This window comes from Pseudophryne corroboree, unplaced genomic scaffold (genome assembly GCF_028390025.1).
Source record: "Pseudophryne corroboree isolate aPseCor3 unplaced genomic scaffold, aPseCor3.hap2 scaffold_90, whole genome shotgun sequence".
In the NCBI taxonomy this organism is placed as follows: Eukaryota; Metazoa; Chordata; class Amphibia; order Anura; family Myobatrachidae; genus Pseudophryne; species Pseudophryne corroboree.
Window position 1 is genome coordinate 1,947,279 of NW_026970479.1, and position 72,089 is coordinate 2,019,367.

Sequence of the window (72,089 nt, forward strand, 5' to 3'; positions counted from 1 at the left end):
GCAGATTGAAACTATCCTCTGCTATATGCATTTTTTTTTTGTTAAATAACGTAATCCAAAACTGGGATTGATATTTTGCTCTTTTATTTTTACTTAAAGTACAATAACTTTTACCATTTTAATTTGTTTTAATAGTATATTGACAGTATTGTTTTCTTTCAAAAATCCACTTAATTTTCTTTACCCGATTATTAAAATGGTAATTGACAAAAACAAACTACATTGTCACCAGAAGAGCAATACAAAATGTACAAGTGATATATTAAAATCATCTTTCCAGCTTGAATTTCAATGATGCATTGGGGCAACGATTTTGTGAGAAACATCTTCACCCTTAAATAAAGATTTTCTTAATTCCTTACCTGTGTGCTAATTAGATATCACCTTGTTTTCACATTAAACAGACTTCCACATGAGAAAACAGTAAAGATGCAGTGGCGTTAATGTTTCCTGGTGTCAACCTGTATTATTTCCGTAGATATTGAAATGAGGATGCATCTTGCTGCCTTTCCAATGAAGCAAGTTTAATTTAGTAATAGGTGAAAAACCATCCCTACAAAGATGTTAATCAGATATTTGGCTTTGTGGACACTTTTCAGAGAACAAATTTGTTATCATAAAAATAAAGCCAGAAAATGAAGAGCTGTTTAATCACTCAATTGGATTTTTCTGCCAGCATTATTCTTTTTCTCTGCAACCCACTGCTAAATTGTGCTTCCTAGCTGTTTTTTTTATAAAATCACTTAATCAAATCTAACTCTGATTACATCAGAGAAGGCCAGGTACCCTACACCATAACAGGGGGTTTGCAATTTTGACTTGTCTACTTAAATATCACCAAAATCTGATCACAAGGTCAATTATGTCCCTGGGAGGGATTGAACCACCAACCTTTTGATTAATAGCTGAACACACTAACCGATTGCGCCACAGAGACACTTTGCAAAAAGTACATACTGACAAAGACTAATAAGCATTCATCTAGAACGTTTCCTAGAAAAACTTTAAAAAATCAATAATCTGGAGAGTTTTTGTAAGATGTTTCTTCCAGCAACCAATGAAGAAACACATTGGTACTTTCGCATGATGAGTGAGTGCTTCAGGATCTCTTGCACTTACATGTGCAGCAGAGTACTGCAATGAAAGCATGCTGGGCCCATAACCCAGAGGTAGGCAGATTGAAACTATCCTCTGCTATATGCATTTTTTATTGTTAATTAAAGTAATCCAAAACTGGGATTGATATTTTTGCTCTTTTATTTTTACTTAAAGTACAATAACTTTTACCATTTTAATTTGTTTTAATAGTATATTGACAGTATTGTTTTCTTTCAAAAATCCACTTAATTTTCTTTACCCTATTATTATAATGGTAATTGACAAAAACAAACTACATTGTCACCAGAAGAGCAATACAAAATGTACAAGTGATATATTAAAATCATCTTTCCAGCTTGAATTTCAATGATGCATTGGGGCAACGATTTTGTGAGAAACACCTTCACCCTTAAATAAAGATTTTCTTAATTCCTTACCTGTGTGCTAATTAGATATCACCTTGTTTTCACATTAAACAGACTTCCACATGCGAAAGCAGCAAGGATGCAGTGGCGTTAATGTTTCCTGGTGTCAACCTGTATTATTTCAGTAGACATTGAAATGAGGATGCATCTTGCTGCCTTTCCAATGAAGCAAGTTTAATTTAGTAATAGGTGAAAAACCATCCCTACAAAGATGTTAATCAGAGACTTGGCTTTGTGGACACTTTTTAGAGAACAAATTTGTTAGCATAAAAATAAAGCCAGAAAATGAAGAGCTGTTTAATCACTCAATTGGATTTTTTTGCCAGCATATTTCTTTTTCTCTGCAACTCACTGCTAAATTGTGCTTCCTAGCTGTTTTTATAAAATCACTAAATCAATTCTAACTCTGATTACATCAGAGAAGGCCAGGTACCCTACACCATAACAGGGGGTTTGAAATTTTGACTTGTCTACTTAAAGATCACCAAAATCTGATAACAAGGTCAATTAAGTCCCTGGGTGGGATTGAACCACCAACCTTTTGGTTAATAGCCTCACACACTAACTGATTGCGCCACAGCGACACTTTGCAAAAGTACTTACTGACAAAGACTAATAAGCATTCATCTAGAACGATTCCTAGAAACATTTTAAAAAGTCAATAATGTGGAGAGTTTTTGTAAGATGTTTCTTCCATCAACCAATGAAGAAACACATTGGTACTTTCCCATGATGAGTGAGTGCTTCAGGATCTCTTGCACTTACATGTGCAGCAGAGTACTGTAATGGAAGCATGCTGGGTCCATAACCCAGAGGTAGGCAGATTGAAACTATCCTCTGCTATATGCATTTTTTTTGTTAATTAAAGTAATCCAAAACTGGGATTAATATTTTTGCTCTTTTATTTTTACTTAAAGTACAATAACTTTTACCATTTTAATTTGTTTTAATAGTATATTGACAGTATTGTTTTCTTTCAAAAATCCAATTAATTTTCTTTACCCGATTATTAAAATGGTAATTGACAAAAGCAAACTACATTGTCACCAGAAGAGCAATACAAAATGTACAAGTGATATATTAAAATCATCTTTCCAGCTTGAATTTCAATGATGCATTGGGGCAACGATTTTGTGAGAAAAATCTTCACCCTTAAATAAAGATTTTCTTAATTCCTTACCTGTGTGCTAATTAGATATCACCTTGTTTTCACATTAAACAGACTTCCACATGAGAAAGCAGCAAGGATGCAGTGGCGTTAATGTTTCCTGGTGTCAACCTGTATTATTTCAGTAGATATTGAAATGAGGATGCATCTTGCTGCCTTTCCAATGAAGCAAGTTTAATTTAGTAATAGGTGAAAAACCATCCCTACAAAGATGTTAATCAGACACTTGGCTTTGTGGACACTTTTCAGAGAACAAATTAGTTAGCATAAAAATAAAGCCAGAAAATGAAGAGCAGTTTAATCACTCAATTGGATTTTTCTGCCAGCATATTTCTTTTTCTCTGCAACCCACTGCTAAATTGTGCTTCCTAGCTGTTTTTTTATAAAATCACTTAATCAAATCTAACTCTGATTACATCAGAGAAGGCCAGGTACCCTACACCATAAGAGGGGGTTTGAAATTTTGACTAGTCTACTTAAAGATCACCAAAATCTGATAATAAGGTCAATTACATCCCTGGGTGGGATTGAACCACCAACCCTTTGATTAATAACCAAACACACTAACCGATTGCGCCACAGAGACACTTTGCAAACTTACATACTGACAAAGGCTAATAAGCATTCATCTAGAACGTTTCCTAGAAAAACTTTAAAAAGTCAATAATCTGGAGAGTTTTTGTAAGATGTTTCTTCCATCAACCAACGAAGAAACACATTGGTACTTTCCCATGATGAGTGAGTGCTTCAGGATCTCTTGCACTTACATGTGCAGCAGAGTACTGCATTGGAAACATGCTGGGCCCATAACCCAGAGGTAGGCAGATTGAAACTATCCTCTGCTATATGCATTTTTTATTGTTAATTAAAGTAATCCAAAACTGGGATTGATATTTTTGCTCTTTTATTTTTACTTTAAAGTACAATAACTTTTACCATTTTAATTTGTTTTAATAGTATATTGACAGTATTGTTTTCTTTCAAAAATCCACTTAATTTTCTTTACCCTATTTTTATAATGGTAATTGACAAAAACAAACTACATTGTCACCAGAAGAGCAATACAAAATGTACAAGTGATATATTAAAATCATCTTTCCAGCTTGAATTTCAATGATGCATTGGGGCAACGATTTTGTGAGAAACATCTTCACCCTTAAATAAAGATTTTCTTAATTCCTTACCTGTGTGCTAATTAGATATCACCTTGTTTTCACATTAAACAGACTTCCACATGCGAAAGCAGCAAGGATGCAGTGGCGTTAATGTTTCCTGGTGTCAACCTGTATTATTTCAGTAGACATTGAAATGAGGATGCATCTTGCTGCCTTTCCAATGAAGCAAGTTTAATTTAGTAATAGGTGAAAAACCATCCCTACAAAGGTGTTAATCAGAGACTTGGCTTTGTGGACACTTTTCAGAGAACAAATTTGTTAGCATAAAAATAAAGCCAGAAAATGAAGAGCTGTTTAATCACTCAATTGGATTTTTTTGCCAGCATATTTCTTTTTCTCTGCAACTCACTGCTAAATTGTGCTTCCTAGCTGTTTTTATAAAATCACTGAATCAAATCTAACTCTGATTACATCAGAGAAGGCCAGGTACCCTACACCATAACAGGGGGTTTGAAATTTTGACTTGTCTACTTAAAGATCACCAAAATCTGATAACAAGGTCAATTACGTCCCTGGGTGGGATTGAACCACCAACCTTTTAGTTAATAACCATACACACAGACTGATTGCGCCACAGCGACACTTTGCAAAAGTACATACTGACAAATGCTAATAAGCATTCATCTAGAACGTTTCCTAGAAACATTTTAAAAAGTCAATAATGTGGAGAGTTTTTTGTAAGATGTTTCTTCCATCAACCAATAAAGAAACACATTGGAACTTTCCCATGATAAGTGAGTGCTTCAGGACCTCTTGCACTTACATGTGCAGCAGAGTACTGTAATGGAAGCATGCTGGGTCCATAACCCAGAGGTAGGCAGATTGAAACTATCCTCTGCTATATGCATTTTTTTTTGTTAATTAAAGTAATCCAAAACTGGGATTGATATTTTTGCTCTTTTATTTTTACTTAAAGTACAATAACTTTTACCATTTTAATTTGTTTTAATAGTATATTGACAGTATTGTTTTCTTTAAAAAATCCAATTAATTTTCTTTACCCGATTATTAAAATGGTAATTGACAAAAACAAACTACATTGTCACCAGAAGAGCAATACAAAATGTACAAGTGATATATTAAAATCATCTTTCCAGCTTGAATTTCAATGATGCATTGGGGCAACGATTTTGTGAGAAACATCTTCACCCTTTAATAAAGATTTTCTTAATTCCTTACCTGTGTGCTAATTAGATATCACCTTGTTTTCACATTAAACAGACTTCCACATGAGAAAGCACAAAGGATGCAGTGGCGTTAATGTTTCCTGGTGTCAACCTGTATTATTTCAGTAGATATTGAAATGAGGATGCATCTTGCTGCCTTTCCAATGAAGCAAGTTTAATTTAGTAATAGGTGAAAAACCATCCAAGAGCTGTTTAGTCACTCAATTGGATTTTTTTGCCAGCATATTTCTTTTTCTCTGCAACCCACTGCTAAATTGTGCTTCCTAGCTGTTTTTATAAAATCACTGAATCAAATCTAACTCTGATTACATCAGAGAAGTCTAAATACCTAACACCATAACAGGGGGTTTGAAATTTTGACTTGTCTACTTAAAGATCACCAAAATCTGATAACAAAGTCAATTACATCCCTGGGTGGGATTGAACCACCAACCTTTTGGTTAATAGCCATACACACTAACTGATCGCGCCACAGCGACACTTTGCAAAATTACATACTGACAAAGGCTAATAAACAATCATCTAGAACGTTTCCTAGAAAAACTTTAAAAAGTCAATAATCTGGAGTGTTTTTGTAAGATGTTTCTGCCATCAACCAATGAAGAAACACATTGGTACTTTCCCATGATGAGTGAGTGCTTCAGGATCTCTTGCACTTACATGTGCAGCAGAGTACTGCAATGGAAGCATGCTGGGCCCATAACCCAGAGGTAGAAAGATTGAAACTATCCTCTGCTATATGCATTTTTTTTGTTAATTAAAGTAATCCAAAACTGGGATTGATATTTTTGCTCTTTTATTTTTACTTAAAGTACAATAACTTTTACCATTTTAATTTGTTTTAATAGTATATTGACAGTATTGTTTTCTTTCAAAAATTCACTTAATTTTCTTTTCTGTGTGCTAATTAGATATCACCTTGTTTTCACATTAAATAGACTTCCACATGAGAAAGCAGCAAGGATGCAGTGGCGTTAATGTTTCCTGGTGGTAGTGGGGTACTGTGTTTGTGCTTTCCTCTGGTCAGCTCTGGTAAAAGTCAGATTTCTTTGTCTCAGATCTTCCTCTAGCCTTGTTCTTCTTTCGAGAGTTCCCTTGTGCTGCCTCAGTTGGATCTCCTTCACTTGACAGGGGGGTACCCGAGCAGCGACCCTCCCCAGCACTAGCCCAACTCCTACTTACCTGCCAGGTGAGATACTATGATCAGGAAGGTGCTTCTCCCAGGGAAAGGCTCACCCATTGCACTCTGGGTGTGCTGCTCCTGCGATTTCCCCAAATGTGGGAAACTTGACTGCATAATTTGTGTTTCCCCTGGTCGGCTCTCGTATAATTCAGATCTCTTTGTCTCAGGTCTCTCTCCAGCCTAGTTTGCTGTCTGTTTCCACTTCTCTTTTCTTAAACCGCTCCCTTCTATGCCCTTGTGCACCTTAATTAAATCTAACTCTGATTACGTCAGAGAAGGCAAGGTACCCTACACCATAAGAGGGGGTTTGAAATTTTGACTTGTCTACTTAAAGATCACCAAAATCTGATCACAAGGTCAATTACATCACTGGGTGGGAACCTTTTGGTTAATAGCCCATGTAAGTGCAAGAGATCCTGAAGCACTCACTCATCATGGGAATGTACCAATGTGTTTCTTACAAAAATTCTCCAGATTATTGACTTTTTAAAGTTTTTCTAGGAAACGTTCTAGATGAATGCTTATTAGCCTTTGTCAGTATGTACTTTTGCAAAGTGTCGCTGTGGCGCAATCAGTTAGTGTGTATGGCTATTAACCTAAAGGTTGGTGATTCAATCCCACCCAGGGACGTAATAGACCTTGTTATCAGATTTTGGTGATCTTTAAGTAGACAAGTCAAAATTTCAAACCCCCTCTTATGGTGTAGGGTACCCGGCCTTCTCTGATGTAATCAGAATTAGATTTGATTAAGTGATTTTATAAAAAACAGCTAGGAAGCACAATTTAGCAGTGGGTTGCAGAGAAAAAAAATTATGCTGGCAGAAAAGTCCAATTGAGTGATTAAACAGCTCTTTATTTTCTGATTTTATGTTTATGCTAACAAATTTGCTCTCTGAAAAGTGTCCACAAAGCCAAGTCTCTGATTAACACCTTTGTAGGAATGGTTTTTCACCTATTACTGAATTAAACTTGCTTCATTGGAAAGGCAGCAAGATGCATCCTCATTTCAATGTCTACTGAAATAATACAGGTTGACACCAGGAAACATAAACGTCACTGCATCCTTGCTGCTTCCTCATGGGGAAGTCTGTTTAATGTGAAAACAAGGTGATATCTAATCAGCACACAGGTAAGGAATTAAGAAAATCTTTCTTTATGGGTGAAGATGTTTCTCACAAAATTGTTGCACCAAGGCATCATTGAAATTCAAGCTGGAAAGATGATTTTAATATATCACTTGTACATTTTGTACTGCTCTTCAGGTGACAATGTAGATTGTTTTTGTCAATTACCATTTTAATAATCGGGTAAAGAAAATTAATTGGATTTTTGAAAGAAAACAATACTGTCAATATACTATTAAAACAAATTAAAATGGTAAAAGTTATTGTACTTTAAGTAAAAATAAAAGAGCAAAAATATCAATCCCAGTTTTGGATTACTTTAATTAATAAAAACAATGCATATAGCAGAGGATAGTTTCAATCTGCCTACCTCTGGGTTATGGACCCAGCATGCTTCCATTACAGTACTCTGCTGCACATGTAAGTGCAAGAGATCCTGAAGCACTCACTCATCATAGGAAAGTACCAATGTGTTTCTTCATTGGTTGATGGAAGAAACATCTTACAAAAACTCTCCACATTATTGACTTTTTAAAATGTTTCTAGGAAACGTTCTAGATGAATGCTTATAAGCCTTTGTCAGTATGTACTTTTGAAAAGTGTCGCTGTGGCGCAATCAGTTAGTGTATAAGGCTATTAACCAAAAGGTTGGTGGTTCAATCCCACCCAGGGACGTAATTGACCTTGTTATCAGATTTCGGTGATCTTTAAGTAGACAAGTCAAAATTTCAAACCCCCTCTTATGGTGTAGGGTACCTGGCCTTCTCTGATGTAATCAGAGTTAGATTTGATTAAGTGATTTTATAAAAAAAACAGCTAGGAAGCACAATTTAGCAGTGGGTTGCAGAGAAAAAGAAAAATGCTGGCAGAAAAATCCAATTGAGTGATTAAACAGCTCTTCATTTTCTGGCTTTATTTTTATGCTAACAAATTTGTTCTCTGAAAAGTGTCCACAAAGCCAAGTCTCTGATTAACACCTTTGTAGGGATGGTTTTTAACCTATTACTAAATTAAACTTGCTTCATTGGAAAGGCAGCAAGATGCATCCTCATTTCAATGTCTACTGAAATAATACAGGTTGACACCAGGAAACATTAACGCCACTGCATCCTTGCTGCTTTCTCATGTGAAAGTCTGTTTAATGTGAAAACAAGGTGATATCTAATTAGCACACAGGTAGGGAATTAAGAAAATCTTTATTTAAGGGTGAAGATGTTTCTCACAAAATCGTTACCTCAATGCATCATTGAAATTCAAGCTGAAAAGATGATTTTAATATATCACTTGTACATTTTGTATTGCTCTTCTGGTGACAATGTAGTTTGTTTTTGTCAATTACCATTTTAATAATAGGGTAAAGAAAATTAAGTGGATTTTTGAAAGAAAACAATACTGTCAATATATTATTAAAACAAATTAAAACAGTAAAAGTTATTGTACTTTAAGTAAAAATAAAAGAGCCAAAATATCAATCCCAGTTTTGGATTACTTTAATTAACAAAAAAAATGCATATAGCAGAGGACAGTTGCAATCTGCCTACCTCTGGGTTATAGGCCCAGCATGCTTCCATTGTAGTCCTTTGCTGCACATGTAAGTGCAAGAGATCCTGAAGCACTCACTCATCATGGGAAAGTACCAATGTGTTTCTTCATTGGTTGATGGAAGGAACATCTTACAAAAACTCTCCAGATTATTGACTTTTTAAAGTTTTTCTAGGAAACGTTCTAGATGAATGCTTATTAACCTTTGTCAGTATGTACTTTTGCAAAGTGTCTCTGAGGCGCAAACAGTTAGCGTGCTCAGTTGTTAACCAAAAGGTTGGTGGTTCAATCCCACCTAGGGACGTAATTGACCTCGTTATCAGATTTTGGTGATCTTTAAGTAGACAAGTAAAAATTTCAAACCACCTCTTATGGTGTAGGGTACCTGGCCTTCTCTGATGTAATCAGAGTTAGATTTGATTAAGTGATTTTATAAAAAAAACAGCCACGAAGCACAATTTAGCAGTGGGTTGCAGAGAAAAAGAAATATGCTGGCAGAAAAATCCAATTGAGTGATTAAACAGCTCTTCATTTTCTGGCTTTATTTTTATGCTAACAAATTTGTGCTCTGAAAAGTGTCCACAAAGCCAAGTATCTGATTAACACCTTTGTAGGGATGGTTTTTCACCTATTATTAAATTAAACTTGCTTCATTGGAAAGGCAGCAAGTGATGTTATCCAAGCAGTGGGTCAAAGTTGGCTTCAAACCTCGTCTGCTTATGAAAAGAGAAAAGGGGTATGCAGGGCATGGCGGCCTTTTGCGGTGCTTGGATGACCCCTAGTTCGCATTAAATAATGCAGTCGAGTTTCCCACATTTGGGGAAATCACAGGGGTCAGCATACCCAGAATGCAATGAATGAACCGCACCCTGGGAGAACAGTCTTCATGACCATGGTATCTCCTATGCAAAATAAGTATGATTTAGGATAGGGCTGGGGAGGGCCGCTGCTCAGGCACATCTCTGTCAAGTAAAGGAGATTCAACTGAGGCAGCACAAGGGAACTCTCATCTGGGGACAACAACTGCAGGGAGAACACATATTTTCAGATGAACATGGGAGGGCAGAAGGCTGCCTAATACTGAAGCACCCCCAAACAACAAACCAAATGCAACAACTAGTGCAAGCATTCCTGGGGGAAGGCCTGCAGCAGATGGATTTGCATATGGCGATGTCATCCAAGCAGTGGGTCAAAGTTGGCTTCAACCCTCGTCTGCATATGAAAAGAGAAAAGGGGCGTGCAGGGCATGGCGGCCTTTTGCGGCACTTGGATGACCCCTAGTTTGCATTAAACACCTCCACCCTCCGTCGGTGTGGGGCTCATGTTGGCTATGCCCCAGCCCCTGAAGCATTCAAGCTGATTTCTTGCAGCAGCTGGGCACTGTAACAGCTCCAGAGCTGCTCTGTAAGGCAAGTAAAAGGGTGTTGGCCCTGCAGCACTACCTGTAGTTCGCATTGTGCGAGACCCCTAGTTCGCATTAAACACCCCCACCCTCCTTCGGTGTGGGGCTCATGTTGGCCATGCCCCAGCCCCTGAAGCATTCACGCTGATTTCTTGCAGCAGCTGGGCACTGTAACAGCTCAAGAGCTGCTCTGTAAGGCAAGTAAAAGGGTGTGGGCCCTGCAGCACTACCTGTAGTTTGCATTGTGCATTGGAAGGCACAAAGTAAGCAGACGGGAGGAGAAGTCAGGATAGTGCACAAGGGTATAGACGGGAGGGGCTCAAGAAAAAAGAAGTGGAAACAGACAGCAAACTAGGCTTCCAATGCACAATGCAAACTACAGGTAGTGCTGCAGGGCCCACACCCTTTTACTTGCCTTACAGAGCAGCTCTGGAGCTGTTTAATCACTCAATTGGATTTTTCTGCCAGCATAATTTTTCTCTTACGTCCTAGAGGATGCTGGGGACTCCGTAAGGACCATGGGGGATAGACGGGCTCCGCAGGAGACATGGGCACTTAAAGAAAGACTTTAGATCTGGGTGTGCACTGGCTCCTCCCTCTATGCCCCTCCTCCAGACCTCAGTTTACTACTGTGCCCAGAGGAGACTGGGTGCTTTTCAGGGAGCTCTCCTGAGTTTCCTGACAGAAAGTATATTTGTTAGATTTTTTTATTTTCAGGGAGCCTGCTGGCAACAGACTCCCTGCATCGAGGGGCGGAGGGGAGAGATGCACACCTACTTCTGTGAGTTGATAGGCTCTGCTTCTTAGGCTACTGTACAGCATTAGCTCCAGAGGGATCGGTACGCAGGTCTCACCCTCGCCGTCCGTCCCAGAGCCGCGCCGCCGTCCCCCTCGCAGAGCCGGAAGATAGAAGCCGGGTGAGTATGAGAAGAAAAGAAGACTTCAGAGGCGGCGGAAGACTTCATGATCTTCACTGAGGTAACGCACAGCAGTAAAGCTGTGCTCCATTGCTCCCATACACCTCACACACGGCAGTCAGTGTAAGGGTGAAGGGCTCAGGGGGGACGCCCTGGGCAGCAATATAGACCTCTCTTTGGCAAAATAAATATATATGCAGCTAGGCACTGTATATATATATATAAGAGCCCCCGCCATTTTTTTACTATATTTGAGCGGGACAGAAGCCCGTCGCTGAGGGGGTGGGGCTTCTCCCTCAGCACTCACCAGCACCATTTTCTCCACAGCACCGCTGAGGGGAAGCTCCACGGACTCTCCCCTGCTTATACCACGGTAGAAAGAGGGTCTTAAAGAAGAGGGGGGCACATAATTAGGCGCATATATATATGGAAATACAGCGCTACTGGGTAAACATAAAATTATTGTGTTTTTTTCCTGGGTCATATAGCGCTGGGGTGTGTGCTGGCATACTCTCTCTCTCTGTCTCTCCAAAGGGCCTTGTTGGGGAACTGTCCTCAGATAAGAGGATTCCCTGAGTGTATGGTGTGTCGGTACACGTGTGTCGACATGTCTGAGGTAGAAGGCTCTCCTAGAGAGGAGCAGGAGCAAATTAATGTGGTGTCTCCATCGACAACGCCGACACCTGACTGAATGGATATGTGAAATGTTTTAAGTGCTAATGTAAACTTATTACACAAGAGATTAGACAAAGCTGAAGCTAGGGAACAGTCAGGGAGTCAACCCATGCCTGTCCCTATGTCGCAGGGACCTTCGGGGTCTCAAAAGCGCCCACTATCCCAAATAGTTGACACAGATACCGACACGGATTCTGACTCCAGTGTCGACTACGATGATGCAAAGTTACAGCCAAAATTGGCTAAATGTATTCGATATATGATTATTGCAATAAAAGATGTTTTGCACATCACAGAGTCCCCTGTCCCTGACACGAGGGTACACATCTATAAGGGAAAGAAACCTGAGATAACCTTTCCCCCCTCACATGAGTTGAACGAATTATGTGAAAAAGCTTGGGAATCTCCAGACAAAAAGCTGCAGATTCCCAAAAGGATTCTTATGGCGTATCCTTTCCCGCCAATGGACAGGATACGGTGGGAATCCTCCCCTAGGGTGGATAAAGCATTGACACGCTTATCCAAAAAGGTAGCGCTGCCATCCCAGGATACGGCTACCATCAGGGACCATGCTGACCGCAAGCAGGAGGTTACCCTAAAGTCCATTTACACACATTCTGGTACCTTACTCAGACCGGCAATTGCGTCGGCCGGGGTTGTAGCGCGGTGGCAGCATGGACAGATACCTTATCAGCAGAGATTGAGACCCTAGATAAGGATGCTATGTTATTGACCATAGGGCATATAAAAGATGCTGTCCTATATATAAGAGATGCTCAAAGTGACATTAGTCTACTGGGTTCTAGAATAAACGCTATGTCAATTTCTGCTAGACGAGTCCTATGGACCCGGCAATGGACAGGTGATGCCGACTCAAAAAGGTATATGGAGGTTTTACCTTACAGGGGTAAGGAATTGTTTGGGGAAGGTCTCTCGGACCTAGTCTCCACAGCTACAGCTGGTAAATCAAATTTTTTGCCTTATATTCCCTCACAGCCTAAGAAAGCACCACATTATCAAATGCAGTCCTTTCGATCACAGAGAAACAAGAAAGTACGAGGTGTGTCCTTTCTTGCCAGAGGTAAGGGCAGAGGGAAGAAGCTGCACAACACAGCTAGTTCCCAGGAACAGAAGTCCTCCCCGGCCTCTACAAAATCCACCGCATGACGCTGGGGCTCCGCTAAAGGAGTCCGCCCAGTTGGGGGCACGTCTTCGAGTTTTCAGCCACATCTGGGTTCATTCGCAGGTGGATCCCTAGGCAATAGAAATTGTTTCTCAGGGTTACAAGCTGAAATTCGAAGAGGTGCCTCCTCGCCGGTTTTTCAAATCGGCCCTACCATCTTCTCCCCAGGAAAGGGAGATAGTGTTAAATGCAATTCACAAATTGTATCTTCAACAGGTGGTGGTCAAGGTTCCCCTGCTTCAACAAGGAAATGGAAATTATTCGACCCTGTTTGTAGTCCCAAAACCGGACGGTTTGGTCAGACCCATATTAAATTTAAAATCCCTGAACCTATACTTGAAAAGGTTCAAGTTCAAGATGGAATCGCTAAGAGCGGTCATCGCCAGCCTAGAAGGGGGGGATTTTATGATATCTCTGGACATAAAGGATGCATACCTTCATGTACTCATTTATCCACCTCATCAGGCGTACCTAAGATTTGCGGTACAGTATTGTCATTACCAATTTCAGACGTTGCCGTTTGGTCTCTCCAGAATTTTCTCCGAGAATTTTCACCAAGGTAATGACGGAAATTATGGTGCTCCTGCGAAAGCAAGGTGTCACAATTATCCCGTACTTGAACGATCTCCTCATAAAAGCGAGATCAAGAGAGCAGTTGCTGAACAGCGTATAACTTTCACTGAAGGTGTTACAGCAACACGGCTGGATTCTCAATATCCCGAAGTCGCAGTTGGTTCCTACGACTCGTCTGACTTTGCTTGGGCATTATTCTGGATACGGACCAGAAAAGGGTTTATCTTCCGATAGAAAAGGCCCAGGAACTCATGACTCTGGTCAGGAACCTATTGAAACCAAAACAGGTGTCAGTGCATCACTGCACTCGAGTCCTGGGAATGATGGTGGCATCATACGAGGCCATTCCCTTCGGCAGGTTCCATGCGAGGATCTTGCAATGGGACCTACTGGACAAGTGGTCCGGGTCACATCTACAGATTCATCAGTTGATCACCCTGTCCCCCAGGGCCAGGGTATCTCTCCTGTGGTGGCTGCAGAGTGCTCACCTTCTAGAGGGCCGCAGGTTCGGCATTCAGGACTGGATCCTGGTGACCACGAACGCGAGCCTCCGAGGTTGGGGAGCAGCCACACAGGGAAGAAATTTCCAAGGTCTTTGGTCAAGTCAGGAGACTTGTCTTCACATCAACATCCTGGAGCTAAGGGCCATATACAACGCCCTATGTCAAGCGGAGACCTTACTTCGCGACCAACCAGTTCTGATCCAGTCAGACAACGTCACCGCACTAGTTCATGTAAACCGCCAAGGCGGCACAAGGAGCAGAGTGGCGATGGCGGAAGCCACCAGAATTCTTCGCTGGGCGGAGAATCATGTAAGCTGTCAAAGTCAGAAAAATATCACGATGCACACTGCCATATTTGCACCTCATATGTGTCCCTGCTGCGCATGCGTGCGCTCTCCCGTGCGTGCGCATACTCGCTGTTGCGGGCACCCGCAGGCGCACGGTATGCGCATTTACGGTAGAGATTGTGTGCGTCTAGCGGGCGACTCTTTCGTTACATATTTTCACCATATAATGCATTTTGTAGATTATGGTCCCTTTGATAGATTCTGAAAGTTTAGTTAATGTAGTATGTTCCTGGACAGAGAGATCCCTCATTGTTTGATACGAAGGGTCAGACAGGAGTAATACAGTGGTGTTTAGTATCCATCGGAAGAGTATTTAATTAGCAATATTCCGGTGTTGGTTTGAAGCGGATCAATCGCTCGTGCGAATAGTTATGGACATAAGAAGTTTATGAACATTTACTGTATTTGCACTTACTTATCCATGCGGAGGGAAACCCAGTTTCCCTCCCACCTGAGCTGTTGGAAATAGTCACAGCCCACCTGTATGAATCAACCTATGACCTTTTGTTATAATGCGAAGACGAATTCCTGTGTCCAATGAACAATGAGATTGTAGGGACCATTGAATTGTATTGTGTGTGGGGCATAAATAGACAGGCCGATCACATCCAGCACTCACTCTTCATCGGTTATCATTGCTGAAAATCGGGAGCTGGATGTCCAGAGGCGCATGCGATCGTTTCCTTTGTGCGTAAGTTTTCTCCGTAATCATATTGTCTTTTCTTGTTATTATGGGCCATATCTTTCTCTCTCTCTCTTCTCTTTCTCTCATTTTCTCTTAAACGTACTTGTATTGTATTTACTGTGTAGTTACCTGGTTAGTTAGTCTATGTTATATTGTAGTGTATGACTTGTATTGTATTAATTCTTTTGCAAGTATAACATTCATAATATATATATTAGGCGTTGGACCCTAAGCACGGTATTTGTGTATTTCTTATAGTGTTAAGTATTCTCAGAGCGTCGGTGACGCTCGAACAGCTTTTGAGTTAATAAGGTTATACAGTGTTGCATTTACACCCTATCTCTACACTAAGGTTTTACAGCAAATTACATTGTTTGTGGTTTAGACATAAAGGTTTAACATTGTGAGCGTCGGCGCCGCTCGTGATCTCCTCGTGGTCTCGAGCGTCCGCTACGCTGATAGCGTAGCATTACGGTAGTCGCTCACCTATAAGTGTGCCCGATACCAACAGCGTATTCTCGTGAGCGTCTGTATCGCTTGAGCAGCCCGCTCCCGATACAGCGTCCGTTACGCTATAGCGAACCATTACGTTAGTCAGCAGCCAATAGCGTGCCTGCCTGTGATCTCTTGGCCGTGAGCGAACGTGACGCTTGAGCGTCTCGACCACGGCTAAGCGATTGTTACGCAACGAGCGTACCCTTACGGTACTCCATACGCAAATAGCGTACAGTGTTCTTAGACCTCACAAAGGGTTTTAAATAAGATAAATATTTAGCTTTATCAATTGGCGGCTCGTCCTGTCCTTCACATATCTCTGCTAGGTAATTTCAGCAGACATTATCCATCAGCAAAGGGCGGGAGATCATATTCTTCGCAGTGCTGACGGGATAAGCGTCTGTTTCGCTTAGTAAAGGGTGCTGAAGGAATCCGGGAACCGGAGGTAAGAACAACACACTAGTGTCTTTTAAAACTGTTTATTTCTATCTTGCGTACGCACACACGCATATCTGCATTTCTTTTTCATTCGTGTATTTTCATATATCACTCTCCTGTTTGCCATTTTATAATTGATAAAACGTGCTAAGAGAGATTTGTCGCTATTTCATAGTTAAAGTGTAAAAGTAATGCGTTAAGGGATAAAGTGTAAAGCACACACGCAGCTCTACCTAAAGGTAAAAGGAGAGATTGGTGTGTTGCACGGTAGACGACTGAGGATCATCTACATTGATAAAACGTGTTAGTTGTGTTACGGTGGACATTGGTTTTGTATACACGTGTCTCTAACAAAAGGCTGAGACTCGCGTACGCAAAGGCCGACGCACGCAGCGTAAATTATGCAACGGAGCGTCTGGGTACGCCCACGTAACTCAAATCACACGATAGTGTTGATTTTTAAATAGCACAATAAGCGATAAATAGCGCAATAAGCGATAAATATCGCAACAGGCGATAAATAGCGCAACAAGCGATAAATAGCGCAACAGGCGATAAATAGCGCAAATCTATTTTAAATCCGAAATTTAAATTAACAGATCCTTCTCCAAATTTACAACACATCTGGTCTAAAGAAAAATTTCTGCGCAGAAATAGAAATAGAAACAAAAGTGTGTATGTGGTGAGTGAGTGTTTGTTTTTACAATTTTGGGGATTGAACCACAGAAATCATCGAGTTCTCGTGAAGTACATACGTGTAAGTGACATACGTGGTGGCTAGGGAGGCATCTCTGGTTAAACATAAAATTTGAGCATTAGAGTGTAGCAGACCAGGAGGTCATACTGTAACAGACCAGGAGGTCAGACCAGGAGGTCGCATAACAGACCAGGAGGTCCAAGTACAGCAGACAAGGAAGTCCGCTATAGAGACAAGGCACAACACCAAGAAGGGTTGGTGCGACACCCATATAGGCCATAAAAAGCTCAGGCTGAAGGAATTCGCAGCTGCTGAATGTCGATTCCACTGGTCGCTCCGTACATAAGATTAGTTGCTTATGTGCTGAACGATTGTACCGCACGTAATTGTGTGCATTAAGTTAGTCTGACCAGTACCATTTGTGTACAAACCCGGTCATAAAACTATTTGTACATTCTGACGTTATTTGTGTAATTTTTTATTTTCTGAAGGGAAGTTCGCTGGTCACTCAGGAATTGTCCAACAACCAATAGTTACTGGAAAGAGTAAGTGTTCTTCGGATATCTCTCGCATGTTCCAGTAAATAGAGGTTCATAGGGGCCCTGGGTCGAGTACGCCAGCGCTATATCAGTGTGTGGGCGTATTGGTCGGCGTGGGCGAGTGAGTGAGGTGCTCGGTAAACTTCACCGTCAACCTATCTTTTAATATTTTGGTTTTTTGTAAGGGTTCGCAGAAGACCCTGAGATAAAGGTCAGAGGTAGAGCAAGCAACACCTGCAAATTATGGGGGCCAGTTGTTCAGGAAGGGGGCGATCAACCTCGGTTCGGGTTGATTCAGTAAACCGACCAGTCGGGTCGGCAAGGTATGTAATGTGTGAAAAATATGGTTTACATACAGAAATTTTATGTGATGAATGGGAGAGAATGACAGTACATGACGGGGAGAAATTCCCAAGAGTAGGTAGCTTCAGCCCAGAAGTGTTAATGAATTTAAGGAGGAGGATATGTCTCATTAAATCAACAAAGAGACGAATCCAACATTATGATTATTTGCAGCTATGGCAACAGGAGGGTGAAATACAGAGAGGATTGGCTCTGGCGGCGGGATCTGGCCCTATCAGGAAACTGATAGCCACGGCCCCGCCGCCACCATACATATCAGGAGAGAAATTGGTTGCGGAGAATGACGCATCAGGGGGTAACAAACAGGCACTTAGCAACTGTATAAATGTTAAGGATAATGTTAATAAGTTAACCAATGCAAGCATTAACCCGTGCAAGTTGTACCCTGTTTTGAACTTTCCCCAGGAGTGTGATCAAGAGGACGAATCGGCAACAATATCGGCGCTCTCTCTAGCAGCCACTATATCAGAAACGACAGTAGGCACGGCCCAACCCATAAGATTAGTAACAAAGCCCCCTAGCGGAGGGACAGGTGAGGTCGTATCAACGGGTAAGTACGGCACCTTACACTATGCTGAAACCATTTCACCACAGGCTGTAGAATCTACACAGAATGATGTTAGTAGACTTAATCCTGTTAGGGTAATAGCTGTTCCAAATTGGAAAACTGACACATCAGGAGTCACTCCTATCAGGAACATTGCCATGTATATCCCATTTTCCAGAATGGAATTAAGGACCATAGTGTCTGAATTCCCTGACCCCAGAAAATACTTAGTTGCTAGCCAAAAATACATCAGAGACCTAGGAAACACTTTAGAGCCCAATAACAAAGACTGGCAGATATTGCTGAGGGCATGTTTACCCTCCAATGTCGACTCAGCTCAATTTTTAGCTGACTGTGGATTGGATCTGGATGTACCTCTTACAGATGTGTACAACAAAGATAACGTAAAAAGAATAAATTTACAGTTAAAGGAGTATTTCCCAGCTGTAGCCAAATGGAATAGAATTTTTTCCATTAAACAAAAAGAGACAGAAACAGCTGCTGATTATTTTCACCGGGCATTATTAGAAATGGCAAAGTACACTGGCATAGAGGACATTAGGACCAATGCAAACCATCAAGAAGTAGCAGTATCTGTGCTAATGGATGGTTTAAAAGAAGCATTAAAGACAAGGGTACAGACCACGCAACCATGTTGGCGAGGTCTGTCAGTGGCTACTTTGAGAGAGGCTGCTATTGATCACGACCGGAATATCACCAGACACAGGGAGTCGCAAGGTGATAAGTTAATGTCAGTAAGTATACAGGCCCTGACCACAAAACAGCCTGTGTTTATATCACCAAACCCTGTGGGTAAGTCAAATGTGGTAACATGTTATTTTTGTCATAAACAGGGACACATAGCACGAGACTGTAGAGCGAAAAATTTGCAAAGATCTTACCAACCCCCTAGACAACGACACGACACACGACATTGGGAGCAAGGTCCGCAGAGACGGAGTTATGAGCCACATGCAGGAGAAACAAAAAGATACCCCCCGAACAGAGACTGGCAAACTCCTGGCAGTTCCCATTTAACCCCTTCACAAGTAGTTGCTGCCAGCGGGATTCAGGGAGGTCACCATACCCAATAGGGGTGTAGCCATACCTGTAATCTGCAGCCAGTAAAATTGATTGCAAGCCTTGGGAGTGAACCTGAAATTGCAATCAATGTAGCTGGTAAATCATTAAACTTTCTTGTAGACACAGGGGCGGCCAAATCAGTGATAAATTCGACAGTGGGCATGAGAACCACTGGTAAGACAATTCCAGCCATAGGGGTAACGGGAGTAGTCCAGCACTACCCTGTTAGCAAACCAGCCGAGATTACAGTAGGGCCTTTACATACCAAGGATTCCTTTTTGCTGGCTGCATCGGCACCGACTAATCTCCTGGGAAGAGACTTATTGTGTAAAATGGGGTGCGTCATTTATTGTACTCCTGAAGGTGTATTCTTGGACATACCTGAGAATCACGCTCAGGAAGTGCGAGACATGTTAGACTCCCCATCAAAATTAATGTCACATACCATTATGACAAATAGGACTCCATCCAAAGTAGAAGAAATGACATCCCAGATACCAGAGTCACTTTGGACTAAAGATGGACAGGACACTGGATTAATGGCAAACGTAGCTCCTGTAGTTGTACAAGTAAAAGATGGTAGGATAGCTCCAAAAATCCCACAGTACCCTCTGAAGCCAGAGGTGGAGTTAGGAGTGTATCCCGTAATAGAGCGCTTGCTACAACAGGGTATTCTGGTAAGAACGTCCAGCACTGCCAATAGTCCCATCTTCCCTGTGAAAAAGAGTGGGGGGAGGGGTTACCGGCTAGTGCAGGATCTAAGGGGGATCAACAAAATAGTTGAGAGTCAGTTCCCCGTAGTGCCAAATCCAGCTGTCATCCTTATGCAAATCCCTCCCACTGCGAAATTTTTCACTGTTATTGACCTCTGCTCCGCTTTCTTTTCGGTACCTCTGCACCCTGACAGCCAATATTTGTTTGCATTCACATACAGAGGAGTCCAATACACATGGACTCGATTACCACAAGGTTTCATAGACAGTCCAAGTATATTTTCCCAGGCTTTGCATGATTGTTTACAGTCTTTCCAACCAGAGAGTGGATCAGTATTAATACAGTACGTGGATGATCTACTACTGTGTTCTGATTCATTGGAAGCATCCCTGAAGGATACGAAACAGCTCCTGTTTCATCTTTCAGACACAGGACACAAGGTTTCCAAAGACAAGTTGCAATTATGCCAAACTAAGGTAAAATATTTGGGACACTGTCTAACACAAGGACTGAGACACCTGACCACTGATAGAATTCAAGCAATTAGAGACATGACTCTGCCAAAAACCCAGCAACAGATCAGAACATTTTTAGGAATGTGTGGGTATTGCCGTAACTGGATCCCAGGGTTTTCCATTCTAGCGTTACCTCTGCAGGAGATGGTCTCCTCAAACAAACCTGATCGGATTTCGCATACAGACGAGTCCGAGATGGCATTTGAGAGACTTAAACAGTGCCTAACGCAGGCACCAGCATTAGGTATGCCAGACTATGGGAAACCCTTTGAGCTGTACGGAACAGAAAGTGCTGGTTGCGCGGCAGGCGTCTTAACCCAAAAGCACGGTGATGCCAGCAGGCCAGTAGCATACTACAGCGCTCAGCTAGACACGGTAGCGCGATCCCTCCCCACATGCTTGCGAAGCGTCGCTGCGATAGCATTGCTAGTAACGAAAAGCGAAGATGTAGTGCTAGGTCACAACCTCACAATTCATACACCACATGCAGTGTCAGCCTTGCTAAATTCTGCCCAAACCAGGCACGTCTCATCAGCGCGGTTTACAAGATGGGAATTGGCACTAATGGCCCCCGTAAACATCACCATAAGGAGATGCAGTGCATTAAATCCTGCAACATATCTCCCAGGTGTGCCTGGACAGGCACAAAGGGTGGAGGATGAGAGTGGTGGGGAAGGAGAATTTAACACACAGGAGGACACACATGATTGTATGGAATATTTGACCCAAAATTTTACCGCAAGGCCTGACATCAGTGACAACCCGCTGGAAAATGTAGATCTAACTTTCTACACGGACGGTAGTTGTCACAGACAGTCAGACTCGGGAGACTTGTGTACTGGATACGCAGTCGTAGATGACCAAGGCACCATAGAAGCGGAACCGCTAGGCCCACCTCACTCAGCCCAGGTTGCTGAACTGGTCGCCCTAACCAGAGCATGTGAATTGGCTAAGGGCAAATCAGCCAATATCTACACCGACTCTAGATACGCATTCGGGGTAGTCCATGATTTCGGAGCCCTATGGCGCCTCAGAAATTTCATGACGGCAGCTGGTACACCGGTAGCGCATGCAGCTCACATCAAAAGGCTTCTAACAGCGATACAGGAACCCGACAGAGTGGCTGTTATCAAGTGTAAAGCACACACATATAGCCAGGACCCAGTATCACTTGGTAACAGCCGAGCAGACGAAGCAGCTAAGTTAGCAGCTGGTACCCCCAGACAGACAGACACCACACAACTGATGGTATTTAATACCATCAACACACAGAAGTTGTGTGAAATGCAAAATTTGTGTTCCACACAGGAAAAGGCAGTCTGGAAGGCGAAGGGATATGGCCAGGAGTCCTCAGGACTCTGGACGGATGGACAAGGTAAACCGGTGGCCCCCAGAGCATATCTTCCATGTTTAGCTGAGGCAGCTCACGGGCTGACTCATCTGGGCAAGGAAGGAATGTGCAAGTTGGTAAGAGCATATTGGTGCGCCCCAGGATTTTCATCTCATGCAAGTAAGAGAGCAATGTCATGCCTTACCTGTTTGAGAAAGTATATCGGAAAGGCAATACCAACAGAACCATCTCATATCCCACCTGCAGGCGGTCCTTTCCAGGCAATACAGATTGACTTCATTCAATTACCCCCTTGTCGAAATTTGAAATATGTACTTGTTTGTATAGATGTGTTCTCAAATTGGGTTGAAGCATTCCCGGCGGCCACAAATACCGCTATGTTTACTGCTAAGAAAATTGTGCAGGAATTTGTATGTAGATATGGTATCCCTAGAATTATCGAAAGTGATAGGGGTACCCATTTTACAGGTGATGTCTTTCAAGGAATGTGTAAGTTGATGGGAATTGATAGCAAGCTGCACACTCCATACCGTCCACAGGCGAGTGCGAAGGTGGAAAGAGTGAATAGCACTATTAAAAATAATTTGAGCAAAGTTATGGCAGAAACAGGATTGACATGGCCAGAAGCTTTACCCATTGTACTGTACAGCATCAGAACCACTCCCAGGTCCCCTCTTAATCTGTCCCCTTTTGAAATCTTGTTTGGTCGACAACCGCATGTTATGATTAACCCTCAGGATGATTTGAAGTGTAACAATGAAGTGACTGTAAAGTACCTGGTTAATATGAGTAAACAGCTAAGGAATCAAAATAATAATTTGAAGTTGGTGATTCCTGATTTACCAGATAGTAATTGTCATGACATTGAACCTGGGGAGTATGTAATGATACGAAATTTTCTACGCTCAGGTTGCCTTATTGACAGATGGGAAGGACCATACCAAGTCTTATTGACTAGCACTACAGCATTGAAAGTTGCCGAGAGAGAGACTTGGGTTCATTCGTCCCATTGTAAGAAGGTTGCTGATCCAGAGAGGTCCCGTGATAAGGAACAGACGGTAGAGGACGTTGTATCACTGGAGTGTCTGTTCCAGGAGGACTGAGGCGGCACCTGAGCATTGAAAATCACAAGATCAAAAGCAGTTGTCGATTCCCTGTTCCCTTTTATTGTTTTTCTCCAACTTCCCATCCCCTCTCCCTCAAATTATTTTCCCCCCCTTCTCATTCTTCTTCGTTTCCTCCTATAAGATGGACTTGCCCCAAGAGACTGTGATCCGGATTTTCCTGTTGACCATGATGTTGACCAGAGCAGTCTGTTCCGGCGAGAGTACCATGGAGGTCGAGAGAGGTTCTGGAATGGGTTCTGATGACAGAGATGGAGGCGTAGTTTTCCGAGAACAACATAATCAACAAGCAAAGGCGAGTATCAGAAAACGATCCGATAGCATTGACAATAGAAGGAATTGTGAAGGATTGTTAGCTGAAGAAAACTGTATCTGTAGGCTCTGTGACAACGTAGTCGAGGATGGGTGCATTAAGAAATGCCAATCCAGTTTTAATATCCACATGGACCGGCATCCCTTGAGTGACTATCACTCCTTAGTGGGTAGCGTGTTAAATCAAACAGATTGTTGGGTATGCTCTCAAGTACCTCAAGGTCATAGCAAATCAGGACTAGTACCATTTCCTTTAACGATAGGGGAGGTACTTGAGCTAAGTGGTGGGAGACCGGTGGACAGGAGGTTTAATATCTCCAGTCCTCCTAGTTTGAAGCTCCACCAATATCATGTGGATAGATCCCTCATATGTTTTAACATTTCCAATCCCCGAAAGCCGGGAAATTGGGAAGTGTCATGGAGTAACCAAACCATGACCTTTTCATATAGAGCAGATAGAATGCCGACAGATACAGAGCTTATACGCCACATAGCCAGTAGAGGAAAATCTTTCCGGTATAGGTATACCCTAGGAAGTAGGATTACGAGAGTTGGAGAGGTATCACCAGGATACTGTGCACATATCGTACAAGCTGATACGTGTACTAGACAGATGGGAGAATTAGGGTTAGGAGATTTCACATGGAAAATGTGTAATATGGTTATGTCCTACTCCGTCCCATATGTTCTCCCCGATGATGCATATTTCATATGCGGGAGGAAGGCGTATAAGTGGCTTGCCCCAAACTCTGAAGGATTGTGTTATATTGGAAAAGTATTGCCTGAGGTAATGACTGTATCACATGCCAAAATGAAAGACATACACCGTGTTGCCCAAACTCCTTATACTCACACCCATTACGAGCACGTAGTTAAACGGCACCTGATAGAAAGAACAGAGCACCCGGCCTCTGACATGATCCATGAATCCACCGGGATTCAGTTTCTACTTGCGTTAGACCTCACTCGCACCGCCAGAGGAGTGTTGAATTATAAATACATATCTGCGCTCGCAAATTTGTTAGACAATATCACAGAAATGTATGATGACACGTTTAGGTATACTGGAAGAGAACTTCAAGCTTATAAAACAGAACTAGTTCAGCATAGAATGATTCTCAATTATCTCACAGCAGTAACAGGTGGATATTGTGTCACACTGGCAACGCAGTACGGCGTGAAATGCTGCACATATATAACGAATAGTACCGAGGACCCGGTCGAGGTCATAGACCAAAAGATGGACGATATTCTCCAATTGAAGTGGGAATTTCGCAGGAGACACAATCTCACCCTTGCTGCTGTGAGTAATGAGCTGACTAGTTGGGTGTCATGGTTGAACCCGCGAAATTGGTTCTCCGGTTTAGGAGAATGGGCTCAAGGAGTTATAATGGATGTAGGGAAGTTTCTCCTATGTATCTTAGGTGTTATCATAACGATTGGCTTGATATTTAGATGCGGTCAGGCTTTAACGAAGTGCAAACGAAGTACCAGGGTGATGAGTTTAAGGAGTGAGGAAATTGTAATGCGATTTCTACGGTCCGTTTCTTTCACCTGTTTTTCCGTTTTCCTCTGAGGTAAAAAGACCCACTTGGACGAGGAATTTGATGAGCCGATATACAGACAACAGATGGATTAAAGAAGAAGTTTTGACAACCTTATACACAGATTTTTGATGAACTATGCCATAGATCCCCAGTTTCCCTAGAAATTTTAAAATTACTCTAGCCCAACACTTTTGTAAATCTATGGACATTGACAAAGCTTTTTGCTCGCACCTTATGGGCAAAAGCACAAAGAAGACTGCATTCAACAGACACCAAACAAGACCTCAATCGACGAATGTTCATTAACCTGACATAGAATACCACTGCATTTACCGTAACTATGTATTTTCTTCATCTCTACAACCTTCAGGTAATTACACACATAGTATAGGGAATACAGGCACAGATATCAGCAATCACATATTCCCCCATTCATGTATCATCAACTAAAATGTGCTCCCCATTTTTGTTACAACCAAAATCCGAAAAAAGCTCGGTAAAGTTTGACAGCCCATCCACAGACCCGTACCACGGGATAAGAAGGAATTCAAATGTATACTTCGCAATACCTCAAAGCTTGATTTAAAACACGTACGGCACGATGATACATGACCCCCCAAACATGGATTCATACACACATGCTTCTGCTATCTCACTAGGTCATACCCTTTTCCTACCTTCTCCTCTCCTCCCCTACCCAACCATGTAAATGTATTAACCCCTGACATATATTTTTCTCTTTTTGAAATGTTTTAGGAAGTGGCAGTTATTGTTGACTGCCAAAGGGTGGACTGTCAAAGTCAGAAAAATATCACGATGCACACTGCCATATTTGCACCTCATATGTGTCCCTGCTGCGCATGCGTGCGCTCTACCGTGCGTGCGCATACTCGCTGTTGCGGGCACCCGCAGGCGCACGGTATGCACATTTACGGTAGAGATTGTGTGCGTCTAGCGGGCGACTCTTTCGTTACATATTTTCACCATATAATGCATTTTGTAGATTATGGTCCCTTTGATAGATTCTGAAAGTTTAGTTAATGTAGTATGTTCCTGGACAGAGAGATCCCTCATTGTTTGATACGAAGGGTCAGACAGGAGTAATACAGTGGTGTTTAGTATCCATCGGAAGAGTATTTAATTAGCAATATTCCGGTGTTGGTTTGAAGCGGATCAATCGCTCGTGCGAATAGTTATGGACATAAGAAGTTTATGAACATTTACTGTATTTGCACTTACTTATCCATGCGGCGGGAAACCCAGTTTCCCTCCCACCTGAGCTGTTGGAAATAGTCACAGCCCACCTGTATGAATCAACCTATGACCTTTTGTTATAATGCGAAGACGAATTCCTGTGTCCAATGAACAATGAGATTGTAGGGACCATTGAATTGTATTGTGTGTGGGGCATAAATAGACAGGCCGATCACATCCAGCACTCACTCTTCATCGGTTATCATTGCTGAAAATCGGGAGCTGGATGTCCAGAGGCGCATGCGATCGTTTCCTTTGTGCGTAAGTTTTCTCCGTAATCATATTGTCTTTTCTTGTTATTATGGGCCATATCTTTCTCTCTCTCTCTTCTCTTTCTCTCATTTTCTCTTAAACGTACTTGTATTGTATTTACTGTGTAGTTACCTGGTTAGTTAGTCTATGTTATATTGTAGTGTATGACTTGTATTGTATTAATTCTTTTGCAAGTATAACATTCATAATATATATATTAGGCGTTGGACCCTAAGCACGGTATTTGTGTATTTCTTATAGTGTTAAGTATTCTCAGAGCGTCGGTGACGCTCGAACAGCTTTTGAGTTAATAAGGTTATACAGTGTTGCATTTACACCCTATCTCTACACTAAGGTTTTACAGCAAATTACATTGTTTGTGGTTTAGACATAAAGGTTTAACATTGTGAGCGTCGGCGCCGCTCGTGATCTCCTCGTGGTCTCGAGCGTCCGCTACGCTGATAGCGTAGCATTACGGTAGTCGCTCACCTATAAGTGTGCCCGATACCAACAGCGTATTCTCGTGAGCGTCTGTATCGCTCGAGCAGCCCGCTCCCGATACAGCGTCCGTTACGCTATAGCGAACCATTACGTTAGTCAGCAGCCAATAGCGTGCCTGCCTGTGATCTCTTGGCCGTGAGCGAACGTGACGCTTGAGCGTCTCGACCACGGCTAAGCGATTGTTACGCAACGAGCGTACCCTTACGGTACTCCATACGCAAATAGCGTACAGTGTTCTTAGACCTCACAAAGGGTTTTAAATAAGATAAATATTTAGCTTTATCAAAGCGCACTGTCAGCAGTGTTCATTCCGGGAGTGGACAACTGGGATGCAGACTTCCTCAGCAGACACGACCTACATCCAGGAGAGTGGGGACTCCATCAGGAAGTCTTCGCACAGATTGCAAGTCGGTGGGGACTGTTCCAGATAGACATGATGGCGTCCCGCCTCAACAAAAAGCTACAGAGGTATTGCAACAGGTCAAGAGACCCTCGGGCAGTAGCTGTAGACGCCCTAGTGACACCGTGGGTGTTCCGGTCGGTCTATGTATTTCCTCCTTTACCTCTCATACCCAAGGTGTTGATAACAGTAAGAAAAAGAGGAGTAAGAACAATTCTCATTGTTCCAGATTGGCCGCGAAGGACCTGGTATCCAGATCTGCAGGAAATGCTCACAGAAGATCCGTGGCCACTTCCTCTAAGACAGGACCTGTTGCAACAGGGGCCCTGTCTGTTCCAAGACTTACCGCGGCTGCGTTTGACGGCATGGCGGTTGAACGCCGGATCCTAGCGGAAAAGGGTATTCCAGATGAGGTCATTCCTACGCTAATAAAGGCTAGGAAGGACGTGACATCTAAACATTATCACTGTATATGGCGAAAATATGTTTCTTTGTGTGAGGCCAGGAATGCTCATACGTAAGAATTCCACCTGGGCCACTTCCTTCACTTCCTACAAACTGGAGTGAATTTGGGCCTAAAATTAGGCTCTATTAAGGTTCAGATTTTGGCCTTATCCATTTTCTTTCAAAAGGAATTGGCCTCTCTTCCTGAAGTAAGTACAAACTTTTGTGAAGGGAGTACTGCATATTCAGCCTCCTTTTGTACCTCTGGTGGTCCCTTGGGACCTTAACGTGGTGTTAAGGTTATGGTTTGAACCACTTAAAATGGTGGAGTTTAAATATCTCACTTGGAAGGTGGTCATGTTATTAGCCTTGGCTTCCGCTAGGCGAGTGTCGGAATTAGCAGCTTTATCACATAAAATCCCCTATCTGGTTTTCCATATGGATAGAGCGGAATTGCAGACCCGTCCTCAATTCCTGCTAAAAGTGGACTCATCCTTTCATATGAACCAACCTATTGTGGTGCCTGTGGCTACGCGTGACTTGGAGGATTCCGAGTCCCTTGATGTGGTCAGGGCTTTGAAAATTTACGTGGCCAGAACGGCTAGAGTCAGAAAAACAGAAGCACTGTTTGTCCTGTATGCAGCCAACAAGATTGGCACCCCTGCTTCAAATCAGACTATTGCTCTCTGGATCTGTAACACGATTCAGCAGGCGCATTCTATGGCGGGATTGCCGTTGCCTAATTCAGTCAAGGCCCATTCCACTAGGAAGGTGGGCTCTTCTTGGGCAGCTGCCCGGGGGTCTCGGCACTACAGCTGTGCCGAGCTGCTACTTGTTCGGGTTCAAACACCTTTGCAAAGTTCTATAAGTTTGATACCCTGGCTGAGGAGGACCTCCTGTTTGCTCAATCGGTGCTGCAGAGTCATCCGCAGGAGCCCGTTTGGGAGCTTTGGTATAATCCCCATGGTCCTTACGGAGTCCCCAGCATCTTTTAGGACGTAAGAGAAAATAAGATTTTAAACCTACCGGTAAATCTTTTTCTCGTAGTCCGTAGAGGATGCTGGGTGCCCGTCCCAAGTGCGGACTACTTCTGCAAGACTTGTATATAGTTATTGCTTACATAAGGGTTATATGTTAGTTTTCATCGGTCTTGGACTGATGCTATGTTGTTTTCATACTGTTAACTGGGTAGTATATCACAAGTTATACGGTGTGATTGGTGTGGCTGGTATGAATCTTGACCTTGGATTAACAAAAATCCTTTCCTCGTACTGTCCGTCTCCTCTGGGCACAGTTTCTCTAACTGAGGTATGGAGGAGGGGCATAGAGGGAGGAGCCAGTGCACACCCAGATCTAAAGTCTTTCTTAAAGTGCCCATGTCTGCTGAGGAGCCCGTCTATCCCCCATGGTCCTTACGGAGTCCCCATCATCCTCTACGGACTACGAGAAAAAAAATTTACCGGTAGGTTTAAAATGTTATTTTTTTCTCTGCAACCCACTGCTAAATTGTGCTTCCTAGCTGTTTTTTATAAAATCACTTAATTAAATCTGGGAGAACAATCTTCATGACAATAGTATCTCCTATGCAAAATAAGTATGATTTGGGATAGGGCTGGGGAGGGCCGTTGCTCAGGCACATCTCTGTCAAGTAAAGGAGATTCAACTGAGGCAGCACAAGGGAACTCTCATCTGGGGACAACAACTGCAGGGAGAACACATATTTTCAGATGAACATGGGGTGGCAGAAGGCTGCCTAATACTGAAGCACCCCCAAACAACAAACCAAATGCAACAACTAGTGCAAGCATTCCTGGGGGATGGCCTGCAGCAGATGGATTTGAATATGGTGATGTCATCCAAGCAGTGGGTCAAAGTTGGCTTCAACCCTCGTCTGCATATGAAAAGAGAAAAGGAGCGTGCAGGGCATGGAGGCCTTTTGTGGTGCTTGGATGACCCCTAGTTCGCATTAAGCACCCCCACCCTCCTTCGGTGTGGGGCTCATGTTGGCCATTCCCCAGCCCCTGAAGCATTCAAGCTGATTTCTTGCAGCAGCTGGGCACTGTAACAGCTCCAGAGCTGCTCTGTAAAGCAAGTAAAAGGGTGTGGGCCCTGCAGCACTACCCGTAGTTTGCATTGTGCATTGGGAGGCACAAAGTAAGCAGACGGGAGGAGAAGTCAGGATAGTGCACAAGGGTATAGAAGGGAGGGGCTCAAGAAAAAAGAAGTGGAACCAGACAGCAAACTAGGCTGGAGAGAGACCTGAGACAAAGAGATCTGAATTACATGAGAGCCGACCAGGGAAAACTCAAATTATGCAGTCAAGTTTCCCACATTTGGGGAAATCGCAGGGGCAGCACACCCAGAGTGCAATGGGTGAGCCTTGCCCTGGGAGAAGCAACTTCATGATCATAGTATCTCACCTGGCAGGTAAGTAGGAGTTGGGCTAGAGCTGGGGAGGGTCGCTGCTCGGGCACCCCCCTGTCAAGTGAAGGAGATCCAACTGAGGCAGCACAAGGGAACTCTCGAAAGAAGAACAAGGCTAGAGGAAGATCTGAGACAAAGAAATCTGACTTTTACCAGAGCTGACCAGAGGAAAGCACAAACACAGTCCCCCACTACCACAAATAATGCAGTCGAGTTTCCCACATTTGGGGAAATCACAGGGGTCAGCATACCCAGAATGCAATGAATGAACCTAACCCTGGGAGAACAATCTTCATGACCATGGTATCTCCTATGCAAAATAAGTATGATTTGGGATAGGGCTGGGGAGGGCCGTTGCTCAGGCACATCTCTGTCAAGTAAGTTGCATTTGATTTGTTGTTTGGGGGTGCTTCAGTATTAGGCAGCCTTCTGCCCTACCATGTTCATCTGAAAATATGTGTTCTCCCTGCAGTTGTTGTCCCCAGATGAGAGTTCCCTTGTGCTGCCTCAGTTGAATCTCCTTTTGGAGAAGACCTCAATAAGATTGTAGCTGATCTGGCTACTGCTAAAACAGCTTGCCTACCTAGTATGACTCCTACCACGCAGAAGGCTAAAAGTACTTTTCTTGGCCCTTTCATCCTCCAGGTAAAGCGTACCCAAGGTCAGGCATACCCAAAGCAAGCTCATGTTTCCAGACCTGCCAAGCCCAGACTGAAGCAATCCTGGGCTGCCCATCAGCCTGCTTCCAAAACGGACAAGCCTGCCGCATGACGGTGCAGGCCTCCCTCTGGGGGATCCCAGGGTGGGGGGCCCGACTTCTAGGTTTGGCAAAGAAAGGTATAATTCTAAGCTAGAGAATTCTGTTTGGAGCTCACCTTGTACTTTGTGAAGAAATAATCAGCATTGTGGCTGAGCAGATACATGTAGTGTGTGGCTGCAAACTGCATGGATCTGCTGCGTTGTAATGCTGATTCTTTTTTTTTGCAAAGTACCAATAGCTTCATATAATGTTCACAATTTTTATGCAGGATCAAATAGCTCAATAGGTAGGGTGTTTGATTAGAATTCAACAGGTTATAGGTTTGAATCCTGGGTATGGTAGTTTGAGATGTGTTATTTAATAAAGTATGTTGTTCTGACTGCCGGCATCCTATCACCTGGGATATCATACTAAATAAATGGAGTTGATAAAAAAATTTTTTTTTTTTTTTAACTAGGGACAATTTCCAGATACTTCTCTTTATAACTGAGATTGCCCCCTGGAACTTCACATCAGTTGACAACTATGCATGAGTGGGCAGTGCTTGCCCTGGATCTGTCCACCCATTTATGTGCCGCCATAAAATAAAGCATGACTAACAGTTATCCTGGGCGTACACTACACAATTATCTGTCAGGCTATCTATCCAGTCTGGATGGATGGAATGAAAATCTGGTAATGTATAGGAGCAAATGTCAATTAACCATTTGCTCCCAAACACTAGAAAAGTGGTCAAAAATGGTCATTACACAAATTGGTTAAACCCAAAATTTAACCAATTTGTTTAGGGGACCATTTTTGTCAATTTTTTAGTGTTTGAGAGTAAATCGTTGATGGTCATTTGCTCACATAGATAACCGGATTTCTATTCCAACCAGCCAGTGTTGGAGAGATGGTCTGCCAGATTACATAATGCATACCAGAGCCATAACTAGACTTTTTGGTGCCCTGTGACAGAGAATTATATGCCCTCCCCCCCATTTTTGCAATATGGACAAAAGGCGCATGCCTTGTGGGGAAGGGGCATAACAAGATTGGTCTCAGAGAAAGCACATGAGATATGAAGATATATCTAGTATACTTGACACTCAATGGTTTGTGGTATTGCAGGGGTGCCCTCCTTAAATGCATATACAGTCACACATGGCATGTTTGTGTAAATGGCATATCAGCAGTCAGCACTAACTGGTGACATGCCATTTGTACAAGTAAGCCATGTGTGACTAATATATAAACATACTTTATTAAATAACACCTCAAACTATCATACCCAGGATTCAAACCTATAACCTGTTAAATTCTAATCAAACACCCTACCCATTGAGCTACTTGATCCTGCATCTATTCTAACCTCCAAAAACAGATTCAGTTGCATTTTCCAGCGTGTTTTGTTTGCGCCTTTGCAAATGTCTTACATCGACAAACTTATTTAGTACTATTTTGCAAATAGGGTTACATTGTCGCAACATTGTGTTCCCTAATTGCTTGATTTTTTAAATGCAAAAATTGATAAAGACACCTGATAATTGCTCTGTGGAGTCTTCTTTTGTGTCTACTTCTTATCTACATTTAATTCCCTACCTATAATCAAGGCATTTTTAAATGCTGGGTGCTGCCAGGACGTGAGGCCTACCTAGTCTTTAGATCTGAATTTGAATGTACTTGTGAACTAACTTAATTTCCTACTTCTAAACTCATTCCTAAATTCACTACTTACATTAATCCTGTAGTTGGGCATTTTGAGCCTTCAATTGTGGGCATTGTTTTGTGTCCAGACCAGCAGCTGGTGGTGTGCATTTGCTGGAAAGGCATCGAAGACCTCCGATATGCTGCATCTCCTGATGTGTGTCTGCCTCAAGTGGCTGTCAGCAAATGCATGCTAGACACCCCATTCCAAGCTGATTGTGACATCACGGAACATGCATCATAGAACAGGCATGCTAGAACATGGGTCTTCAACCTGCGACCCTCCAGCTGCTGTGGAACTACATATCCCAGCATGCCCTGCCTCAGTTTTAGCATACCTTAATAGCAAAACTGTGGCAGGGCATGCTGGGATGTGTAGTTTCACAGCAGCTGGAGGGCCACAGGATGAAGACCCATGTGCTAGAACCAAACCGCAGGTACATTGAATGCTAGCAAGCTGAATGTTTAAATCCTTTTTGTTCCGCAGCATTCCAATGCGGAAGATTCCATGGAACCAGAGATTATTCCATTGAGAAGGACATGCTGCCTGGATGACTGCACTGTGCAAATTAAATCACGGAGCCAGTTGGCTTGTGGGTGGCTCTGGTGACTGGGTGGTTGGGTGGGCGGTGTGTCGGAGGTGGAGCACATGCAAATGAATGTGTATCATCCAGCTAGTGAGAGAGAAAACTCATGCAGGAGTGTGCCTGCTTGTCAGTGAGTTATGCACCTTGCCAGACGTCAAATCTACATGGAGCAACTGGAGGGGACAAGAGCAGGTTTGGAAAATATACACAGAAGAGCATATATGCTGGCGCATTCTCCATGATTGTGTCAGCTTATGTTTTGGTGCACTGCACTTTCCTCCACTAAGTTTTAGCCATTTTGTTTAAACGCAAGTGTAGTTGCTTCTCGCTCTTTTGGCTGTGATATTGTATTGTGGTTGAAGAGTCTGCTGGAGGGATTGTTTTCTTCATTGGCGAGAGACTGAAGATATTCCAGGATGGAAGGCTTGGGAACACTATCCGTTTTTCAGTTGTGGAAGAGTTGAAAGACCGGATTGGACTACATTCTATAGTAAAGGGTATCTTTGTATTTATTAATCCTCCCTTTATATGTGTCTGTCTTTCAATAAAGCTTTGGGCTTGTGATTCCGTCACCCTCTTACACTCCACACCCATAGCCTTATTAACTATTGTATTGTTTAAATGTATAGTGCAGTTCATGATTTATAGTGTAGGCTGACCTGTACTGTAGTTCTTGAACTGTACTATACCGACAGCATTTGTATTGTGTTTTGGCTGTGCTGCAACACAGTACTTATGTGTGTAATGTTTATGTATGTTTTTTTGCTTCTTTATGTCAATAAAGACTGCTTTTTCAATCCAATATCTGAAAACAATCAATGTTTATCTTTGATGGCAATAGAAGTGGTATGATATTTGCTGCTTTTGAAAGGCAACATCTGATATGTCCCCTATCTGGGAACCATATATTAAATGGCTTTTCAGAAAAGGGAGATGGGAGAAGAGCTTTCAGTACTTGTAGGACCGATGCACATTTCCTATTCTAGCCTCCAAAAACAGATTCAGTTGCATTTTCCAGCGTGTTTTGGATGCGCCTTTGCAAATGTCTTACATCGACAAACTTATTTAGTACTATTTTGCAAATAGGGTTACATTGTTGCAACATTGTGTTCCCTAATTGCTTGATTTTTTAAATGCAACAATTGATAAAAACACCTGATAACTGCTCTGCGGAGTCTTATTTTGTGTCTACTTCTTATCTACATTTAATTCCGTACCTCTAATCAAGGCATTTTTAAATGCTGGCGGCTGCCAGGACGTGAGGCCTACCTAGACTTTAGATCTGAATTTGAATGTACTTGTGAACTAACTTAATTTCCTACTTCTAAATTCATTCCTAAATTCACTACTTACATGAATCCTGTAGTTGGGCATTTTGGGACTTCGATTGTGGGCATTGTTTTGTGTCCAGACCAGCAGCAGGTGGTGTGCATTTGCTGGAAAGGCATCGAAGACCTCCGATATGCTGCATCTCCTGATGTGTGTCTCCCTCAAGTGGCTGTCAGCAAATGCCTGCTAGACACCCCATTCCAAGCTGATTGTGACATCACGGAACATGCATCATAGAACAGGCATGCTAAAACATGGGTCTTCAACCTGCGACCCTCCAGCTGCTGTGGAACTACACATCCCAGCATGCCCTGCCTCAGTTTTAGCATACCTTATAGCAAAACTGTGGCAGGGCGTGCTGGGATGTGTAGTTTCACAGCAGCTGGAGGGCCACAGGATGAAGACCCATGTGCTAGAGCCAAGCCGCAGGTACATTGAATGCTAGCAAGCTGAATATTTAAATCCTTTTTGTTCCGCAGCATTCCAATGCGGAAGATTCCATGGAACCAGAGATCCTTCCATTGAGAAGGACATGCTGCCTGGATGACTACACTGTGCAAATTAAATCACGGAGCCAGTTGGTTTGTGGGTGGCTCTGGTGACTGGGTGGTTGGGTGGGTGGTGTGTCGGAGGTGGAGCACATGCAAATGATTGTGTATCATCCAGCTAGTGAGAGTGAAAACTCATGCAGGAGTGTGCCTGCTTGTCAGTGGGTTATGCACCTTGCCAGACGTTAAATCTACATAGAGCAGCTGGAGGGGACAAGAGCATGTTTGCAAAATATAGATAGAAGAGCATATATGCTGGCGCATTCTCCATGATTGTGTCAGCTTATGTTTTGGTGCACTGCACTTTCCTCCACTAAGTTTTAGCCATTTTTGTTAAGCTCAAGTGTAGTTGCTTCTCGGCCTTTTGGCTGTGATCTTGTATTGTGGTTGAAGGGTCTGCTGGAGGGAGGGATTGCTTTCTTCATTGGCGAAAGACCAAAGATATTCCAGGATGGAAGGCTTGGGAACACTATCTGTTTTTCAGTTGTGGAAGAGCACAGAGGTCGGATTGGACTACATTCTATAGTAAAGGATGTCTTTCTATTTATTAAACCTCCCCTTATATGTGTCAGTCTTTCAATAAAGCTTCGGGCTTGTGATTCCCTCACCCTCTTACACTCCACACCCATAGCCTTATTAACTGTTGTATTATTGTATAGTTTAAATGTATAGTGCAGTTCATGATTTATAGTGTAGGCTGGCCTGTGCTGTAGTTCTTGAACTGTACTATACCATCAGCATTTCTATTGTGTTTTGGCTGTGCCGCAACGCGGTACTTATGTGTGTAATGTTTATGTATGTTTTTTTGCTTCTTTATGTGCATCGGTCCTACAAGTAATGAAAGCTCTTCTCCCATCTCCCTTTTCTGAAAAGCCATTTAATATATGGTTCCCAGATAGGGGACATATCAGATATTGGATTTCAAAAGCATCAAATATCATACCACTTTTATTGCCATCAAAGATAAACATTGATTGTTTTCAGATATTGGCTTGAAAAAGCAGTCTTTATTGACATAAAAAAAAAACATACATAAACATTGCACACATAAATACAGTGTTGCAGCACAGCCAAAACACAATACAAATGCTGACGGTATAGTACAGTTCAAGAACTACAGCACAGGCCAGTCTACACTATAAATCATGAACTGCACTATACATTTAAAGTATACAATAATACAACAGTTAATAAGGCTATGGGTGTGGAGTGTAAGAGGGTGAGGGATTCACAAAACCGAAGCTTTATTGTAACACAGACACATATAAGGGGAGGGTCAATAAATAGAAAGATATCCTTTACTATAGAATGTAGTCCAATCCGACCTCTGTGCTCTTCCACAACTGAAAAACAGATAGTGTTCCCAAGCCTTCCATCCTGGAATATCTTTGGTCTTTCGCCAATGAAGAAAACAATCCCTCCCTCCAGCAGACCCTTCAACCACGATACAAGATCACAGCCAAAAGGCCGAGAAGCAACTACACTTGAGCTTAACAAAAATGGCTAAAACTTAGTGGAGGAAAGTGCAGTGCACCAAAACATAAGCTGACACAATCATGGAGAATGCGCCAGCATATATGCTCTTCTATCTATATTTTGCAAACCTGCTCTTGTCCCCTCCAGCTGCTCTATGTAGATTTAACGTCTGGCAAGGTGCATAACCCACTGACAAGCAGGAACACTCCTGCATGAGTTTTCTCTCTCACTAGCTGGATGATACACAATCATTTGCATGCGCTCCACTTCCGACACACCACCCACCCAACCACCCAGTCACCAGAGCCACCCACAAGCCAACTGGCTCCGTGATTTAATTTGCACAGTGTAGTCATCCAGGCAGCATGTCCTTCTCAATGGAAGGATCTCTGGTTCCATGGAATCTTCCGCATTGGAATGCTGCGGAACAAAAAGGATTTAAATATTCAGCTTGCTAGCATTCAATGTACCTGCGGCTTGGCTCTAGCACATGGGTCTTCATCCTGTGGCCCTCCAGCTGCTGTGAAACTACACATCCCAGCATGCCCTGCCACAGTTTTGCTATTAAGGTATGCTAAAACTGAGGCAGGGCATGCTGGGATGTGTAGTTCCACAGCAGCTGGAGGGTCGCAGGTTGAAGACCCATGTTTTAGCATGCCTGTTCTATGATGCATGTTCCATGATGTCACAATCAGCTTGGAATGGGGTGTCTAGCAGGCATTTGCTGACAGCCACTTGAGGGAGACACACATCAGGAGATGCAGCATATCGGAGGTCTTCGATGCCTTTCCAGCAAATGCACACCACCTGCTGCTGGTCTGGACACAAAACAATGCCCACAATCGAAGTCCCAAAATGCCCAACTACAGGATTCATGTAAGTAGTGAATTTAGGAATGAATTTAGAAGTAGGAAATTAAGTTAGTTCACAAGTACATTCAAATTCAGATCTAAAGACTAAACACAAAACACAAATTAAGACTCCACAGAGCAATTATCAGGTGTCTTTATCAATTGTTGCATTTAAAAAATCAAGCAATTAGGGAACACAATGTTGCGACAATGTAACCCTATTTGCAAAATAGTACTAAATAAGTTTGTCGATGTAAGACATTTGCAAAGGCGCAAACAAAACACGCTGGAAAATGCAACTGAATCTGTTTTTGGAGGTTAGAAAAGATGCAGGATCAAGTAGCTCCATGGGTAGGGTGTTTGATTAGAATTCAACAGGTTATAGGTTTGAATCCTGGGTATGATAGTTTGAGGTGTTATTTAATAAAGTATGTTTATATATTAGTCACACATGGCTTACTTGTACAAATGGCATGTCACCAGTTAGTGCTGACTGCTGATATGCCATTTGCACTAAAACAAATTAAAATGGTAAAAGTTATTGTACTTTAAGTAAAAATAAAAGCTAAAATATCAATCCCAGTTTTGGATTACTTTAATGAACAAAAAAAAAATGCATATAGCAAAGGATAGTTTCAATCTGCCTACCTCTGGGTTATGGACCCAGCATGCTTCCATTACAGTACTCTGCTGCACATGTAAGTGCAAGAGATCCTGAAGCACTCACTCATCATGGGAAAGTACCAATGTGTTTCTTCATTGGTTGATGGAAGAAACATCTTACAAAAACTCTCCACATTATTGACTTTTTAAAATGTTTCTAGGAATCGTTCTAGATGAATGCTTATTAGCCTTTGTCAGTATGGACTTTTACAAAGTGTTGCTGTGGCGCAATCAGTTACTGTGTAAGGCTATTAACCAAAAGGTTGGTGGTTCAATCCCACCCAGGGACGTAATTGACCTTGTTATCAGATTTTGGTGATCTTTATGTAGACAAGTGAAAATTTCAAACCCCCTCTTATGGTGTAGGGTACCTGGCCTTCTCTGATGTAATCAGAGTTAGATTTGATTCAGTGATTTTATAAAAACAGCTAGGAAGCACAATTTAGCAGTGGGTTGCAGAGAAAAAGAAATATGCTGGCAAAAAAATCCAATTGAGTGATTAAACAGCTTTTCATTTTCTGGCTTTATTTTTATGCTAACAAATTTGTTCTCTGAAAAGTGTCCACAAAGCCAAGTTTCTGATTAACACATTTGTAGGGATGGTTTTTAACCTATTACTAAATTAAACTTGCTTCATTGGAAAGGCAGCAAGATGCATCCTCATTTCAATATCTACTGAAATAATACAGGTTGACACCAGGAAACATTAACGCCACTGCATCCTTTGTGCTTTCTCATGTGGAAGTCTGTTTAATGTGAAAACAAGGTGATATCTAATTAGCACACAGGTAAGGAATTAAGAAAATCTTTATTTAAGGGTGAAGATGTTTCTCACAAAATCGTTGCCCCAATGCATCATTGAAATTCAAGCTGGAAAGATGATTTTAATATATCACTTGTACATTTTGTATTGCTCTTCTGGTGACAATGTAGTTTGTTTTTGTCAATTACCATTTTAATAATCGGTTAAAAAAAATTAAGTGGATTTTTGAAAGAAAACAATACTGTCAATATACTATTAAAACAAATGAAAATGGTAAAAGTTATTGTACTTTAAGTAAAAATAAAAGAGCAAAAATATCAATCCCAGTTTTGGATTACTTTAATTAACAAAAAAAAAACGCATATAGCAGAGGATAGTTTCAATCTGCCTACCTCTGGGCTATGGACCCAGCATGCTTCCATTACAGTACTCTGCTGCACATGTAATTGCAAGAGATCCTGAAGCACTCACTCATCATGGGAAAGTACCAATGTGTTTCTTCATTGGTTGATGGAAGAAACATCTTACAAAAACTCTCCAGATTATTGACTATTTAAAGTTTTTCTAGGAAACGTTCTAGATGAATGCTTATTAGCCTTTGTCAGTATGTACTTTTGCAAAGTGTCGCTGTGGCGCAATCAGTTAGTGTGTACAGCTATTAACCAAAAGGTTGGTGGTTCAATCCCACCCAGGGATGTAATTGACCTTGTTATCAGATTTTGGTGATCTTTAAGTAGACAAGTCAAAATTTCAAAAACCCCTGTTATGGTGTAGGGTACCTGGCCTTCTCTGATGTAATCAGAGTTAGATTTGATTCAGTGATTTTATAAAAACAGCTAGGAAGCACAATTTAGCAGTGGTTTGCAGAGAAAAAGAAATATGCTGGCAAAAAAATCAAATTGAGTGATTAAACAGCTCTTCATTTTCTGGCTTTATTTTTATGCTAACAAATTTGTTCTCTGAAAAGTGTCCACAAAGCCAAGTATCTGATTAACATCTTTGTAGGGATGGTTTTTCACCTATTACTAAATTAAACTTGCTTCATTGGAAAGGCAGCAAGATGCATCCTCATTTCAATATCTACTGAAATAATACAGGTTGACACCAGGAAACATTAACGCCACTGCATCCTTGCTGCTTTCTCATGTGGAAGTCTGTTTAATGTGAAAACAAGGTGATATCTAATTAGCACACAGGTAAGGAATTAAGAAAATCTTTATTTAAGGGTGAAGATGTTTCTCACAAAATCGTTGCCCCAATGCATCATTGAAATTCAAGCTGGAAAGATGATTTTAATATATCACTTGTACATTTTGTATTGCTCTTCTGGTGACAATGTAGTTTGTTTTTGTCAATTACCATTTTAATAATAGGGTAAAGAAAATTAAGTGGATTTTTGAAAGAAAACAATACTGTCAATATACTATTAAAACAAATTAAAATGGTAAAAGTTATTGTACTTTAAGTAAAAATAAAAGAGCAAAAATATCAATCCCAGTTTTGGATTACTTTAATTAACAAAAAAAAAATGCATATAGCAGAGGATAGTTTCAATCTGCCTACCTCTGGGTTAAGGGGCCCAGCATGCTTCCATTGCAGTACTCTGCTGCACATGTAAGTGCAAGAGATCCTGAAGCACTCACTCATCATGGGAAAGTACCAATGCGTTTCTTCATTGGTTGATGGAAGAAACATCTTACAAAAACTCTCCAGATTATTGACTTTTTAAAGTTTTCTAGGAAACGTTCTAGATGAATGCTTATTAACCTTTGTCAGTATGTACTTTTGCAAAGTGTCTCGGTGGTGCAATCGGTTAGTGTGTTTGGTTATTAACCAAAGGGTTGGTGGTTCAATCCCACCCAGGGATGTTATTGACCTTGTCATCAGATTTTGGTGATCTTTAAGTAGACAAGTCAAAATTTCAAACCCCCTCTTATGGTGTAGGGTACCTGGCCTTCTCTGATGTAATCAGAGTTAGATTTGATTAAGTGATTTTATAAAAGAACAGCTAGGAAGCACAACTTAGCAGTGGGTTGCAGAGAAAAAGAAATACGCTTGCAGAAAAATCCAATTGAGTGATTAAACAGCTCTTCATTTTCTGGCTTTATTTTTATGCTAACTAATTTGTTCTCTGAAAAGTGTCCACAAAGCCAAGTATCTGATTAACACCTTTGTAGGGATGGTTTTTCACCTATTACTAAATTAAACTTGCTTCATTGGAAAGGCAGCAAGTGATGTCATCCAAGCAGTGGGTCAAAGTTGGCTTCAACCCTCGTCTGCTTATGAAAAGAGAAAAGGGATATGCAGGGCATGGCGGCCTTTTGCGACGCTTGGATGACCCCTAGTTCGCATTAAACACCCCCACCCTCCTTCGGTGTGGGGCTCATGTTGGCCATGCCCCAGCCCCTGAAGCATTCAAGCTGATTTCTTGCAGCAGCTGGGTACTGTAACAGCTCCAGAGCTGCTCTGTAAGGCAAGTAAAAGGGTGTGGGCCCTGCAGCACTACCTGTAGTTTGCATTGTGCATTGGAAGGCACAAAGTAAGCAGACGGGAGGAGAAGTCAGGATAGTGCACAAGGTTATAGAAGGGAGGGGCTCAAGAAAAGAGAAGTGGAAACAGACAGCATACTAGGCTGGAGAGAGACCTGAGACAAAGAGATCTGAATTATACGAGAGCCGTCCAGGGGAAACACAAATTATGCAGTCAAGTTTCCCACATTTGGGGAAATCGCAAGGGGCAGCACACCCAGAGTGCAATGGGTGAGCCTTGCCCTGGGAGAAGCACCTTCATGATCATAGTATCTCACCTGGCAGGTTAGTAGGAGTTGGGCTAGAGCTGGGGAGGGTCGCTGCTCGGGCACTACCTTTCAAGTGAAGGAGATCCAACTGAGGCAGCACAAGGGAACTCTCAAAAGAAGAACAAGGCTAGAGGAAGATCTGAGACAAAGAAATCTGACTTTACCAGAGCTGACCAGAGGAAAGCACAAACACAGTCCACCACTACCACAAATAATGCAGTCGAGTTTCCCACATTTGGGGAAATCACAGGGGTCAGCATACCCAGAATGCAATGAATGAACCTCACCCTGGGAAAACAATCTTCATGACAATAGTATCTCCTATGCAAAATAAGTATGATTTGGGATAGGGCTGGGGAGGGCCGCTGCTCAGGCACATCTCTGTCAAGTAAAGGAGATTCAACTGAGGCAGCACAAGGGAACTCTCATCTGGGGACAACAACTGCAGGGAGAACACATATTTTCAGATGAACATGGGGTGGCAGAAGGCTGCCTAATACTGAAGCACCCCCAAACAACAAACCAAATGTAACAACTAGTGCAAGCATTCCTGGGGGATGGCCTGCAGCAGATGGATTTGAATATGGTGATGTCATCCAAGCAGTGGGTCAAAGGTGGCTTCAACCCTTGTCTGCATATGAAAAGAGAAAAGGAGCGTGCAGGGCATGGAGGCCTTTTGTGGTGCTTGGATGACCCCTAGTTGGCATTAAGCACCCCCACCCTCCTTCGGTGTGGGGCTCATGTTGGCCATTCCCCAGCCCCTGAAGCATTCAAGCTGATTTCTTGCAGCAGCTGGGCACTGTAACAGCTCCAGAGCTGCTCTGTAAAGCAAGTAAAAGGGTGTGGGCCCTGCAGCACTACCCGTAGTTTGCATTGTGCATTGGGAGGCACAAAGTAAGCAGACGGGAGGAGAAGTCAGGATAGTGCACAAGGGTATAGAAGGGAGGGGCTCAAGAAAAAAGAAGTGGAACCAGACAGCAAACTAGGCTGGAGAGAGACCTGAGACAAAGAGATCTGAATTACATGAGAGCCGACCAGGGAAAACTCAAATTATGCAGTCAAGTTTCCCACATTTGGGGAAATCGCAGGGGCAGCACACCCAGAGTGCAATGGGTGAGCCTTGCCCTGGGAGAAGCAACTTCATGATCATAGTATCTCACCTGGCAGGTAAGTAGGAGTTGGGCTAGAGCTGGGGAGGGTCGCTGCTCGGGCACCCCCCTGTCAAGTGAAGGAGATCCAACTGAGGCAGCACAAGGGAACTCTCGAAAGAAGAACAAGGCTAGAGGAAGATCTGAGACAAAGAAATCTGAATTTTACCAGAGCTGACCAGAGGAAAGCACAAATACAGTCCCCCACTACCACAAATAATGCAGTCGAGTTTCCCACATTTGGGGAAATCACAGGGGTCAGCATACCCAGAATGCAATGAATGAACCTAACCCTGGGAGAACAATCTTCATGACCATGGTATCTCCTATGCAAAATAAGTATGATTTGGGATAGGGCTGGGGAGGGCCGTTGCTCAGGCACATCTCTGTCAAGTAAGTTGCATTTGATTTGTTGTTTGGGGGTGCTTCAGTATTAGGCAGCCTTCTGCCCTACCATGTTCATCTGAAAATATGTGTTCTCCCTGCAGTTGTTGTCCCCAGATGAGAGTTCCCTTGTGCTGCCTCAGTTGAATCTCCTTTTGGAGAAGACCTCAATAAGATTGTAGCTGATCTGGCTACTGCTAAAACAGCTTGCCTACCTAGTATGACTCCTACCACGCAGAAGGCTAAAAGTACTTTTCTTGGCCCTTTCATCCTCCAGGTAAAGCGTACCCAAGGTCAGGCATACCCAAAGCAAGCTCATGTTTCCAGACCTGCCAAGCCCAGACTGAAGCAATCCTGGGCTGCCCATCAGCCTGCTTCCAAAACGGACAAGCCTGCCGCATGACGGTGCAGGCCTCCCTCTGGGGGATCCCAGGGTGGGGGGCCCGACTTCTAGGTTTGGCAAAGAAAGGTATAATTCTAAGCTAGAGAATTCTGTTTGGAGCTCACCTTGTACTTTGTGAAGAAATAATCAGCATTGTGGCTGAGCAGATACATGTAGTGTGTGGCTGCAAACTGCATGGATCTGCTGCGTTGTAATGCTGATTCTTTTTTTTTGCAAAGTACCAATAGCTTCATATAATGTTCACAATTTTTATGCAGGATCAAATAGCTCAATAGGTAGGGTGTTTGATTAGAATTCAACAGGTTATAGGTTTGAATCCTGGGTATGGTAGTTTGAGATGTGTTATTTAATAAAGTATGTTGTTCTGACTGCCGGCATCCTATCACCTGGGATATCATACTAAATAAATGGAGTTGATCAAATTTTTTTTTTTTTTTAACTAGGGACAATTTCCAGATACTTCCCTTTATAACTGAGATTGCCCCCTGGAACTTCACATCAGTTGACAACTATGCATGAGTGGGCAGTGCTTGCCCTGGATCTGTCCACCCATTTATGTGCCGCCATAAAATAAAGCATGACTAACAGTTATCCTGGGCGTACACTACACAATTATCTGTCAGGCTATCTATCCAGTCTGGATGGTTGGAATGAAAATCTGGTAATGTATAGGAGCAAATGTCAATTAACCATTTGCTCCCAAACACTAGAAAAGTGGTCAAAAATGGTCATTACACAAATTGGTTAAACCCAAAATTTAACCAATTTGTTTAGGGGACCATTTTTGTCCATTTTTTAGTGTTTGAGAGTAAATCGTTGATGGTCATTTGCTCACATAGATAACCGGATTTCTATTCCAACCAGCCAGTGTTGGAGAGATGGTCTGCCAGATTACATAATGCATACCAGAGCCATAACTAGACTTTTTGGTGCCCTGTGACAGAGAATTATATGCCCTCCCCCCCATTTTTGCAATATGGACAAAAGGCGCATGCCTTGTGGGGAAGGGGCATAACAAGATTGGTCTCAGAGAAAGCACATGAGATATGAAGATATATCTAGTATACTTGACACTCAATGGTTTGTGGTATTGCAGGGGTGCCCTCCTTAAATGCATATACAGTCACACATGGCATGTTTGTGTAAATGGCATATCAGCAGTCAGCACTAACTGGTGACATGCCATTTGTACAAGTAAGAACACAAAAGAGAATAACTCTGCGCTTTAGAGACACCTTACAATTATATTACGTGTGGTCTGTCATGTCGAATAAATAACTCAGTGAGACTTTGTATATTAATATTTTTTTATATCTAAGATTGTCAACATATAATATTTATTATACAAATCTGAGTAATTAAATAGCTTTTATGTATAAAATTTAATTAGTAGTAGATAGGTAGTTAAAAAGACTTGAAATTCAGCACTAAAAATTACACTTTGTATAACAATATAATTAGATGTTTATAAACACATGGTAACAGGGTGTAAACCGTTACTCTCCCAGAATAACGGTATAATTAAACACTTAATAATAAAGAATAAAACGTTACTCTTCTAGTAGCTATTAGTATATAGTATTGCACTGGCGTCCCAGTGTGTTATAGGAATAAATGTCCCGCATATAGTTCACAGTAATTAGAGTCTTATTAAGACAGCAATAGCTTGGGTATAATTACCCCCGTGTTGGTTCCTGACGGTTCCGTTTGGTAATGTTACACGTGGTAAACTTATTGCTGGATAGTACTGTGCAAAACAGCCCCGCTGGGAGATAAATGTGTCCCCACTCTCCCGTCAATGCTGCCCGCTGTAACGCTCTACGGCTACTTGATTTTGAAAGGGTGTGTAGTCCTCACGGCGGAGGTCAGACCAGACTCACCCGATACACAGTAGCAGGTCCCCGTTGGGGTTGATGCTTGTGCTGTTTGGTGGGGTCTTGTGCGATCACCCGTAGTGCTGCTCAGCAATCTAGACCTCCGTGGCAGAAGGCGTGGGATTCAGCTGAAGAGAGCCGGGTGCATTTACAGCGGTGTGCGGGAGCTGTTTGAGATAGCGGTGAATAGCAGTCGGAGAGTACTTTCAAAGAAGTGGGCGTCAACGCGTTTCGTCTCCTAGCAACCGGAGACTTCCTCAACAAGTAAGCCATGTGTGACTAATATATAAACATACTTTATTAAATAACACCTCAAACTATCATACCCAGGATTCAAACCTAAAACCTGTTAAATTCTAATCAAACACCCTACCCATTGAGCTACTTGATCCTGCATCTATTCTAACCTCCAAAAACAGATTCAGTTGCATTTTCCAGCGTGTTTTGTTTGCGCCTTTGCAAATGTCTTACATCGACAAACTTATTTAGTACTATTTTGCAAATAGGGTTACATTGTCGCAACATTGTGTTCCCTAATTGCTTGATTTTTTAAATGCAAAAATTGATAAAGACACCTGATAATTGCTCTGTGGAGTCTTCTTTTGTGTCTACTTCTTATCTACATTTAATTCCCTACCTATAATCAAGGCATTTTTAAATGCTGGGTGCTGCCAGGACGTGAGGCCTACCTAGTCTTTAGATCTGAATTTGAATGTACTTGTGAACTAACTTAATTTCCTACTTCTAAATTCATTCCTAAATTCACTACTTACATTAATCCTGTAGTTGGGCATTTTGAGCCTTCAATTGTGGGCATTGTTTTGTGTCCAGACCAGCAGCTGGTGGTGTGCATTTGCTGGAAAGGCATCGAAGACCTCCGATATGCTGCATCTCCTGATGTGTGTCTGCCTCAAGTGGCTGTCAGCAAATGCATGCTAGACACCCCATTCCAAGCTGATTGTGACATCACGGAACATGCATCATAGAACAGGCATGCTAGAACATGGGTCTTCAACCTGCGACCCTCCAGCTGCTGTGGAACTACATATCCCAGCATGCCCTGCCTCAGTTTTAGCATACCTTAAAAGCAAAACTGTGGCAGGGCATGCTGGGATGTGTAGTTTCACAGCAGCTGGAGGGCCACAGGATGAAGACCCATGTGCTAGAACCAAACCGCAGGTACATTGAATGCTAGCAAGCTGAATGTTTAAATCCTTTTTGTTCCGCAGCATTCCAATGCGGAAGATTCCATGGAACCAGAGATTATTCCATTGAGAAGGACATGCTGCCTGGATGACTGCACTGTGCAAATTAAATCACGGAGCCAGTTGGCTTGTGGGTGGCTCTGGTGACTGGGTGGTTGGGTGGGCGGTGTGTCGGAGGTGGAGCACATGCAAATGAATGTGTATCATCCAGCTAGTGAGAGAGAAAACTCATGTAGGAGTGTGCCTGCTTGTCAGTGAGTTATGCACCTTGCCAGACGTCAAATCTACATGGAGCAACTGGAGGGGACAAGAGCAGGTTTGGAAAATATAGACAGAAGAGCATATATGCTGGCGCATTCTCCATGATTGTGTCAGCTTATGTTTTGGTGCACTGCACTTTCCTCCACTAAGTTTTAGCCATTTTGTTTAAACGCAAGTGTAGTTGCTTCTCGCTCTTTTGGCTGTGATATTGTATTGTGGTTGAAGAGCCTGCTGGAGGGATTGTTTTCTTCATTGGCGAGAGACTGAAGATATTCCAGGATGGAAGGCTTGGGAACACTATCCGTTTTTCAGTTGTGGAAGAGTTGAAAGACCGGATTGGACTACATTCTATAGTAAAGGGTATCTTTGTATTTATTAATCCTCCCTTTATATGTGTCTGTCTTTCAATAAAGCTTTGGGCTTGTGATTCCGTCACCCTCTTACACTCCACACCCATAGCCTTATTAACTATTGTATTGTTTAAATGTATAGTGCAGTTCATGATTTATAGTGTAGGCTGACCTGTGCTGTAGTTCTTGAACTGTACTATACCGACAGCATTTGTATTGTGTTTTGGCTGTGCTGCAACACAGTACTTATGTGTGTAATGTTTATGTATGTTTTTTTGCTTCTTTATGTCAATAAAGACTGCTTTTTCAATCCAATATCTGAAAACAATCAATGTTTATCTTTGATGGCAATAGAAGTGGTATGATATTTGCTGCTTTTGAAAGGCAATATCTGATATGTCCCCTATCTGGGAACCATATATTAAATGGCTTTTCAGAAAAGGGAGATGGGAGAAGAGCTTTCAGTACTTGTAGGACCGATGCACATTTCCTATTCTAGCCTCCAAAAACAGATTCAGTTGCATTTTCCAGCGTGTTTTGGATGCGCCTTTGCAAATGTCTTACATCGACAAACTTATTTAGTACTATTTTGCAAATAGGGTTACATTGTTGCAACCTAATTGCTTGATTTTTTAAATGCAACAATTGATAAAAACACCTGATAACTGCTCTGCGGAGCCTTATTTTGTGTCTACTTCTTATCTACATTTAATTCCGTACCTCTAATCAAGGCATTTTTAAATGCTGGCGGCTGCCAAGACGTGAGGCCTACCTAGACTTTAGATCTGAATTTGAATGTACTTGTGAACTAACTTAATTTCCTACTTCTAAATTCATTCCTAAATTCACTACTTACATGAATCCTGTAGTTGGGCATTTTGGGACTTCGATTGTGGGCATTGTTTTGTGTCCAGACCAGCAGCAGGTGGTGTGCATTTGCTGGAAAGGCATCGAAGACCTCCGATATGCTGCATCTCCTGATGTGTGTCTCCCTCAAGTGGCTGTCAGCAAATGCCTGCTAGACACCCCATTCCAAGCTGATTGTGACATCACGGAACATGCATCATAGAACAGGCATGCTAAAACATGGGTCTTCAACCTGCGACCCTCCAGCTGCTGTGGAACTACACATCCCAGCATGCCCTGCCTCAGTTTTAGCATACCTTATAGCAAAACTGTGGCAGGGCATGCTGGGATGTGTAGTTTCACAGCAGCTGGAGGGCCACAGGATGAAGACCCATGTGCTAGAGCCAAGCCGCAGGTACATTGAATGCTAGCAAGCTGAATATTTAAATCCTTTTTGTTCCGCAGCATTCCAATGCGGAAGATTCCATGGAACCAGAGATCCTTCCATTGAGAAGGACATGCTGCCTGGATGACTACACTGTGCAAATTAAATCACGGAGCCAGTTGGTTTGTGGGTGGCTCTGGTGACTGGGTGGTTGGGTGGGTGGTGTGTCGGAGGTGGAGCACATGCAAATGATTGTGTATCATCCAGCTAGTGAGAGTGAAAACTCATGCAGGAGTGTGCCTGCTTGTCAGTGGGTTATGCACCTTGCCAGACGTTAAATCTACATAGAGCAGCTGGAGGGGACAAGAGCAGGTTTGCAAAATATAGATAGAAGAGCATATATGCTGGCGCATTCTCCATGATTGTGTCAGCTTATGTTTTGGTGCACTGCACTTTCCTCCACTAAGTTTTAGCCATTTTTGTTAAGCTCAAGTGTAGTTGCTTCTCGGCCTTTTGGCTGTGATCTTGTATTGTGGTTGAAGGGTCTGCTGGAGGGAGGGATTGCTTTCTTCATTGGCGAAAGACCAAAGATATTCCAGGATGGAAGGCTTGGGAACACTATCCGTTTTTCAATTGTGGAAGAGTTGAAAGACCGGATTGGACTACATTCTATAGTAAAGGATGTCTTTCTATTTATTAATCCTCCCCTTATATGTGTCAGTCTTTCAATAAAGCTTCGGGCTTGTGATTCCCTCACCCTCTTACACTCCACACCCATAGCCTTATTAACTGTTGTATTATTGTACAGTTTAAATGTATAGTGCAGTTCATGATTTATAGTGTAGGCTGGCCTGTGCTGTAGTTCTTGAACTGTACTATACCGTCAGCATTTCTATTGTGTTTTGGCATTGCCGCAACGCGGTACTTATGTGTGTAATGTTTATGTATGTTTTTTTGCTTCTTTATGTGCATCGGTCCTACAAGTACTGAAAGCTCTTCTCCCATCTCCCTTTTCTGAAAAGCCATTTAATATATGGTTCCCAGATAGGGGACATATCAGATATTGCCTTTCAAAAGCATCAAATATCATACCACTTTTATTGCCATCAAAGATAAACATTGATTGTTTTCAGATATTGGCTTGAAAAAGCAGTTTTTATTGACATTAAAAAAACATACATAAACATTACACACATAAGTACAGTGTTGCAGCACAGCCAAAACACAATACAAATGCTGACGGTATAGTACAGTTCCAGAACTACAGCACAGGCCAGCCTACACTATAAATCATGAACTGCACTATACATTTAAACTATACAATAATACAACAGTTAATAAGGCTATGGGTGTGGAGTGTAAGAGGGTGAGGGATTCACAAAACCGAAGCTTTATTGTAACACAGACACATATAAGGGGAGGGTCAATAAATAGAAAGATATCCTTTACTATAGAATGTAGTCCAATCCGACCTCTGTGCTCTTCCACAACTGAAAAACAGATAGTGTTCCCAAGCCTTCCATCCTGGAATATCTTTGGTCTTTCGCCAATGAAGAAAACAATCCCTCCCTCCAGCAGACCCTTCAACCACGATACAAGATCACAGCCAAAAGGCCGAGAAGCAACTACACTTGAGCTTAACAAAAATGGCTAAAACTTAGTGGAGGAAAGTGCAGTGCACCAAAACATAAGCTGACACAATCATGGAGAATGCGCCAGCATATATGCTCTTCTATCTATATTTTGCAAACCTGCTCTTGTCCCCTCCAGCTGCTCTATGTAGATTTAACGTCTGGCAAGGTGCATAACCCACTGACAAGCAGGCACACTCCTGCATGAGTTTTCTCTCTCACTAGCTGGATGATACACAATCATTTGCATGCGCTCCACTTCCGACACACCACCCACCCAACCACCCAGTCACCAGAGCCACCCACAAGCCAACTGGCTCCGTGATTTAATTTGCACAGTGTAGTCATCCAGGCAGCATGTCCTTCTCAATGGAAGGATCTCTGGTTCCATGGAATCTTCCGCATTGGAATGCTGCGGAACAAAAAGGATTTAAATATTCAGCTTGCTAGCATTCAATGTACCTGCGGCTTGGCTCTAGCACATGGGTCTTCATCCTGTGGCCCTCCAGCTGCTGTGAAACTACACATCCCAGCATGCCCTGCCACAGTTTTGCTATTAAGGTATGCTAAAACTGAGGCAGGGCATGCTGGGATGTGTAGTTCCACAGCAGCTGGAGGGTCGCAGGTTGAAGACCCATGTTTTAGCATGCCTGTTCTATGATGCATGTTCCATGATGTCACAATCAGCTTGGAATGGGGTGTCTAGCAGGCATTTGCTGACAGCCACTTGAGGGAGACACACATCAGGAGATGCAGCATATCGGAGGTCTTCGATGCCTTTCCAGCAAATGCACACCACCTGCTGCTGGTCTGGACACAAAACAATGCCCACAATCGAAGTCCCAAAATGCCCAACTACAGGATTCATGTAAGTAGTGAATTTAGGAATGAATTTAGAAGTAGGAAATTAAGTTAGTTCACAAGTACATTCAAATTCAGATCTAAAGACTAAACACAAAACACAAAATAAGACTCCACAGAGCAATTATCAGGTGTCTTTATCAATTGTTGCATTTAAAAAATCAAGCAATTAGGGAACACAATGTTGCGACAATGTAACCCTATTTGCAAAATAGTACTAAATAAGTTTGTCGATGTAAGACATTTGCAAAGGCGCAAACAAAACACGCTGGAAAATGCAACTGAATCTGTTTTTGGAGGTTAGAAAAGATGCAGGATCAAGTAGCTCCATGGGTAGGGTGTTTGATTAGAATTCAACAGGTTATAGGTTTGAATCCAGGGTATGATAGTTTGAGGTGTTATTTAATAAAGTATGTTTATATATTAGTCACACATGGCTTACTTGTACAAATGGCATGTCACCAGTTAGTGCTGACTGCTGATATGCCTTTTGCACTAAAACAAATTAAAATGGTAAAAGTTATTGTACTTTAAGTAAAAATAAAAGCTAAAATATCAATCCCAGTTTTGGATTACTTTAATGAACAAAAAAAAAATGCATATAGCAAAGGATAGTTTCAATCTGCCTACCTCTGGGTTATGGGCCCAGCATGCTTCCATTGCAGTACTCTGCTGCACATGTAAGTGCAAGAGATCCTGAAGCACTCACTCATCATGCGAAAGTACCAATGTGTTTCTTCATTGGTTGCTGGAAGAAACATCTTACAAAAACTCTCCAGATTATTGACTTTTTAAAGTTTTTCTAGGAAACGTTCTAGATGAATGCTTATTAATCTTTGTCAGTATGGACTTTTTGCAAAGTGTCTCTGTGGCGCAATCGGTTAGTGTGTTCAGCTATTAATCAAAAGGTTGGTGGTTCAATCCCACCCAGGGACGTAATTGACCTTGTAATCAGATTTTGGTGATATTTAAGTAGACAAGTCAAAATTGCAAACCCCCTCTTATGGTGTAGGGTACCTGGCCTTCTCTGATGTAATCAGAGTTAGATTTGATTAAGTGATTTTATAAAAAAAACAGCTAGGAAGCACAATTTAGCAGTGGGTTGCAGAGAAAAAGAAAAATGCTGGCAGAAAAATCCAATTGAGTGATTAAACAGCTCTTCATTTTCTGGGTTTATTTTTATGATAACAAATTTGTTCTCTGAAAAGTGTCCACAAAGCCAAGTATCTGATTAACATCTTTGTAGGGATGTTTTTTCACCTATTACTAAATTAAACTTGCTTCATTGGAAAGGCAGCAAGATGCATCCTCATTTCAATATCTACGGAAATAATACAGGTTGACACCAGGAAACATTAACGCCACTGCATCTTTGCTGTTTTCTCATGTGGAAGTCTGTTTAATGTGAAAACAAGGTGATATCTAATTAGCACACAGGTAAGGAATTAAGAAAATCTTTATTTAAGGGTGAAGATGTTTCTCACAAAATCGTTGCCCCAATGCATCATTGAAATTCAAGCTGGAAAGATGATTTTAATATATCACTTGTACATTTTGTATTGCTCTTCTGGTGACAATGTAGTTTGTTTTTGTCAATTACCATTTTAATAATCGGGTAAAGAAAATTAATTGGATTTTTGAAAGAAAACAATACTGTCAATATACTATTAAAACAAATTAAAATGGTAAAAGTTATTGTACTTTAAGTAAAAATAAAAGAGCAAAAATATCAATCCCAGTTTTGGATTACTTTAATTAACAAAAAAAATGCATATAGCAGAGGATAGTTTCAATCTGCCTACCTCTGGGTTATGGACCCAGCATGCTTCCATTACAGTACTCTGCTGCACATGTAAGTGCAAGAGATCCTGAAGCACTCACTCATCATGGGAAAGTACCAATGTGTTTCTTCATTGGTTGATGGAAGAAACATCTTACAAAAACTCTCCACATTATTGACTTTTTAAAATGTTTCTAGGAATCGTTCTAGATGAATGCTTATTAGCCTTTGTCAGTATATAGTTTTGCAAAGTGTCGCTGTGGCGCAATCAGTTAGTGTGTAAGGCTATTAACCAAAAGGTTGGTGGTTCAATCCCACCCAGGGACTTAATTGACCTTGTTATCAGATTTTGGTGATCTTTAAGTAGACAAGTCAAAATTTCAAACCCCCTGTTATGGTGTAGGGTACCTGGCCTTCTCTGATGTAATCAGAGTTAGATTTGATTCAGTGATTTTATAAAAACAGCTAGGAAGCACAATTTAGCAGTGGGTTGCAGAGAAAAAGAAATATGCTGGCAGAAAAATCCAATTGAGTGATTAAACAGCTCTTCATTTTCTGGCTTTATTTTTATGCTAACTAATTTGTTCTCTGAAAAGTGTCCACAAAGCCAAGTATCTGATTAACATATTTGTAGTGATGGTTTTTCACCTATTACTAAATTAAACTTGCTTCATTGGAAAGGCAGCAAGATGCATCCTCATTTCAATATCTACTGAAATAATACAGGTTGACACCAGGAAACATTAACGCCACTGCATCCTTGCTGCTTTCTCATGTGGAAGTCTGTTTAATGTGAAAACAAGGTGATATCTAATTAGCACACAGGTAAGGAATTAAGAAAATCTTTATTTAAGGGTGAAGATGTTTCTCACAAAATCGTTGCCCCAATGCATCATTGAAATTCAAGCTGGAAAGATGATTTTAATATATCACTTGTACATTTTGTATTGCTCTTCTGGTGACAATGTAGTTTGTTTTTGTCAATTACCATTTTAATAATCGGGTAAAGAAAATTAATTGGATTTTTGAAAGAAAACAATACTGTCAATATACTATTAAAACAAATTAAAATGGTAAAAGTTATTGTACTTTAAGTAAAAATAAAAGCTAAAATATCAATCCCAGTTTTGGATTACTTTAATGAACAAAAAAAAAATGCATATAGCAAAGGATAGTTTCAATCTGCCTACCTCTGGGTTATGGGCCCAGCATGCTTCCAGTGCAGTACTCTGCTGCACATGTAAGTGCAAGAGATCCTGAAGCACTCACTCATCATGCGAAAGTACCAATGTGTTTCTTCATTGGTTGCTGGAAGAAACATCTTACAAAAACTCTCCAGATTATTGACTTTTTAAAGTTTTTCTAGGAAACGTTCTAGATGAATGCTTATTAGTCTTTGTCAGTATGTACTTTTTGCAAAGTGTCTCTGTGGCGCAATCGGTTAGTGTGTTCAGCTATTAATCAAAAGGTTGGTGGTTCAATCCCACCCAGGGACGTAATTGACCTTGTGATCAGATTTTGGTGATATTTAAGTAGACAAGTCAAAATTTCGAAAACCCCTGTTATGGTGTAGGGTACCTGGCCTTCTCTGATGTAATCAGAGTTAGATTTGATTCAGTGATTTTATAAAAACAGCTAGGAAGCACAATTTAGCAGTGGGTTGCAGAGAAAAAGAAAAATGCTGGCAGAAAAATCCAATTGAGTGATTAAACAGCTCTTCATTTTCTGGGTTTATTTTTATGATAACAAATTTGTTCTCTGAAAAGTGTCCACAAAGCCAAGTATCTGATTAACATCTTTGTAGGGATGTTTTTTCACCTATTACTAAATTAAACTTGCTTCATTGGAAAGGCAGCAAGATGCATCCTCATTTCAATATCTACGGAAATAATACAGGTTGACACCAGGAAACATTAACGCCACTGCATCTTTGCTGTTTTCTCATGTGGAAGTCTGTTTAATGTGAAAACAAGGTGATATCTAATTAGCACACAGGTAAGGAATTAAGAAAATCTTTATTTAAGGGTGAAGATGTTTCTCACAAAATCGTTGCCCCAATGCATCATTGAAATTCAAGCTGGAAAGATGATTTTAATATATCACTTGTACATTTTGTATTGCTCTTCTGGTGACAATGTAGTTTGTTTTTGTCAATTACCATTTTAATAATCGGGTAAAGAAAATTAATTGGATTTTTGAAAGAAAACAATACTGTCAATATACTATTAAAACAAATTAAAATGGTAAAAGTTATTGTACTTTAAGTAAAAATAAAAGAGCAAAAATATCAATCCCAGTTTTGGATTACTTTAATTAACAAAAAAAATGCATATAGCAGAGGATAGTTTCAATCTGCCTACCTCTGGGTTATGGACCCAGCATGCTTCCATTACAGTACTCTGCTGCACATGTAAGTGCAAGAGATCCTGAAGCACTCACTCATCATGGGAAAGTACCAATGTGTTTCTTCATTGGTTGATGGAAGAAACATCTTACAAAAACTCTCCACATTATTGACTTTTTAAAATGTTTCTAGGAATCGTTCTAGATGAATGCTTATTAGCCTTTGTCAGTATATAGTTTTGCAAAGTGTCGCTGTGGCGCAATCAGTTAGTGTGTAAGGCTATTAACCAAAAGGTTGGTGGTTCAATCCCACCCAGGGACTTAATTGACCTTGTTATCAGATTTTGGTGATCTTTAAGTAGACAAGTCAAAATTTCAAACCCCCTGTTATGGTGTAGGGTACCTGGCCTTCTCTGATGTAATCAGAGTTAGATTTGATTCAGTGATTTTATAAAAACAGCTAGGAAGCACAATTTAGCAGTGGGTTGCAGAGAAAAAGAAATATGCTGGCAGAAAAATCCAATTGAGTGATTAAACAGCTCTTCATTTTCTGGCTTTATTTTTATGCTAACTAATTTGTTCTCTGAAAAGTGTCCACAAAGCCAAGTATCTGATTAACATATTTGTAGTGATGGTTTTTCACCTATTACTAAATTAAACTTGCTTCATTGGAAAGGCAGCAAGATGCATCCTCATTTCAATATCTACTGAAATAATACAGGTTGACACCAGGAAACATTAACGCCACTGCATCCTTGCTGCTTTCTCATGTGGAAGTCTGTTTAATGTGAAAACAAGGTGATATCTAATTAGCACACAGGTAAGGAATTAAGAAAATCTTTATTTAAGGGTGAAGATGTTTCTCACAAAATCGTTGCCCCAATGCATCATTGAAATTCAAGCTGGAAAGATGATTTTAATATATCACTTGTACATTTTGTATTGCTCTTCTGGTGACAATGTAGTTTGTTTTTGTCAATTACCATTTTAATAATCGGGTAAAGAAAATTAATTGGATTTTTGAAAGAAAACAATACTGTCAATATACTATTAAAACAAATTAAAATGGTAAAAGTTATTGTACTTTAAGTAAAAATAAAAGCTAAAATATCAATCCCAGTTTTGGATTACTTTAATGAACAAAAAAAAAATGCATATAGCAAAGGATAGTTTCAATCTGCCTACCTCTGGGTTATGGGCCCAGCATGCTTCCAGTGCAGTACTCTGCTGCACATGTAAGTGCAAGAGATCCTGAAGCACTCACTCATCATGCGAAAGTACCAATGTGTTTCTTCATTGGTTGCTGGAAGAAACATCTTACAAAAACTCTCCAGATTATTGACTTTTTAAAGTTTTTCTAGGAAACGTTCTAGATGAATGCTTATTAGTCTTTGTCAGTATGTACTTTTTGCAAAGTGTCTCTGTGGCGCAATCGGTTAGTGTGTTCAGCTATTAATCAAAAGGTTGGTGGTTCAATCCCACCCAGGGACGTAATTGACCTTGTGATCAGATTTTGGTGATATTTAAGTAGACAAGTCAAAATTTCGAAAACCCCTGTTATGGTGTAGGGTACCTGGCCTTCTCTGATGTAATCAGAGTTAGATTTGATTCAGTGATTTTATAAAAACAGCTAGGAAGCACAATTTAGCAGTGGGTTGCAGAGAAAAAGAAATATGCTGGCAAAAAAATCCAATTGACTGATTAAACAGCTCTTCATTTTCTGGCTTTATTTTTATGCTAACAAATTTGTTCTCTGAAAAGTGTCCACAAAGCCAAGTATCTGATTAACATCTTTGTAGGGATGGTTTTTCACCTATTACTAAATTAAACTTGCTTCATTGGAAAGGCAGCAAGATGCATCCTCATTTCAATATCTACTGAAATAATACAGGTTGACACCAGGAAACATTAACGCCACTGCATCCTTGCTGCTTTCTCATGTGGAAGTCTGTTTAATGTGAAAACAAGGTGATATCTAATTAGCACACAGGTAAGGAATTAAGAAAATCTTTATTTAAGGGTGAAGATGTTTCTCACAAAATCGTTGCCCCAATGCATCATTGAAATTCAAGCTGGAAAGATGATTTTAATATATCACTTGTACATTTTGTATTGCTCTTCTGGTGACAATGTAGTTTGCTTTTTTCAATTACCATTTTAATAATCGGGTAAAGAAAATTAATTGGATTTTTGAAAGAAAACAATACTGTCAATATACTATTAAAACAAATTAAAATGGTAAAAGTTATTGTACTTTAAGTAAAAATAAAAGAGCAAAAATATCAATCCCAGTTTTGGATTACTTTAATTAACAAAAAAAAAATGCATATAGCAGAGGATAGTTTCAATCTGCCTACCTCTGGGTTATGGACCCAGCATGCTTCCATTACAGTACTCTGCTGCACATGTAAGTGCAAGAGATCCTGAAGCACTCACTCATCATGGGAAAGTACCAATGTGTTTCTTCATTGGTTGATGGAAGAAACATCATACAAAAACTCTCCACATTATTGACTTTTTAAAATGTTTCTAGGAATCGTTCTAGATGAATGCTTATTAGCCTTTGTCAGTATGTACTTTTGCAAAGTGTCGCGGTGGCGCAATCAGTTAGTGTGTAAGGCTATTAACCAAAAGGTTGGTGGTTCAATCCCACCCAGGGACTTAATTGACCTTGTTATCAGATTTTGGTGATCTTTAAGTAGACAAGTCAAAATTTCAAACCCCCTGTTATGGTGTAGGATACCTGGCCTTCTCTGATGTAATCAGAGTTAGATTTGATTCAGTGATTTTATAAAAACAGCTAGGAAGCACAATTTAGCAGTGGGTTGCAGAGAAAAAGAAAAATGCTGGCAGAAAAATCCAATTGAGTGATTAAACAGCTCTTCATTTTCTGGCTTTATTTTTATGCTAACTAATTTGTTCTCTGAAAAGTGTCCACAAAGCCAAGTATCTGATTAACATATTTGTAGGGATGGTTTTTCACCTATTACTAAATTAAACTTGCTTCATTGGAAAGGCAGCAAGATGCATCCTCATTTCAATATCTACTGAAATAATACAGGTTGACACCAGGAAACATTAACGCCACTGCATCCTTGCTGCTTTCTCATGTGGAAGTCTGTTTAATGTGAAAACAAGGTGATATCTAATTAGCACACAGGTAAGGAATTAAGAAAATCTTTATTTAAGGGTGAAGATGTTTCTCACAAAATCGTTGCCCCAATGCATCATTGAAATTCAAGCTGGAAAGATGATTTTAATATATCACTTGTACATTTTGTATTGCTCTTCTGGTGACAATGTAGTTTGTTTTTGTCAATTACCATTTTAATAATAGGGTAAAGAAAATTAAGTGGATTTTTGAAAGAAAACAATACTGTCAATATACTATTAAAACAAATTAAAATGGTAAAAGTTATTGTACTTTAAGTAAAAATAAAAGCTAAAATATCAATCCCAGTTTTGGATTACTTTAATGAACAAAAAAAAATGCATATAGCAAAGGATAGTTTCAATCTGCCTACCTCTGGGTTATGGGCCCAGCATGCTTCCAGTGCAGTACTCTGCTGCACATGTAAGTGCAAGAGATCCTGAAGCACTCACTCATCATGCGAAAGTACCAATGTGTTTCTTCATTGGTTGCTGGAAGAAACATCTTACAAAAACTCTCCAGATTATTGACTTTTTAAAGTTTTTCTAGGAAACGTTCTAGATGAATGCTTATTAGTCTTTGTCAGTATGTACTTTTTGCAAAGTGTCTCTGTGGCGCAATCGGTTAGTGTGTTCAGCTATTAATCAAAAGGTTGGTGGTTCAATCCCACCCAGGGACGTAATTGACCTTGTGATCAGATTTTGGTGATATTTAAGTAGACAAGTCAAAATTGCAAACCCCCTCTTATGGTGTAGGGTACCTGGCCTTCTCTGATGTAATCAGAGTTAGATTTGATTAAGTGATTTTATAAAAAATCAGCTAGGAAGCACAATTTAGCAGTGGGTTGCAGAGAAAAAGAAAAATGCTGGCAGAAAAATCCAATTGAGTGATTAAACAGCTCTTCATTTTCTGGCTTTATTTTTATGATAACAAATTTGTTCTCTGAAAAGTGTCCACAAAGCCAAGTATCTGATTAACATCTTTGTAGGGATGGTTTTTCACCTATTACTAAATTAAACTTGCTTCATTGGAAAGGCAGCAAGATGCATCCTCATTTCAATATCTACGGAAATAATACAGGTTGACACCAGGAAACATTAACGCCACTGCATCTTTGCTGTTTTCTCATGTGGAAGTCTGTTTAATGTGAAAACAAGGTGATATCTAATTAGCACACAGGTAAGGAATTAAGAAAATCTTTATTTAAGGGTGAAGATGTTTCTCACAAAATCGTTGCCCCAATGCATCATTGAAATTCAAGCTGGAAAGATGATTTTAATATATCACTTGTACATTTTGTATTGCTCTTCTGGTGACAATGTAGTTTGTTTTTGTCAATTACCATTTTAATAATCGGGTAAAGAAAATTAATTGGATTTTTGAAAGAAAACAATACTGTCAATATACTATTAAAACAAATTAAAATGGTAAAAGTTATTGTACTTTAAGTAAAAATAAAAGCTAAAATATCAATCCCAGTTTTGGATTACTTTAATGAACAAAAAAAAATGCATATAGCAAAGGATAGTTTCAATCTGCCTACCTCTGGGTTATGGGCCCAGCATGCTTCCAGTGCAGTACTCTGCTGCACATGTAAGTGCAAGAGATCCTGAAGCACTCACTCATCATGCGAAAGTACCAATGTGTTTCTTCATTGGTTGCTGGAAGAAACATCTTACAAAAACTCTCCAGATTATTGACTTTTTAAAGTTTTTCTAGGAAACGTTCTAGATGAATGCTTATTAGTCTTTGTCAGTATGTACTTTTTGCAAAGTGTCTCTGTGGCGCAATCGGTTAGTGTGTTCAGCTATTAATCAAAAGGTTGGTGGTTCAATCCCACCCAGGGACGTAATTGACCTTGTGATCAGATTTTGGTGATATTTAAGTAGACAAGTCAAAATTTCGAAAACCCCTGTTATGGTGTAGGGTACCTGGCCTTCTCTGATGTAATCAGAGTTAGATTTGATTCAGTGATTTTATAAAAACAGCTAGGAAGCACAATTTAGCAGTGGGTTGCAGAGAAAAAGAAATATGCTGGCAAAAAAATCCAATTGACTGATTAAACAGCTCTTCATTTTCTGGCTTTATTTTTATGCTAACAAATTTGTTCTCTGAAAAGTGTCCACAAAGCCAAGTATCTGATTAACATATTTGTAGGGATGGTTTTTCACCTATTACTAAATTAAACTTGCTTCATTGGAAAGGCAGCAAGATGCATCCTCATTTCAATATCTACTGAAATAATACAGGTTGACACCAGGAAACATTAACGCCACTGCATCCTTGCTGCTTTCTCATGTGGAAGTCTGTTTAATGTGAAAACAAGGTGATATCTAATTAGCACACAGGTAAGGAATTAAGAAAATCTTTATTTAAGGGTGAAGATGTTTCTCACAAAATCGTTGCCCCAATGCATCATTGAAATTCAAGCTGGAAAGATGATTTTAATATATCACTTGTACATTTTGTATTGCTCTTCTGGTGACAATGTAGTTTGTTTTTGTCAATTACCATTTTAATACTCGGGTAAAGAAAATTAATTGGATTTTTGAAAGAAAACAATACTGTCAATATACTATTAAAACAAATTAAAATGGTAAAAGTTATTGTACTTTAAGTAAAAATAAAAGCTAAAATATCAATCCCAGTTTTGGATTACTTTAATGAACAAAAAAAAAATGCATATAGCAAAGGATAGTTTCAATCTGCCTACCTCTGGGTTATGGGCCCAGCATGCTTCCAGTGCAGTACTCTGCTGCACATGTAAGTGCAAGAGATCCTGAAGCACTCACTCATCATGCGAAAGTACCAATGTGTTTCTTCATTGGTTGCTGGAAGAAACATCTTACAAAAACTCTCCAGATTATTGACTTTTTAAAGTTTTTCTAGGAAACGTTCTAGATGAATGCTTATTAGTCTTTGTCAGTATGAACTTTTTGCAAAGTGTCTCTGTGGCGCAATCGGTTAGTGTGTTCAGCTATTAATCAAAAGGTTGGTGGTTCAATCCCACCCAGGGACGTAATTGACCTTGTGATCAGATTTTGGTGATATTTAAGTAGACAAGTCAAAATTTCGAAAACCCCTGTCATGGTGTAGGGTACCTGGCCTTCTCTGATGTAATCAGAGTTAGATTTGATTCAGTGATTTTATAAAAACAGCTAGGAAGCACAATTTAGCAGTGGGTTGCAGAGAAAAAGAAATATGCTGGCAAAAAAATCCAATTGACTGATTAAACAGCTCTTCATTTTCTGGCTTTATTTTTATGCTAACAAATTTGTTCTCTGAAAAGTGTCCACAAAGCCAAGTATCTGATTAACATCTTTGTAGGGATGGTTTTTCACCTATTACTAAATTAAACTTGCTTCATTGGAAAGGCAGCAAGATGCATCCTCATTTCAATATCTACTGAAATAATACAGGTTGACACCAGGAAACATTAACGCCACTGCATCCTTGCTGCTTTCTCATGTGGAAGTCTGTTTAATGTGAAAACAAGGTGATATCTAATTAGCACACAGGTAAGGAATTAAGAAAATCTTTATTTAAGGGTGAAGATGTTTCTCACAAAATCGTTGCCCCAATGCATCATTGAAATTCAAGCTGGAAAGATGATTTTAATATATCACTTGTACATTTTGTATTGCTCTTCTGGTGACAATGTAGTTTGCTTTTGTCAATTACCATTTTAATAATCGGGTAAAGAAAATTAATTGGATTTTTGAAAGAAAACAATACTGTCAATATACTATTAAAACAAATTAAAATGGTAAAAGTTATTGTACTTTAAGTAAAAATAAAAGAGCAAAAATATCAATCCCAGTTTTGGATTACTTTAATTAACAAAAAAAAATGCATATAGCAAAGGATAGTTTCAATCTGCCTACCTCTGGGTTATGGACCCAGCATGCTTCCATTACAGTACTCTGCTGCACATGTAAGTGCAAGAGATCCTGAAGCACTCACTCATCATGGGAAAGTACCAATGTGTTTCTTCATTGGTTGATGGAAGAAACATACAAAAACTCTCCACATTATTGACTTTTTAAAATGTTTCTAGGAATCGTTCTAGATGAATGCTTATTAGCCTTTGTCAGTATGTACTTTTGCAAAGTGTCGCGGTGGCGCAATCAGTTAGTGTGTAAGGCTATTAACCAAAAGGTTGGTGGTTCAATCCCACCCAGGGACTTAATTGACCTTGTTATCAGATTTTGGTGATCTTTAAGTAGACAAGTCAAAATTTCAAACCCCCTGTTATGGTGTAGGGTACCTGGCCTTCTCTGATGTAATCAGAGTTAGATTTGATTCAGTGATTTTATAAAAACAGCTAGGAAGCACAATTTAGCAGTGGGTTGCAGAGAAAAAGAAAAATGCTGGCAGAAAAATCCAATTGAGTGATTAAACAGCTCTTCATTTTCTGGCTTTATTTTTATGCTAACTAATTTGTTCTCTGAAAAGTGTCCACAAAGCCAAGTATCTGATTAACATATTTGTAGGGATGGTTTTTCACCTATTACTAAATTAAACTTGCTTCATTGGAAAGGCAGCAAGATGCATCCTCATTTCAATATCTACTGAAATAATACAGGTTGACACCAGGAAACATTAACGCCACTGCATCCTTGCTGCTTTCTCATGTGGAAGTCTGTTTAATGTGAAAACAAGGTGATATCTAATTAGCACACAGGTAAGGAATTAAGAAAATCTTTATTTAAGGGTGAAGATGTTTCTCACAAAATCGTTGCCCCAATGCATCATTGAAATTCAAGCTGGAAAGATGATTTTAATATATCACTTGTACATTTTGTATTGCTCTTCTGGTGACAATGTAGTTTGTTTTTGTCAATTACCATTTTAATAATAGGGTAAAGAAAATTAAGTGGATTTTTGAAAGAAAACAATACTGTCAATATACTATTAAAACAAATTAAAATGGTAAAAGTTATTGTACTTTAAGTAAAAATAAAAGCTAAAATATCAATCCCAGTTTTGGATTACTTTAATGAACAAAAAAAAATGCATATAGCAAAGGATAGTTTCAATCTGCCTACCTCTGGGTTATGGACCCAGCATGCTTCCATTGCAGTACTCTGCTGCACATGTAAGTGCAAGAGATCCTGAAGCACTCACTCATCATGCGAAAGTACCAATGTGTTTCTTCATTGGTTGCTGGAAGAAACATCTTACAAACACTCTCCAGATTATTGACTTTTTAAAGTTTTTCTAGGAAACGTTCTAGATGAATGCTTATTAGTCTTTGTCAGTATATACTTTTTGCAAAGTGTCTCTGTGGCGCAATCGGTTAGTGTGTTCAGCTATTAATCAAAAGGTTGGTGGTTCAATCCCACCCAGGGACGTAATTGACCTTGTGATCAGATTTTGGTGATATTTAAGTAGACAAGTCAAAATTGCAAAACCCCTCTTATGGTGTAGGGTACCTGGCCTTCTCTGATGTAATCAGAGTTAGATTTGATTCAGTGATTTTATAAAAACAGCTAGGAAGCACAATTTAGCAGTGGGTTGCAGAGAAAAAGAAATATGCTGGCAGAAAAATCCAATTGAATGATTAAACAGCTCTTCATTTTCTGGCTTTATTTTTATGCTAACTAATTTGTTCTCTGAAAAGTGTCCACAAAGCCAAGTATCTGATTAACATATTTGTAGTGATGGTTTTTCACCTATTACTAAATTAAACTTGCTTCATTGGAAAGGCAGCAAGATGCATCCTCATTTCAATATCTACTGAAATAATACAGGTTGACACCAGAAAACATTAACGCCACTGCATCCTTGCTGCTTTCTCATGTGGAAGTCTGTTTAATGTGAAAACAAGGTGATATCTAATTAGCACACAGGTAAGGAATTAAGAAAATCTTTATTTAAGGGTGAAGATGTTTCTCACAAAATCGTTGCCCCAATGCATCATTGAAATTCAAGCTGGAAAGATGATTTTAATATATCACTTGTACATTTTGTATTGCTCTTCTGGTGACAATGTAGTTTGTTTTTGTCAATTACCATTTTAATAATCGGGTAAAGAAAATTAATTGGATTTTTGAAAGAAAACAATACTGTCAATATACTATTAGAAAAAATTAAAATGGTAAAAGTTATTGTACTTTAAGTAAAAATAAAAGCTAAAATATCAATCCCAGTTTTGGATTACTTTAATGAACAAAAAAAAAATGCATATAGCAAAGGATAGTTTCAATCTGCCTACCTCTGGGTTATGGGCCCAGCATGCTTCCAGTGCAGTACTCTGCTGCACATGTAAGTGCAAGAGATCCTGAAGCACTCACTCATCATGCGAAAGTACCAATGTGTTTCTTCATTGGTTGCTGGAAGAAACATCTTACAAAAACTCTCCAGATTATTGACTTTTTAAAGTTTTTCTAGGAAACGTTCTAGATGAATGCTTATTAGTCTTTGTCAGTATGTACTTTTTGCAAAGTGTCTCTGTGGCGCAATCAGTTAGTGTGTTCAGCTATTAATCAAAAGGTTGGTGGTTCAATCCCACCCAGGGACGTAATTGACCTTGTGATCAGATTTTGGTGATATTTAAGTAGACAAGTCAAAATTTCGAAAACCCCTGTTATGGTGTAGGGTACCTGGCCTTCTCTGATGTAATCAGAGTTAGATTTGATTCAGTGATTTTATAAAAACAGCTAGGAAGCACAATTTAGCAGTGGGTTGCAGATAAAAAGAAATATGCTGGCAAAAAAATCCAATTGACTGATTAAACAGCTCTTCATTTTCTGGCTTTATTTTTATGCTAACAAATTTGTTCTCTGAAAAGTGTCCACAAAGCCAAGTATCTGATTAACATCTTTGTAGGGATGGTTTTTCACCTATTACTAAATTAAACTTGCTTCATTGGAAAGGCAGCAAGATGCATCCTCATTTCAATATCTACTGAAATAATACAGGTTGACACCAGGAAACATTAACGCCACTGCATCCTTGCTGCTTTCTCATGTGGAAGTCTGTTTAATGTGAAAACAAGGTGATATCTAATTAGCACACAGGTAAGGAATTAAGAAAATCTTTATTTAAGGGTGAAGATGTTTCTCACAAAATCGTTGCCCCAATGCATCATTGAAATTCAAGCTGGAAAGATGATTTTAATATATCACTTGTACATTTTGTATTGCTCTTCTGGTGACAATGTAGTTTGTTTTTGTCAATTACCATTTTAATAATCGGGTAAAGAAAATTAATTGGATTTTTGAAAGAAAACAATACTGTCAATATACTATTAGAAAAAATTAAAATGGTAAAAGTTATTGTACTTTAAGTAAAAATAAAAGCTAAAATATCAATCCCAGTTTTGGATTACTTTAATGAACAAAAAAAAAATGCATATAGCAAAGGATAGTTTCAATCTGCCTACCTCTGGGTTATGGGCCCAGCATGCTTCCAGTGCAGTACTCTGCTGCACATGTAAGTGCAAGAGATCCTGAAGCACTCACTCATCATGCGAAAGTACCAATGTGTTTCTTCATTGGTTGCTGGAAGAAACATCTTACAAAAACTCTCCAGATTATTGACTTTTTAAAGTTTTTCTAGGAAACGTTCTAGATGAATGCTTATTAGTCTTTGTCAGTATGAACTTTTTGCAAAGTGTCTCTGTGGCGCAATCGGTTAGTGTGTTCAGCTATTAATCAAAAGGTTGGTGGTTCAATCCCACCCAGGGACGTAATTGACCTTGTGATCAGATTTTGGTGATATTTAAGTAGACAAGTCAAAATTTCGAAAACCCCTGTTATGGTGTAGGGTACCTGGCCTTCTCTGATGTAATCAGAGTTAGATTTGATTCAGTGATTTTATAAAAACAGCTAGGAAGCACAATTTAGCAGTGGGTTGCAGAGAAAAAGAAATATGCTGGCAAAAAAATCCAATTGACTGATTAAACAGCTCTTCATTTTCTGGCTTTATTTTTATGCTAACAAATTTGTTCTCTGAAAAGTGTCCACAAAGCCAAGTATCTGATTAACATCTTTGTAGGGATGGTTTTTCACCTATTACTAAATTAAACTTGCTTCATTGGAAAGGCAGCAAGATGCATCCTCATTTCAATATCTACTGAAATAATACAGGTTGACACCAGGAAACATTAACGCCACTGCATCCTTGCTGCTTTCTCATGTGGAAGTCTGTTTAATGTGAAAACAAGGTGATATCTAATTAGCACACAGGTAAGGAATTAAGAAAATCTTTATTTAAGGGTGAAGATGTTTCTCACAAAATCGTTGCCCCAATGCATCATTGAAATTCAAGCTGGAAAGATGATTTTAATATATCACTTGTACATTTTGTATTGCTCTTCTGGTGACAATGTAGTTTGCTTTTGTCAATTACCATTTTAATAATCGGGTAAAGAAAATTAATTGGATTTTTGAAAGAAAACAATACTGTCAATATACTATTAAAACAAATTAAAATGGTAAAAGTTATTGTACTTTAAGTAAAAATAAAAGAGCAAAAATATCAATCCCAGTTTTGGATTACTTTAATTAACAAAAAAAAAATGCATATAGCAAAGGATAGTTTCAATCTGCCTACCTCTGGGTTATGGACCCAGCATGCTTCCATTACAGTACTCTGCTGCACATGTAAGTGCAAGAGATCCTGAAGCACTCACTCATCATGGGAAAGTACCAATGTGTTTCTTCATTGGTTGATGGAAGAAACATACAAAAACTCTCCACATTATTGACTTTTTAAAATGTTTCTAGGAATCGTTCTAGATGAATGCTTATTAGCCTTTGTCAGTATGTACTTTTGCAAAGTGTCGCGGTGGCGCAATCAGTTAGTGTGTAAGGCTATTAACCAAAAGGTTGGTGGTTCAATCCCACCCAGGGACTTAATTGACCTTGTTATCAGATTTTGGTGATCTTTAAGTAGACAAGTCAAAATTTCAAACCCCCTGTTATGGTGTAGGGTACCTGGCCTTCTCTGATGTAATCAGAGTTAGATTTGATTCAGTGATTTTATAAAAACAGCTAGGAAGCACAATTTAGCAGTGGGTTGCAGAGAAAAAGAAAAATGCTGGCAGAAAAATCCAATTGAGTGATTAAACAGCTCTTCATTTTCTGGCTTTATTTTTATGCTAACTAATTTGTTCTCTGAAAAGTGTCCACAAAGCCAAGTATCTGATTAACATATTTGTAGGGATGGTTTTTCACCTATTACTAAATTAAACTTGCTTCATTGGAAAGGCAGCAAGATGCATCCTCATTTCAATATCTACTGAAATAATACAGGTTGACACCAGGAAACATTAACGCCACTGCATCCTTGCTGCTTTCTCATGTGGAAGTCTGTTTAATGTGAAAACAAGGTGATATCTAATTAGCACACAGGTAAGGAATTAAGAAAATCTTTATTTAAGGGTGAAGATGTTTCTCACAAAATCGTTGCCCCAATGCATCATTGAAATTCAAGCTGGAAAGATGATTTTAATATATCACTTGTACATTTTGTATTGCTCTTCTGGTGACAATGTAGTTTGTTTTTGTCAATTACCATTTTAATAATAGGGTAAAGAAAATTAAGTGGATTTTTGAAAGAAAACAATACTGTCAATATACTATTAAAACAAATTAAAATGGTAAAAGTTATTGTACTTTAAGTAAAAATAAAAGCTAAAATATCAATCCCAGTTTTGGATTACTTTAATGAACAAAAAAAAATGCATATAGCAAAGGATAGTTTCAATCTGCCTACCTCTGGGTTATGGACCCAGCATGCTTCCATTGCAGTACTCTGCTGCACATGTAAGTGCAAGAGATCCTGAAGCACTCACTCATCATGCGAAAGTACCAATGTGTTTCTTCATTGGTTGCTGGAAGAAACATCTTACAAACACTCTCCAGATTATTGACTTTTTAAAGTTTTTCTAGGAAACGTTCTAGATGAATGCTTATTAGTCTTTGTCAGTATATACTTTTTGCAAAGTGTCTCTGTGGCGCAATCGGTTAGTGTGTTCAGCTATTAATCAAAAGGTTGGTGGTTCAATCCCACCCAGGGACGTAATTGACCTTGTGATCAGATTTTGGTGATATTTAAGTAGACAAGTCAAAATTGCAAAACCCCTCTTATGGTGTAGGGTACCTGGCCTTCTCTGATGTAATCAGAGTTAGATTTGATTCAGTGATTTTATAAAAACAGCTAGGAAGCACAATTTAGCAGTGGGTTGCAGAGAAAAAGAAATATGCTGGCAGAAAAATCCAATTGAATGATTAAACAGCTCTTCATTTTCTGGCTTTATTTTTATGCTAACTAATTTGTTCTCTGAAAAGTGTCCACAAAGCCAAGTATCTGATTAACATATTTGTAGTGATGGTTTTTCACCTATTACTAAATTAAACTTGCTTCATTGGAAAGGCAGCAAGATGCATCCTCATTTCAATATCTACTGAAATAATACAGGTTGACACCAGAAAACATTAACGCCACTGCATCCTTGCTGCTTTCTCATGTGGAAGTCTGTTTAATGTGAAAACAAGGTGATATCTAATTAGCACACAGGTAAGGAATTAAGAAAATCTTTATTTAAGGGTGAAGATGTTTCTCACAAAATCGTTGCCCCAATGCATCATTGAAATTCAAGCTGGAAAGATGATTTTAATATATCACTTGTACATTTTGTATTGCTCTTCTGGTGACAATGTAGTTTGTTTTTGTCAATTACCATTTTAATAATCGGGTAAAGAAAATTAATTGGATTTTTGAAAGAAAACAATACTGTCAATATACTATTAGAAAAAATTAAAATGGTAAAAGTTATTGTACTTTAAGTAAAAATAAAAGCTAAAATATCAATCCCAGTTTTGGATTACTTTAATGAACAAAAAAAAAATGCATATAGCAAAGGATAGTTTCAATCTGCCTACCTCTGGGTTATGGGCCCAGCATGCTTCCAGTGCAGTACTCTGCTGCACATGTAAGTGCAAGAGATCCTGAAGCACTCACTCATCATGCGAAAGTACCAATGTGTTTCTTCATTGGTTGCTGGAAGAAACATCTTACAAAAACTCTCCAGATTATTGACTTTTTAAAGTTTTTCTAGGAAACGTTCTAGATGAATGCTTATTAGTCTTTGTCAGTATGTACTTTTTGCAAAGTGTCTCTGTGGCGCAATCGGTTAGTGTGTTCAGCTATTAATCAAAAGGTTGGTGGTTCAATCCCACCCAGGGACGTAATTGACCTTGTGATCAGATTTTGGTGATATTTAAGTAGACAAGTCAAAATTTCGAAAACCCCTGTTATGGTGTAGGGTACCTGGCCTTCTCTGATGTAATCAGAGTTAGATTTGATTCAGTGATTTTATAAAAACAGCTAGGAAGCACAATTTAGCAGTGGGTTGCAGAGAAAAAGAAATATGCTGGCAAAAAAATCCAATTGACTGATTAAACAGCTCTTCATTTTCTGGCTTTATTTTTATGCTAACAAATTTGTTCTCTGAAAAGTGTCCACAAAGCCAAGTATCTGATTAACATATTTGTAGGGATGGTTTTTCACCTATTACTAAATTAAACTTGCTTCATTGGAAAGGCAGCAAGATGCATCCTCATTTCAATATCTACTGAAATAATACAGGTTGACACCAGGAAACATTAACGCCACTGCATCCTTGCTGCTTTCTCATGTGGAAGTCTGTTTAATGTGAAAACAAGGTGATATCTAATTAGCACACAGGTAAGGAATTAAGAAAATCTTTATTTAAGGGTGAAGATGTTTCTCACAAAATCGTTGCCCCAATGCATCATTGAAATTCAAGCTGGAAAGATGATTTTAATATATCACTTGTACATTTTGTATTGCTCTTCTGGTGACAATGTAGTTTGTTTTTGTCAATTACCATTTTAATACTCGGGTAAAGAAAATTAATTGGATTTTTGAAAGAAAACAATACTGTCAATATACTATTAAAACAAATTAAAATGGTAAAAGTTATTGTACTTTAAGTAAAAATAAAAGCTAAAATATCAATCCCAGTTTTGGATTACTTTAATGAACAAAAAAAAAATGCATATAGCAAAGGATAGTTTCAATCTGCCTACCTCTGGGTTATGGGCCCAGCATGCTTCCAGTGCAGTACTCTGCTGCACATGTAAGTGCAAGAGATCCTGAAGCACTCACTCATCATGCGAAAGTACCAATGTGTTTCTTCATTGGTTGCTGGAAGAAACATCTTACAAAAACTCTCCAGATTATTGACTTTTTAAAGTTTTTCTAGGAAACGTTCTAGATGAATGCTTATTAGTCTTTGTCAGTATGAACTTTTTGCAAAGTGTCTCTGTGGCGCAATCGGTTAGTGTGTTCAGCTATTAATCAAAAGGTTGGTGGTTCAATCCCACCCAGGGACGTAATTGACCTTGTGATCAGATTTTGGTGATATTTAAGTAGACAAGTCAAAATTTCGAAAACCCCTGTCATGGTGTAGGGTACCTGGCCTTCTCTGATGTAATCAGAGTTAGATTTGATTCAGTGATTTTATAAAAACAGCTAGGAAGCACAATTTAGCAGTGGGTTGCAGAGAAAAAGAAATATGCTGGCAAAAAAATCCAATTGACTGATTAAACAGCTCTTCATTTTCTGGCTTTATTTTTATGCTAACAAATTTGTTCTCTGAAAAGTGTCCACAAAGCCAAGTATCTGATTAACATCTTTGTAGGGATGGTTTTTCACCTATTACTAAATTAAACTTGCTTCATTGGAAAGGCAGCAAGATGCATCCTCATTTCAATATCTACTGAAATAATACAGGTTGACACCAGGAAACATTAACGCCACTGCATCCTTGCTGCTTTCTCATGTGGAAGTCTGTTTAATGTGAAAACAAGGTGATATCTAATTAGCACACAGGTAAGGAATTAAGAAAATCTTTATTTAAGGGTGAAGATGTTTCTCACAAAATCGTTGCCCCAATGCATCATTGAAATTCAAGCTGGAAAGATGATTTTAATATATCACTTGTACATTTTGTATTGCTCTTCTGGTGACAATGTAGTTTGCTTTTGTCAATTACCATTTTAATAATCGGGTAAAGAAAATTAATTGGATTTTTGAAAGAAAACAATACTGTCAATATACTATTAAAACAAATTAAAATGGTAAAAGTTATTGTACTTTAAGTAAAAATAAAAGAGCAAAAATATCAATCCCAGTTTTGGATTACTTTAATTAACAAAAAAAAAATGCATATAGCAAAGGATAGTTTCAATCTGCCTACCTCTGGGTTATGGACCCAGCATGCTTCCATTACAGTACTCTGCTGCACATGTAAGTGCAAGAGATCCTGAAGCACTCACTCATCATGGGAAAGTACCAATGTGTTTCTTCATTGGTTGATGGAAGAAACATCATACAAAAACTCTCCACATTATTGACTTTTTAAAATGTTTCTAGGAATCGTTCTAGATGAATGCTTATTAGCCTTTGTCAGTATGTACTTTTGCAAAGTGTCGCGGTGGCGCAATCAGTTAGTGTGTAAGGCTATTAACCAAAAGGTTGGTGGTTCAATCCCACCCAGGGACTTAATTGACCTTGTTATCAGATTTTGGTGATCTTTAAGTAGACAAGTCAAAATTTCAAACCCCCTGTTATGGTGTAGGGTACCTGGCCTTCTCTGATGTAATCAGAGTTAGATTTGATTCAGTGATTTTATAAAAACAGCTAGGAAGCACAATTTAGCAGTGGGTTGCAGAGAAAAAGAAAAATGCTGGCAGAAAAATCCAATTGAGTGATTAAACAGCTCTTCATTTTCTGGCTTTATTTTTATGCTAACTAATTTGTTCTCTGAAAAGTGTCCACAAAGC

At 40.1% G+C, this 72,089-nt stretch overlaps 7 non-coding genes and 1 pseudogene across 7 annotated transcripts; 1 reads left to right on the top strand and 7 right to left on the bottom strand.

Annotated features, from left to right (window-relative positions):
- Nucleotides 1–6,227: 6,227 nt before the first annotated feature.
- On the top strand, nt 6,228–6,390 carry LOC135045251 (U1 spliceosomal RNA). Its single transcript, XR_010237778.1, has one exon. It is a non-coding gene; the product is annotated as a U1 spliceosomal RNA (small nuclear RNA).
- A 3,252-nt stretch (nt 6,391–9,642) lies between these two features.
- Nucleotides 9,643–9,821, bottom strand: LOC135044578 (U1 spliceosomal RNA; annotated as a pseudogene).
- Nucleotides 9,822–30,035: 20,214 nt separating this feature from the next.
- Nucleotides 30,036–30,198, bottom strand: LOC135044416 (U1 spliceosomal RNA). The gene has a single exon (XR_010237020.1). It is a non-coding gene; the product is annotated as a U1 spliceosomal RNA (small nuclear RNA).
- A 152-nt stretch (nt 30,199–30,350) lies between these two features.
- On the bottom strand, nt 30,351–30,514 carry LOC135044877 (U1 spliceosomal RNA). Its single transcript, XR_010237413.1, has one exon. It is a non-coding gene; the product is annotated as a U1 spliceosomal RNA (small nuclear RNA).
- Nucleotides 30,515–41,507: 10,993 nt separating this feature from the next.
- Nucleotides 41,508–41,671, bottom strand: LOC135045162 (U1 spliceosomal RNA). The gene has a single exon (XR_010237691.1). It is a non-coding gene; the product is annotated as a U1 spliceosomal RNA (small nuclear RNA).
- A 150-nt stretch (nt 41,672–41,821) lies between these two features.
- Nucleotides 41,822–41,985, bottom strand: LOC135044983 (U1 spliceosomal RNA). The gene has a single exon (XR_010237519.1). It is a non-coding gene; the product is annotated as a U1 spliceosomal RNA (small nuclear RNA).
- Nucleotides 41,986–42,659: 674 nt separating this feature from the next.
- LOC135044417 (U1 spliceosomal RNA) lies at nt 42,660–42,822 on the bottom strand. Its single transcript, XR_010237021.1, has one exon. It is a non-coding gene; the product is annotated as a U1 spliceosomal RNA (small nuclear RNA).
- A 152-nt stretch (nt 42,823–42,974) lies between these two features.
- LOC135044758 (U1 spliceosomal RNA) lies at nt 42,975–43,138 on the bottom strand. The gene has a single exon (XR_010237298.1). It is a non-coding gene; the product is annotated as a U1 spliceosomal RNA (small nuclear RNA).
- Nucleotides 43,139–72,089: the final 28,951 nt, after the last annotated feature.